Source organism: Melitaea cinxia, chromosome 12, assembly GCF_905220565.1.
Source record: "Melitaea cinxia chromosome 12, ilMelCinx1.1, whole genome shotgun sequence".
Lineage (NCBI taxonomy): Eukaryota > Metazoa > Arthropoda > Insecta > Lepidoptera > Nymphalidae > Melitaea > Melitaea cinxia.
In genome coordinates, this window is record NC_059405.1 from 17,090,320 (window position 1) to 17,162,408 (window position 72,089).

A 72,089-nucleotide genomic window follows, 5' to 3' on the forward strand; every position below is an offset into this window, starting at 1 on the left:
TGCATCTATGCATATATGCTAAAAAAACTGTTAATATTCGGCAAATAACAGCGTCAGTAAATTCATACAACATTTTTATATAAAATTTATATTTTTTATTCATTGAATTACCTATATACATATATTCTATTTCTTGCGGATAGTCCTTGTAATTGATTTTAATAAAAAATGTATGCCATTCAATCCAATTCTTTAAATAGGAAAAGAACTAAGGACTGCGAGGGGGCACGTAACCATGTATGTATAAACGAAACAACTAAAGAACAACACTCACTTTTGCGGATCAAGTATTATCGTAAATAGCTTACAGTAAAAAACTATTTTAAAGCTTTGTATCGCGCAAAAAAATTGCTGAAGGATTAAACTTTGGGGCCGTAATTTAAAAGTTTATCGCGATCGGGAGCTCTTGTGTTACAGCGTCGTCGCCATCGTTACCGAAGTAGCAAGTAGCAATTACTGCACAAGTTTTCTTTGTTCAGTTATTGAGAAAAAATGGACTTAATAAACGCGAAAATTATTGAATAAATATTTATTTTTTACAGCGTTGTTGACAAAGTTGGCGGTGGTCGGTCAGATACGTATTTACTGACTTCGTAAAAAGGAGGATTCTCAATTTAATTTTATTGAGGGACCGATTTCGATGATTCTGTGTTAAATCGATTGCCGGTGCTTTTCAAATAGTCTCATTTGAATTTCATCGAGATTCGATGAGTATTTTTTGAATAATCTTTGATAACGCGTACCTACATATTTACTTGACTATACATTCGTCTACATACATTGTATTATTTGTGTACGATGTACTTGAAGTTTGAAATTTTACAAAAATAATTGTAATTTAAAGCACATATTTGTTCTCTGTGCGGTAATAATAAATTCCGTCTAATGTATAAAAATAAAATTGATGAGCAGGCGCAGTAATGACAACAGTTGACAAATGTTTGCATTGGTCTGAAAGCTTGCATGTCGGAACACTCGACACAAGTTCCTAATCCTACTGGGAGCTGCTTAGTGATAGGTTTTATTGTCTTATTTGTTATATCAGTTTTTTTAATACAAGTAGGTCGGCAAACAAGCGTACGGCTCACCTAATGGTAAGCGCTCACTGGAGTCCACGAGTCTTCAGAGACGATGAGAGAGAGAGATCTACCTCATTCCTACATATGTTATATACTATCTATCCTACTGCAAAGTATTGGATCACAATTTCTATTTCAATTTCATTAAATATTGTCTGAGTAATGTCTTCAACTTTTACTAAAGTTCAAAAGTAGGTATTGTGGAAAATTTCGGCCTACAGGATAGACGTCTAGGGCGTCTAATTTTAAGTAGGTAAACACACAGTCTCTGCAGTGCGTTTGTATCGGTCATGTGGTTTAGCGTAGTTAATTTGACTGACCATAAGGGCCAAAAGATGCTTTTATTTTTGACAGGTACATATTTTTTACTGATTGTAAAAAAAAAGTAACAGTTAAACGTTAAGTAAAGATATGCGAAGAGATCCAATACTGAATAGCGAGTAAAATTTGATTGCAATAGTTGATAAAAATAGAGAGGTTGGAAAGTGTGATGTTAAGAGCTAACAGTTTTACATAAATTAATAATAAATCTGTGTAAACATTGAACCGATATTAGATTCACGCTCCAGTTTGTCGCCGATTAGGTTTAAGATTCATGGCCGTTTTGATGATCGTGTGTCGGTACTCGAAGGTGGCTGCGTTTTCTATTTCATCGGCTAGTGGATGTTATAGGATCCGTGCAGGTGGTGGACGAAAACATTGAAAGGAATGAAGTGTCAAGTTTGAGTTGTCATCGCATTAATTTGTGTATTAAGTTATCAACTACAATAAATATTGTGGCGAAATAGAATAGGTTTTAAAATTCAATAGATATAAATCATCATCATCATCATCATTCCAGCCTATTGCAGTCCACTGCTGGACATAGGCCTCTACAAGTTCGCGCACCGCGCCTGCGTCACCACGCTGGGCAGGCGGGTTGGTGACCGCAGGGCTGGCTTTGTCGCACCTAAGACGCTGCTGCCCGCCTTCGGCCTGTGTGTTTCAAAGCCAGCGATTAGATGGTTATCCCGCCATCGGTTGGCTTCTTAAGTTCCAAGGTGGTAGTGGAACCTTGTTATCCCTTAGTCGCCTCTTACGACACCCACGGGAAGAGAGGGGGTGGCTATATTCTTTGGTGCCGTAGCCACATAGCAATACACACACAGCAATAGATATAAAAACACAAGCTAATATCTTAAAAGCTTACAATAGTTTACAAAACAAACTTACAACGAGGCAAAAATATTCTTACAAACGAAGTTTTGCAACTTGAAAACGCTTAAACCGTAACTTTAATAAGGAAATGTATATTATAAAGGTTTCAGTGAGGGGAAAGATTTAATGAATCCTTCAGCCTTAATAACGGCTAACGAGGCGCGCCGAGTCTTTCATAAACATCGCCGGTATCAAAGCGGGCGAGAACGTGAAGCGTTTAATTTCTTCAAATATAAAGTCTCGAGTACGGTGTACATAGCACAGTGCGGAGTGGCTCGCAAGTCGGACTTCGCAGAGTGGCGGTCGTGGGAGTTATAAATATTAATAAGGGGTAGCTCTCGGCTGACCTCGATGATGTGAGCTGAACGCTTTCGGGAACTTAAGGTCACGCTTGGATGTGAGGCGAAGAACATTAGGTATACTCGTTAGCTTTAGTCAACGAATACAGTTAATGTGCCCATTAAAAACTCCGTCTTCCGCTCTTTTAGTTGTAACGTAGCATTTTTTACCGACTTCAAAAAAAGGAGGAGTTTACTCAATTCGACCGTATATTTTTTTTAATGTATGTTCGGGTATAACTCCGTGGAGAGGAGATATCCCTAGTTTGGTACCATGATAAGGAAACCAGGATCTGATGATGGGATCCCAGAGAAATCGAGGGAAACTCGAAAATCCGCATAACTTTTTACTTTTAAATTTCATCGAGATCTGATTACAACTTTTGGAGTAATCTTTGATAATGCGTATTTACTTGACAATTTTTTTTTGTATACCTACGTTGTATTACTTGTCGATATAATTGAAGTCAGTTTTTTTATGCCTGCAAACACACTTATTATCTATCGTAGATGCTGAATTCGTAAGATAGAATAAAAACAATTCTCCCACAGAACATTATTACTAACAATGACACTGCAGTAAATTTAGGTAAAATTGAGGAATTTAAACAATTTAAATAGGTAGAAATTAAAAATACCAAGGAGTATACGTTAACTTAAGTCCCTATATAACTGAATCTGCGACAAACAAAAGCCGAAAAGTTACAATTCAAAAGAACTCCTCATACGCTTTGTTTGATTTTGAAAAACATTTTATTGAGGCCTTGTACGTGGCCGGTTGGACGGTTATTGTTCATTAGCAGTTCTTGTAAACAAAGCTTTTTCTTCCATTCAACAATTCTATACAAATGTGGGTAGGCAGACTTATTCAATGTCACGATACATTATTATTATGTGAAATAAACAAAAGTAGTAGATTTTATGACGTTGTATTGAATATTTTTAACCGACTTCCAAAAAAGGAGGAGGTTCTCAATTCGACTGTATTTTTTTTTTTTTTTTTTTTTTTTTATGTATGTTACATCAGAACTTTTGACTGGGTAGACCGATTTCGACAAATTTTGTTTTAATCGAAAGGTGGTGTGTGCCAAATGGTCCCATTTAAATTTATTTGAGATCTAACAACTACTTTTCGAGTTATATCTAATAATGTGTTTTTACTTGACGCTTTTTTCGTCGACCTACGTTGTATTATACCGCAAAACTTTCTACTGGATTTACCGATTTTGATAATTCTTTTTTTGTTGGAAAGGGGATATCCCTAGTTTGGTACCGTGATAAGGAAACTAGGATCTGATGATGGGATCCCAGAGGAATTGAGGGAAACTCTCGAAAATCCGTAATAACTTTTTACTGGGTGTACCGATTTTGATAATTTTTAATTTAATCGAAAGCTGATGTTTATCATGTGGTCACATATAAATTTTATCGAGATCTGATAACTACTTTTTGAGTAATCTTTGATAACGCGTGGTAGCTTGACTATTTTTTCGTCGATCTACGTTGTATTACTTGTCGATGTAATTGAAGTCGGTTTTTTTTTCGTTTGCGAGCAAACACAATTATTTACTTATCTTTTTGTTTTTTGTGCGTTTATGTACCGTTGCAAAGAACTATAGGTACTTATTATAAAACATTACATTTACACAGTAAAACTTTTAGTTGATTATATATACCTATTTGTTATTCAACTACGATATGGAGTGTAGCAGCAACAGCTGTAAAAAGTTCACTTCCGAGTTTTGACGCGCAACTTTCGAAACTTCAACCCTCGTCTTCGCGTACCGTGAAGAGCGCGGTGCGTGGAGAGCGTCGACAGGGGTGAGTGGGTCGCGGGGCGCGTCCGCCCTCCGCCTCAGTCACCGCCGCCCGCCGCGCCCCAGTCGCTCCTCGCTTGTCGAGTCGCCAGTGCCTTACGAGGTGCGCTCCGGTACCAACGCGTGCGTCGCTCAATTCCTTCGCGCGCCCGATGTCGTGCTGTGCCCTTTCAATCGTGCCTCGGTGACAGTGCCCACCTGCCTACTCCAAGCTAGTCCACAATCAGCCCCGCTATGGGGTGCGGCCGCGGACTCTGCACCGCCGACAAGATCTTCATTTTCATCAATTTATTATTCGCGGTAAGTGCCTCCAAATTTCAACCAAAACATGACTTAAAACTTGCAAACTTTTAACAGTTTTGGGAACAATTATGTCTCCGAAGGACTACACTTTTGCTAGGTGGTTAGTAAAAGCAGAAATTTAAACGGAAACTTGGAATTCATGAAGCTTAAAGCTCTTAAACTTCAATATAAAAATTTAAAAAATTAACGTTCTAAAACTTAATATTGTATTATTTGAAATAACTAGTTCGGACGTTTATAACGCACAATTTAAAAAGTTCAGGTCGTCGGGCTTGGGGCCGAGCGGCTGCTTAGTATTGTGCTCTGGCGGCTGCTACCTGCTGCTGCACTAGCGATACAACAACACAGTGTAACACGCACAGAGGCTCGACCCCGCTGCTTTAGGCGCATAATTCGTGACCCAAATACTTTAAATCTTGATTGTTCTATGTTTATCTTACGAGACGATCTAATATAATTATGTACTTCTATGTTATTCTGTTTTAATAAATCTATCGCGAATGACTAATACCTACGAGTACGTTACATCAAGTGGCTTTTGGTGGATTCGTTCTGGACAAATATGATTCACTAAAATTGTCTATAATCGTTTGTTTTGCGTTACGAAGCCATGTTATTAAATAACAAATATTTATTTTAAATGGCCTTTAACGAATAATTAATACGTCTAAAATAAGTTATCTGTCTTCGTATATTTTACCCGCGCTTTTTTTAAATTCTTGCCACTAGATCTGCTAAATGTTAATTTAAGTAACGTTAAGTATTCTAAAACTACTATTATTATTAACTAAACAAATTATAATATTGTGTCGGTAAACTGCAACGTTAACATAAACAAGTTATAAATCGTTATCCAAAAGAATATTATAAATTGTCCAACAGTTTGTGACATAGGTATCGCCTTAAACACGAGCTATCACACTTGAGATGTTATGTTTGAATAATTATACTTATCTTGCAGTTGAACTGGTGCAACTGCCGATCATGTAGAAATTCCGTAATAAATGTAAGCTGTGTAATATGTATTCTTTGTGAGTCCTTTTCGTTTAATAAATAATACAGAGCTATATATCCATCCATCCATTCCTCTAACTTAAAAAAGGTTTATTTAGCCTTTACCGTGTGAATTTTCGAGACGAAAACGGCAAGAATTTTGAGACAAAACGTAACAGTAAAGGAGTTATTTTGTATCTATGTTTCTCTATAACAAGTTTCAAGGATGTGTATCATCTTTACAAATTTTCTCATTTATAGTACTAAATTTAGTATCTAATCATACGCTTAACCTCACAACCTTTCGCATTTATTGTATCAGTACCATTTAAGACCCTATTAGTTGACAAATATTGAAGGTCACTTATAAAACGGCGTACTTAAATAATATGTTTATGTCAACGATGAAGCAGTCATTATTATCAACGAACTTGAGAAGTTTCGAAGTGTAGGTAATAATGACGACGCCGCGAAATAGAATAGTGTTGCTAATAACAATGTAAACATAAATATCGCAGACGTTAAGTTATATATTTTAAAATGATCCGAACTTAATAGATTTGTCTTCATTTCAATTAAGCTGTTAGCTAATAATTGTGTGATTTGCCGTTGAAGTATCTCCGCCGTGTAATCGGAGCACTGCTCGCGATTAGCGTTGAATGTCAGCGAACAATCAATCGCGTAGAAGCTAGCCTCGGACTTAAGACCGGCTTCAACTTGTAAGACAAATTCTTTACATGACTGACGCTTTTGTCTTGAGTTTACACATGTTTTGTTCTATTTATAAAACGGTTTTTAAGCAAACTATTTACCGACACTGTAAAATACTGTTTGGGAATAAAACTTTTTAATGGTTACTGTTTAACGTTATTATAAAATATAATCGTCACAATGACTTTAGATGGACCAATTACAACTTCATAATTGAAGGTACATAGAAAAAAAAGAGTGTGAGAGAGTGTGATATCTTCACTAACTTATATCTTCCGTTTCATCATTCCCTTTCTACTTCTTATCTTCCCTTTCAACTTCCGTTCCCTCGCCCGATCACACTTTTTGGAACGCTCTCGTCACGCATTCGTTTTACTTCAAAAATAAACTTTAAATTGATATAAAAACATGAATAGACCTGGCTGCCTAGTAGTTGCGGTCGAGTGGGCTTCAACTCCCATTGATTTTCAAATGTTCTGAATGTATTGCCGTGATGGAAATAATGATTCATTTAATCAAGAAGTGAATAATTTTTTTTTTAGAAAATTAATTAAAAGATGGATTGCTGACCAATTCTTGTTGACAAGATTTCTAGAGGTCTATTGGACTCTCCACGACTGTTGTCTCGAATTGGTTTTGTTGTTCCAAGACGTAACTCTAGGATTGTTAACTTTAAGCTATTGTATGTCAAAGGGTATAGAACCGACTTGGGCTTCAATAGCTTGTTGCCGAGAATCTGTCGGGATCATAAAATTTTTATCAAATAATTGTGTTTGCTTACAAACGAAAAAAAAACCGACTTCAATTACATCGACGAGTAATCAACGTAGATCGACGAAAAAATAGTCAAGTAACTACGCGGTATCAAAGATTACTCAAAAAGTAGTTATCAGATCTCGATAAAATTTATATATAACCACATGATAAACACCAGCTTTCGATTAAATTAAAAATTATGAAAATCGGTACACCCAGTAAAAAGTTATTGCGGATTTTCGAGAGTTTCCCTCGATTTCTCTGGCATCCCTTCATCAGATCCTAGTTTTCTTATCATGGTACCAAACTAAGGATATCCCCTTTCCAAAAAATAAATTTTCAAAATCGGTACATCCAGTAGAAAGTTATGCGGTATAATACAACGTAGGTCGACGAAAAAAGCGTCAAGTAAAAACTCATTATTAGATATAACTCGAAAAGTAGTTGTTAGATGTAAAATAAATTTAAATGGAACCAAATGACACACACCACCTTTCGATCAAAAGAAAATTTGTCGAAATCGCTCCACCCAGTCAAAAGTTCTGAAGTAACATACAGTAAAAAAAAAATACAGTCGAATTGAGAACCTCCTCCTTTTTTGGAAGTCGGTTAAAAATGATTCTCTAACAACCTATAATTATTATTCTCCCGCCTTCAAATATTTAGACTTAAAATGAGGAAGCTGTGTTTGCCTGTAATGGATCTATATTCTAACATGACGATTTAACGACGTGATAATGCATGTTGTGATAACATATAATTAAAAGAGCATTGACATTGTTGTAAGCTCGTGTGTAACAAACTATTATTAATGTATGATTTGTTGGTTATCCTTTAATAAATAAATAAATTTGTATACACTGTACTCTTAATTCCATATTTGATCTATATCTGTTGGTAAACCATTAAATAAAATAAAAGTATTGATAACAATGTATTTGCATATTCATAAAAGTTTGTAGAAATTAGAGTTTCATTATCTACGTGATAAACGTACTGATTTTGCAGCGGGATCTTAGACTGTATTATATCGACGAACTTGCCTCGGACACGAGTCTGTCTCACAACGTGAAGCGAGCCTAACTCCGCGGCTCTAGGTTAGCTGACCTCTAGGTCGCGCTGCTATGTAAGCGGTTTACGTCGAACGTGTACGTACATACAATTAACATCTAAATCAAAACCGGTATCTTCATGTCGGTCTCATGTCGACTAAATTCCACATCTATGTTCCATGTTGTTACGAAATTTGTATAAATAATTCATTTGTTTATTCATGGAAGTAGGAATATTCAGCTCGTAAAGAGTAGTGGTTTTGGCAAGGGTTGCCGTTTCGCGACCTCCGGCTTCGGTAATGACCTCGGCGGAGCGCTATCAGAGCCGGGGAGCAATTGATGAATACCGAGAAAGGCGGCCATTGTGGCGCATCTTAGCGGACGTCGCAACTTGACTAATTTAGTATTCAAGCGCTGTCTGCTTTCATCGAGTTAACGTTATCTGGCGGACTGATACGAGTACGGCTGATTCGGTAACTTGTTTGGCTGTTCAAGAGTTATAAGGTCAAACAATGCCAAAATTATAGGTTGTACGAAAACAAAATCAAACACAGCTTTATTCAAATAGGCCCCAAGAGCACTTTCGAATTGTCATTTTACAAATTAAAACTTAAAAAATAAATTATTATTTTTGTAAAAGTAGAGCTACCACCGATTCGCAACTAAATCTAATGAAACTGACGTAAAAAAATGTAACAAATTTTAAACTCGATTCGAGCCACTATATTTGCCGTAATTTTTACTCACTAACACAATACACTGTTTGTGTATATAAATAAATTAATCTATCGTTTTATTATTAAAAGCCAATTTACAGATAACACAAGCGTTATCTGAAACGTAATCATCATCATCATCATCATCATTACAGCCTGTACAGTCCACTGCTGGACATAGGCCTCCACAAGTTTACGTCAAAAATAACGTGAACTCATGTGTTTTGCCCATAGTCACCGCGCTGGGCAGGCGGGTTGGTGACCGCAGTACTGGCTTTGTCGCACCAAAGACGCTGCTGCCCGTCTTCGGCCTGTGTATTTCAAAGCCAGCAGTTGGATGGCTATCCCGCCATCGGTCGGCTTCTTAAGTTCCAAGGTGGTTGTGGAACCTTGTTATCCCTTAGTCGCCTCTTACGACACCCACGGGAAGAGAGGGGGTGGCTAAATTCTCTGAAACGTAATGTTTTGTAAAAACAACTGTAGTGTAACGTGGTTACGATATGTTTACACGGTCGTGACGTCATCGGCGCGTGTCGTCCGCACCAGTGTGTTGTCGCTGTCTCGTAGATTACGAGCATCAATATCAATTTATTTATTTGTCACTTTTGTTGTTTAGTTTGAAGGTCTTTTATACATAATATTACAATGTTTAGATCAAACAAGAACTCTGCAAGGGCACTGCAAATTTTATATTTCAATAGCTATAATTATAATTTTTAATCTAATTCAGAGTTACAAATATAAATAGATAAATAAATAGCATTTTTTTAATATTAGATGCATCAATAGTTTTATGAGTGAGCGCTGAAAACATCGACGCCCCTGTCCCACTCTTCCGCATTGGAAGTTTAATTTACAAGTTTGAGAACATCCATTACATTTATTATAAATTTAAATAAATAAATGCTCCACACTCAACGACCACCAGTAAGATTTCCTCCTGTGTCGCGGGTCCGGAAACACACACAATACACTAGCACAAACCCCCAGACAGCAAACAAACATCTATATGGCCAATACAAATATCTGTCGTGAGCGGGATCGAACCCGCGACCGCCAGCGCAACAGTCAGTAATGTGACCGCTGCGCAAACGCGTCGTCAATTTAAAGATTGTAATAAAAAAATAATAATTGCAAAAGCTTTATTATTCGGTGCAGGATAACAGAAATGATACATATGTGTGGACCTAGTGACGCTGTATTTCATAAAAGATATATTGTTATGTGGCGAGAGCAAAAATAGTCTTTTTTAAAACTAATTTATTTATTAACACTTTTAATAATAACTTTTAATATAAAGAAACTTGATTAATAGAAATAGTAATACGATCAAAGAAACAGAGTACTGATATAGTTCATCATTACAGCCTATACAGTCCACTGCTGGACATAGGCCTCCACAAGTTTACGCCAAAAATAACGTGAACTCATGTTTTGCCCATAGTCACCACGCTGGGCAGGCGGGTTGGTGACCGCAGTACTGGCTTTGTCGCACCGAAGACGCTGCTGCCCGTCTTCGGCCTGTGTATTTCAAAGCCAGCAGTTGGATGGTTATCCCGCCATCGGTCGGCTTCTTAAGTTCCAAGGTGGTTGTGGAACCTTGTTATCCCTTAGTCGCCTCTTACGACACCCACAGGAAGAGAGGGGGTGGCTAAATTCTTTAGTGCCGTAGCCACACAGCACCACACACTGATATAGTTAGGAGTTGGAAATAGAATGATTGAAACGTCGTGATTTCGGGAGTCCTGGAGTATTTATGGGGCTTGGAATAGGACGGAATAGGAGGGGATACTTACTAACCACTCTACATAACAAATCCGCTCTCACACAATTAAGGGTTTAAAGTACATATAATATTTTAAAGTAAATAATAAATATTGTTCACATTCTAATAGTGATTAACTGATTACATGCTAATAGAAGTAAATAGTAAATATTGCTTATCACTAACTAAAGACTAAAGGTTACAATACATGATATGGAAGTAAGTAACATTAATAGATTAGTTTATATTATACATTATATATTATAGCGATAGGTATAGGTAGCTTATATAACAATACTAGCTGTGCCCGCGGCTTCGCCCGCGTTTAACTCAGTAAGTCACAAAGTTTTCCCGGCAAACTTCCAGTGAAACTCAAAATCTCATCAAAATCGGCTTAGCCGTTCCGTAAACCTTCCTCTTGCCAATGGTGGAGCCCTCTACAATGGTGAAACCCGATGAAAATCCGTTCAGTAAATTTTGAGCGAATCGATCACATACACTTTTGGGGACTTTGTTTATAATACACTAACTGTTGCCCGCGATTACATCCTCGTGGTTATGAAGATATGTATTACTATTAAGATCTTTAACGCAAATTATTTTTTTATTTCAGTCACTTGAAATGCTTATCAAACTGAGTAACTTTTTAAAAGGCACAATTTAGTATAATTTAATAGTTATTTTTATAAAACCTCTCTATACACCACATTTTTGGTTTTATCTTCAGGCTGTATATGTTTCATACAAACTATCAACCCCAATTAAATCCCCTTAGCGATGGAATATCGTAAAATCCGTTCTTAGCGGACGTCTGCTAACTATAATCTACATCCCTGCCAAACTTTATCTTTGTCCAACCTGGATGGATAGACCATCCAGCGGTTTTTGAGTTCTCGTGATGAGTGAGTCAGTGATCTTTCTCTTTTATATATATAGATTACGATGCATTATTTGGACACCTTCTCACCATCTATAGAGCATACATTTTAAATTTCAAGTCTCTTACTTCAAAAACATAGGACTTTCATACAAACTTCCAACCCCCGTTTTATCGCCGTAGGGATCGAATATCATAAAATTCGTTCTCAGCAGATCTCTACACCCTATAAGGAACCTACCAGTCAAATTTCAAGTTTATAGCTTTTATAGTTTCGGAGATTTCGTGATGAGTGAGTCAACCTACCATCCCTCGTTTTAACCCCAAAATGAAGTTAATTTCTAAAGATACACTAATTGGACACCTTCTCGCTATCTATAGAGCATACATTTTAAATTTCAAGTCTCTTACTTCTAAAACATAGGACTTTCATACAAACTTCCAACCCCCGTTTTACCCCCTTAGGGGTCGAGTTTCGTAAAATCCGTTCTTAGCGGATGTCTACGCTCTATAAGGAGCCTATCTGCCAAATTTCAAGTTTGTAGGTGTTATAGTTTCGGAGATTTCGTGATGAATGACCTTTCGCTTTTATATATATTATAGACTAGCTGTGCCCGCGGCTTCGCCCGCGTTGAAATTAGTGTGTCACAAAGTTTTCCCGGCAAACTTCCAGTGAAACTCTCATCAAAATCGGCTTAGCCGTTCCGTAAATCTTCCTCTTGCCAATTTTGAGTGAATCGATCACATACACTTTTGGGGACTTTGTTTTATAATACACTAACTGTTGCCCACGACTACGTCCGCGTGGTTATGAAGATATGCATTACTATTAAGATGTTTAACGCATATTATTTTTTTATTTCAGTCATTTGAAATGCTTATCAAACTGAGTAACTTTTTAAAAGTCACAATTTAGTATAATTTAGTAGTTATTTTTATAAAACCTCTCTATACACCACATTTTTAGTTTTATTTTCAGGCTGTATGTTTCATACAAACTATCAACCCCAATTAAACCCCCTTAGCGGTGGAATATCGTAAAATCTGTTCTTAGCGGACATCTACTAACTATAATCTACCTCCCTGCCAAATTTTGTCTTTGTCCAACCTGGATAGATAGGGACTATCCAGCGGTTTTTGAGTTCTCGTGATGAGTGAGTGACCTTTCTCTTTTATATATGTAGATTACGATGCATTATTTGAACACCTCCTCACCATCTATAGATTATATAGTTTAAATTTCAAGTCTCTTACTTCAAAAACATAAGACTTTCATACAAACTTCCGACCCCCGTTTTATTCCGTTAGAAGTCGAGTTTCGTAAAATCAGTTCTTAGCGGATGTCTACGCCCTATAAGGAACCTACCTGCCAAATTTCAAGTTTGTAGCTGTTATAGTTTCGGAAGTTTCGTGATGAGTGAGTCAACCTTCCATCCCCATTTTAACTCCAGAAGAGAGTTGATTTCTAAAGATACATTATTTGGTCACCTTTCTACCATCTATAGAGCATACCTTTTAAATTTCAAGTCTCTTACTTCAAAAACATAGGACTATCATACAAACTTGCAACCCCCATTTACCCCCTTAGGGGTTGAGTTTCGTAAAATTCGTTCATAACGGATGTCTACGTACTATAAAAAGCCTATCTGCCAAATTTCAAGTTTGTAGCTGTTATAGTTCCGGAGATTTCGTGATGAGTGAGTCAATCTACCATCTCCCGTTTTAACCTCAAAAAAGAGTTGCTTTCTAAAAATACATTATTTGGACACCTTCTCACCATCTAGAGAGCGTACATTTTAAATTTCAAGTCTCTTACTTCAAAAACATAGGACTTTCATACAAACTTCCAACCCCCGTTTTACCCCCTTAGGCGTCGAATTTCGTAAAATTCGCTCTTAACAGATCTCTACGCCTTATATGGAGCCTTCCTGCCAAATTTCAAGTTTGTAAGTATTATAGTTTCGGAGATTTCGTGATGAGTAAGTCAACCTACCATCCCCCTTTTTAACCCCAAAACGGGGTTGATTTCTTAAGATACATTATTCGGACACGTTTTCATCATCTATAGAACATACATTTTAAATTTCAAATCTCTTACTTCAAAAACATAGGACCTTCATACAAACTTGCAACCCCCGTTTGACCCCCTTAGGGGTCGAGTTTCGTAAAATCCGTTCTTAGCGGATGCCTACGTCCTATAAGGAGCCTACCTGCCAAATTTCAAGTTTGTAGGTGTTATAGTTTCGGAGATTTCGTGATGAGTGAGTGACCTTTCGCTTTTATATATATTATAGACTAGCTGTGCCCGCGGCTTCGCCCGCGTTGAATTTTAGTGTGTCACAAAGTTTTCCCGGAAAACTTCCAGTAAACTCTCATCAAAATCGGCTTAGCCGTTCCGTAAACCTTTCTTTTGAAGCCCTCTCTCCATTGGTGAAAGATCACAAATGCTTTTGGGAACTTTGTTTTATAATACACTAACTGTTGCCCGCGACTACGTCCGCGTGGTTATGAAGATATGTATTACTATTAAGATGCTTAACGCAAATTATTTTTTTATTTCTGTCACTTGAAATGCTTATCAGACTGAGTAACTTTTTAAAAGACACAATTTAGTATAATTTAATAGTTATTTTATAATACCTCTCTATACACCACATTTTTAGTTTTATTTTCAGGCTGCAGTATAAATAACCTATCAGGCGAACTTATAGCTGCTGTATATGTTTCATACAAACTATCAACCCCAATTAAACCGCCTTAGCGGTGGAATATCGCAGTCCGTTCTTAGCGGACGTCGACTAACTATAATCTACCTCCCTGCCAAATTTCATCTTTGTACATCCTGGATGGATGGACCGTCCAGCGGTTTTTGAGTTCTCGTGATGAGTGAGTCAGTGACCTTTCTCTTTTATATATATAGATTACAATGCATTATTTGGACACCTCTTCACCATTTATAGAGCACACATTTTAAATTTCAAGTCTCTTACTTCAAAAACATAGGACTTTCATACAAACTTTCAACCCCTGTTCAACCCCTTAGGGGTCGAGTTTCGTAAAATTCGTTCTTAGCGGATGTCTACAACCTATAAGGAACCTACCTGCCAAATGTCAAGTTTGTATCTGTTATAGTTTCGGAGATTTCGTGATGAATGAATCAACCTACGATCCCCCGTTTTAACCCCAAAAGGGAGTCGGTTTCTAAAGGTACATTATTTGGACACCTCCTTACAATTTATAGAGCACACATTTTAAACTTCAAGTTTCTCACTTCAAAAACATTAGACTTTCATACAAACTTCCAACCCCCGTTTTATCCCCTTAGGAATCGAGTATCGTAAAATCCGTTCTTAGCGAATATCTACGTTCTATAAGGAACCTACCTGCCAAATGTGAAGTTTGTACTGTTATAGCTTCGGAGATTTCGTGATGAGTGAGTCAACTTACCATACCCCGTTTTAACCCTAAAAGGGAGTTGATTTCTAAAGATGCATTATTTGAACACCTTCTCTACTATATATATATATATATATATATATATATATATATATATATATATATATATATATATATATATATATATCTATATATAGAGCATACATTTTAAATTTCAACTCTCTTACTTCAAAAACATAGCACTTTTATACAAACTTCCAACCCCCGTTTTATTCCCTTAGGGGTCGAGTTTCGTAAAATCCGTTCTCAGTGGATGTATACGCCCTATAAGGAACATATTTGCCAAATTTCAAGTTAATAGCTGTTATAGTTTCGGAGATTTCGTGATGAGTGACTCAACCTACCATCCCCCGTTTTAACCCCAAAAGGGAGTTGATTTCTAAAGTTTCATTATTTGGACACCTTCTCACTATCTATAGAGCATACATTTTAAATTTCAAGTCTCTTACTTCAAAAACATAGGACTTTTATACAAACTTCCAACCCCCGTTTTATTCCCTTAGGGGTCGAATTTCATAAAATTCGTTCTTAGCGGATGTTAACACCCTATAAAGAACCTACTTACCAAATTTCAAGTTTGTAGCTGTTATAGTTTTGGAGATTTCGTGATGAATGAGTCAACCTACCATCCCCCGTTTTAACCCCAAAAAGGAGTTGATTTCTAAAGATACATTATTTTGACACCTTCTCACCATATATAGAGCATACATTTAAAATTTCAAGTCTCTTACTTCATAACTTTATAGACATAGGACTTTTATACAAACTCCCAACCCCCGTTTTATCCCTTTAAGGGTCGAATTTTGGAAAATCCGTTCTTAGCCGATGTCTACACTCTAGAAGGAGCCGTCCTGCCAAATTTCAAGTTTGTACCTATTATAGTTTCGGAGATTTCGCGATGAGTGAGTCAGCGTACCATCCCCCGTTTTAACCCCAAAAGGGAGTTGATTTCTAAAGATTCATTATTTTGACACCTTTTCACCATCTATAGAGCATACATTTTAAATTTCAAGTCTCTTACTTTAAAAATATAGGACTTTCATACAAAATTCCAACCCCCGTTTTACCCCCCGAGGGATCGAGTTTCGTAAAATTCATTCTTAGAGATAGTTTACGCTGTATAAGGAACCTCCCTGCTAAATTTCAAGTTTGTAGGTTTTATAGTTTCGGAGATTTCGTGATCAGTGAGTCAACCTACGATCCCCCGTTTTAACCCCAAAAGGGAGTTGGTTTCTAAAGATAAATTATTTGGACACCTTTTTATCATCTATAGAGCATACATTTTAAATTTCAAGTTGCTACGGGTTAGAAAATTGTTCGTTGGGTTAGAGAGTCACCCACAACTCCTAACACGAGACACAAGAGAGAGAGTAAAAAAAAATCCTACAGAATCTTAATCTTCTTTTTCAAAAACTCACAAAATCAACTTACACTAAAGCAAAGCTTATACCATAAGAAACTACAATGACTCACCCACAATTAATTGCACTCAGATCTTAAGACGGCGAGAGAAACCAACCCAAAAAAGAAAAGAGCAAAGAGGCAAAAAAGGCCGCAAACACTCGCCCTGAGGCTTATATACCCTAGCATACCCCGCGCGTCGCGACACAACTACCCCCTAAGGTGAACCGCGACGTAATACAATACGAGGGTATTCCAAAATTAAATCAGTCGCCTAGAAAAAGTAAATAGCAACGCTAATGCATAACTGTGCTATTATACATCAGCAGGAACGAAACCAGGCGCTATTAAAAATATATGCTACAAAGTCTCTTACTTCTAAAACATAGGACTTTCATACAAACTTCCAAACCCCGTTTTACCCCCTGAGGGATCGAGTTTCGTAAAATTCATTCTTAGTGGTAGTTTACGCTGTATAAGGAACCTCCCTGCTAAATTTCAAGTTTGTAGGTGCTATAGTTTCGGAGATTTCGTGATCAGTGAGTCAACCTACGATCCCCCGTTTTAACCCCAAAAAGGGGTTGATTTCTAAATATTCATTATTTGGTCACCTTTTCACCATCTATAGAGGTTACATTTTAAATTTTAAGTCTCTTACTTCAAAAACATAAGACTTTCATACAAACTTCCAACCCCCGTTTCACCCCCTTAGGGGTCGAGTTTCGTAAAATCCGTTCTTAGCGGATGCCTACGTCTTATAAGGAGCCTACCTGCCAAATTTCAAGTTTGTAGGTGTTACAGTTTCGGAGATTTCGTGATGAATGAGTGACCTTTCGCTTTTATATATATTATAGATTATAGATTATAGATTACCGGTTCTGTATTAAAACATAGTTATTTTTTTTAAAAGAGTGACTGCGGAGCTTCTTTCCTGTTCTTATCTGCACAATCGATATTCCTAATCGATAATAGCTTGACTTTTAACGATAGTTAACATTTTAACATGTAAGGTGACGAATGTGCTTTTGAGCCCTGTTTGAATAAAATTTTGATTTTAACAAGCTCAGCTGATATTAGTTTTCGATATCGCGTTGCAGAATTATACTGTTGCGGTGGGTACACGGCTTTTAGTCTTACTATCGACATTGGTGCCTTCCGCTTTGTACCGAATGGAATGTTTTGTAAAAGTGCCGGAAACTGGAGGCGGTCGCCACACTTCGAGCGCAGACTCTCAAGATGAAACAGCTTTTATCTCTAGCGCCGCGGCCGCGCTATTGTTCTCTTCATTAACGTGAACTAATCTGAATTAAACTTTACAATTGTTCTTTATCGTTTAAGATTAAGAACGTTCACGGCAGATGTTTGTAGCGGGAGGTTTTGAAATACATCAGCGTCAGCGCCCGGCGTCGTTCGTTGCAATATCCTGAATTCATATACTACAACTTAAGGGAGCGCCACTTGACGCGACACGGACGCGGCGGCTCGGGTGAACACATGAGTCCGATACTCGCTTATGTTATGCTTAGCAAAATAAACCACGCGAATGCCTGATTGTCTGTGTAAGGAAACGTGAGCCGGCTGTTGAGTGGTGCGAACGAATTACCGCTTGTTTTTCAAATGTTTTGTGCAAGACGAAGCGAATTTTTTGTTAGAGGAAATACTCTCTTATAGTTACCAGACACATTTAGAAATAGTGTAGTAGTAATTCTATTTATTAACCGGTTAAAGCATATTTTAAATAATTAAGTATTGTAATGTTAAAAATTTCAAGATTCACAACTTCTAAAAGCTGTAAAAAATCTTCCGTTGAACAAGGCATTTTATATTTATACATCACTAATTCACTAGCGACCCGCCTTGTGCATAAACTATTTGTGTTCCTCTACTATATTATGCTTGTATTATACATATAAACCTTCCTTTAGAATCACTCTATTTACTAAAGAAAACCGCATCCGCATCACAATCCGTTGTGTAGTTTTAAAGACCTAAACATACAGACAGCGGGAAGCGACTTTGTTTTATACTATGTAGTGATTAATGTAACTCAACTATTGTCGTGTAGAACAGCAATTATTACAAAACGACAAAGTATGCATACACGTAAACAAATAAGGTAATTGACATTAGATCGCCGTCACATCGCGTGTAACTGTGACCCGCTTGCGTCGGAGCTGGTTGGCTTGCGACCTGCGAACTCTTCAGAACAACGTGGTAGAGAGGAGAAGCTTTTACTACACCGTTATCCTGAACTTAAGGACACGACTGAATGGTAATCGTGAAAGTCTAGGAACAACGTTGCAGATGTTGCGTCTAAGGCTTACCATGCCATTTATACGCCATATATTTTTCTCGCATTAATTTGAGGGAAAAAATAGCTCAAAGCCTTACTCAGTAAATGGGCTATCTAACACAAATTATTAATTTTTCAATTCTAATCAATAGTTCCTGAGATTAGCGCGTATAACAAACAAACAAACATTTTTTATAATATTAGAACAGATAATACAGGAGGGACGATGATGTGTCTAATAGTAAGAAAAAGGATATAATTAAAAAAAAAACGGGCACACACGGGCACACGGCTGAAGTAAAACTTCGTAGGCTATGCGAGAAAGATAGAAAGAAAATGTGTGCTTGTAACTCTCTTCCCCCGTTCGCCTCGCCCGATCGCAGTTTTTGTAACGCTTTTGTCACGTATTTTATTACCACCAGCTTTAATTATCACCAGCTTATTTCCCAAGTCAAGCGTGCTTAAAGAAGTTTTTTTTTTCAAAAAGAATTCGATTCGCTTCACTCTGTATTCAATTCACTGTTGGGCATAGGCCTCTTTCCCCATGTAGGAGAAGGTTCAGAGCTTAATCCATCATGCTGCTTCAATGCGGGTTGGCGGGTATATTCCCTAGTACGAGTAACGATCGCTATCAATTGTACATGATAACAACCGGGACCGACGGCTTAACGTGACTTAACGTGCTCTCCGTGGGACGGTGAGGAGACCCATAAGACTGCTCAAACACCCAGACCACGGCAAACATCTGTATGACTAATACAAATGTTTGTCATGTGCGGGGAACAAACCCGCAACCGCCAGCGCAACAGCCACAAACCAGTGCTATGATCGTTGTGCCAACGCGTCGTCAAAAATAACGAACGATGCGAAAACCTGAAATCGAGTAAATTGGGGTAGTCGCTCTAATCGATGTGTTATTGTAATACACTAGCACCTAGTTACTGTAACTTTCAATTTTATTTTCTATAATACATATCCAGCGGAATTAACAAGTTGACGATGCCAAAACCTATCTCCACATTAAAAGTGACCTCTTCGAGTAGTAAGGGCGTAACGAGGCCGCTACTACGCATTAAATGCCGCCTATAAATCATTTTAGGCGTCCTGATATTAACATCATTTTGCCAGTTTGTCGTGTACGATTAAGACCAAGCAATAGGGTTTTCCACTATGTTTGAAAAAATACTGCAAAATGTTGATTTTCCAATAAAAAGCCACAAAAAAAATATATATTTCGGCAAAATAAACACGCTTTTACAAATGAAATGCACTAACGAAAGAGCACAACTATTACTCCTTGAAGTAAAAGTTGATAGATAATTATGTAGCTGTTTACAGCACTGACAGAGTTTTGTTTTTGCCCGCATGACGTCATACCATGGCGGGTCGTGTTTTAGGTCACGTGATATACAGATTAAAATATACGACTTTTAATCTATAATCTATAATCTATAATCTAAGCGAAAAAGCGAAAGGTCACTCACTCATCACGAAATCTCCGAAACTATAACACCTAAAAACTTGAAATTTGGCAGATAGGCTTCTTATAAGACGTAGACATCCGCTAAGAACGGATTTTACGAAACTCGACCCCTAAGGGGGTAAAACGGGGGTTGCAAGTTTGTATGAAAGTCCTATGTTTTTAAAGTAAGAGACTTGAAATTTAAAATGTATGCTCTATAGATGATGAGAAGGTGCCCAAATAATGTATCTTTAGAAATCAACTCCCTTTTGGGGTTAAAACGGGGGATGTTAGGTTGACACACTCATCACGAAATCTCTGAAACTATAACACCTACAAACTTGAAATTTGGCAAGAAGGCTCCTTATAGGGCGTAGAGATCCGCTAAGAACGGATTTCACAAAATTCGACCCCTAAAGGGGTAAAGCGGGGGTTGGAAGTTTTCATGAAAGTCCTACGTTTTTGAAGGAAGAGACTTGAAATTTAAAATCTATACTTTATAGATGGTGAGAAGATGTCCAAATAATGTAACTTTAGAAATCAACTCCCTTTTGGGGTTAAAACGGGGGATGGTAGGTTGACTCACTCATTACGAAATCTCCGAACTATAACAGCTACAATGTTGAAATTTGGCACGTAGGTTCGTTATAGGCATAGACATTCGCTAAGAACGGATTTTATGAAACTCGACCCCTAAGGGCATAAAACGGGGGTTGGAAGTTTGTATGAAAGTCCGATGTTTTTAAAGTAAGAGACTAAAAATTTAAAATGTATGCTCTTTATATGGTGAGAAGGTATTCAAATAATGTATCTTTAGAAATCAAAATGCTTTTGGAGTTAAAACGGGGGGTGGTAGGTTGACTCACTCATCACGAAATCTCCGAAACTATAACAGCTACAAACTTGAAATTTGGCAAGTAGGTTTCTTATAGGGCGTAGACATCCGCTAAAAACGGATTTTATGAATCTCGACCCCTAAGGGGATAAAACGGGGGTTGGAAGTTTGTATGAAAGTCCTATGTTTTTGAAGTAAGAGACTCGAAATTTAAAATGTATGTTCTATAGATGGTGAGGAGGTGTCCAAATAATGCATCGTAATCTACATATATAAAAGAGAACGGTCATTAACTCACTCATCACGAGAACTCAAAAACCGCTGGATGGTCCATTCATCTAGGATGAACAAAGATGAAATGTGGCAGGGAGGTAGATTATAGTTAGTAGACGTCCGCTAAGAACGGATTTTGCGATATTCCACCGCTAAGGGGGTTTAATTGGGGTTGATAGTTTGTATGAAACATATACAGCAGCTATAAGTTCGCCTGATAGGTTATTTATACTGCAGCCTGAAAATAAAACTAAAAATGTGGTGTATAGAGAGGTTTTATAAAAATTACTATTAAATTATACTAAATTGTGCCTTGCAAAAAGTTACTCAGTGTGATAAGCATTTCAAGTGACTGAAATGAAAAAATAATTTGCGTTAAACATCTTAATAGTAATTCATGTCTTCATAACCAAGCGGACGTAGTCGCGGGCAACAGTTAGTGTATTATAAAACCAAGTCCCCAAAAGTGTATGTGATCGATTCCCTCAAAATCTACTGAACGGATTTTTATGCGGTTTCACAAATGGGGAGATGGCTTCAAGTGGAAGGTTTAGGGATCGGCTAAGCCGATTTCGATGAGAGTTTCACTGGAAGTTTGCCGGGACAGCTTTGTGACACACTGATTCCAACGCGGGCGAAGCCGCGGGCACAGCTAGTTTCAGTATAATAACACAACAATGCTCTTATGATTCCAAATCAAAATATTTAAGTGTATTTCTACATAAATTTTAATTTTTATCAAATTTTATAATTTATTTTTCACTACCGAAAGTACCCTATTCAATGTTCCATATTTTCACCCGTTTATTTAACTGAGGTAGGGCACAGCAGGTAAATTCCTACTCTAAATATGCAGCAGCCCGACTGGGGAAGTACCTCGACCTTACTGAAGATCACAGCTAAATAATACTATTTTCAAGCAGTGCTGTTCCTGTTGGTGAGTACGGTGACCAGAGCTCCTGGGGGGGGAGGGGGCGGAATTTGGGATAGGGTCGGCAACGCATTTGCAATGCTTCTGGTGGTGCAGGCGTCTACACTATCACTACTGTTTACAAACTTTATTAAAATGACGGAGATTGCAAAGTTCGAATAAGTTAGCTGGTGATAAGCGGCGCGGCGGTGACGGTTGCCTCACGGTCGCTGTGAGATTATGAAATGATGCTCCGCAGTTATCGCTTGCGTCACAGCGCTCAACAGCTGAGACTTGATCCATTGTTTACTAATCGCTTCAATGCGATAAAAAATAAGATCTCCGCGGAAGCTACGCTTAGTTTTAACAAAGTTTTGTTCAAACGTTCTCAAATCTCGGCGTCGCCTTGAGAATTAGCGGTAATTAGTGGAGTGGCAGGAGGTTAGTCAGCTATTAGCCGTGGTATGCTGAACATTGAGAAAGGAATATTTTGATGTTTAATTTTGATTACCAATCTTTTTTATAAGTTATTTACTACAATCAGATCAATCCATGGCACAGCTTCAGCAGGCTTCAGCCCAGTGGCGTAGAGGTTTTTGCACCCCGCCGTCCCTGCTAATATGTTTAATTTTTTTTTTTTCACCATATTAATTTAACACACTCATTGCAAGAACAATTTCTATTAAGTATGTTCAATAACCGACTTCAATGAAAAAGGACGCTCTCAATTCCACTGTAGTTTTTGTCGTTGATGCGATATGGAACTGAGGTAGGGCACAGCAGGAATTCCCTGCTCAAAATATGGAGCAGCCCGACTGGCGAAGTACCCTGACCTTACAGAAGATCACAGCTAAATAATACTGTTTGAAAACAGTATTGTGTTCCTGTTGGTGAGTAAGGTGACCAGAGCTCCTGGGGGGGATTGGGGATTGGGTCGGCAACGCGCTTGCGATGATTTTGGTGTTGCAGGCGTCTATAAGCTACGGTAATCGCTTACCATAAGGTGAGCTGTACGCTTGTTTGCCGACCCAGTGATATAAAAAAAATGGAATTATTTTTTGTGTAGGAAATATTTTTGTGTGTAGCTATTTTGCCGCCCCCTTTCATGTGGCGCCTGTGACCATGACCCGGCACCCTCCACGCTACGCCACTGCTTCAGCCTGTAGCACCCCATTGCTCGTCATAGTTCAGTCATATATTTCTCTAAGTAGGAGAAGGATGTATTGCCTAGTTTTATAAGCTCGGATATATAATAGGTTACTCAATCACTATTTGTTTTGCCTTGGATTCTTGCTGTTCTGCCTTAGTTAATATATTATTATAGTAGTGTATAGTATACCCAGATAAACTGTTTTATGGGTTATTAGGTTTAGAATTCTTCATGTCTCTTTGTTAATAGTTATTATTTCTTTTAATGTTCCTTTTAAAGTTTCACTTTGTTATTTTATAATATTGTTGGTAGTTGAATTTTTCCATGTTATTTTTGTACTATTTAGAATTAGTTGAATTTAGTACTTTTACTGCCGGTAGGTAACATAATGTTTTGTTTTTGATATTTTGGTATATTAACTTATAAAAGTATTTTTATTATTATTAATTTAATTTATTATATTTATATATATATATATATATATATATATATATATATATATATATATATATATAAATTTATATACATTTATATTTTATTATTATATTATACTTTTTATAATGAATGATATTGATGAATGTATTAGTAATCTTAATGATGGCGTATCATCCCTTAGTGCATCCACTACAACAAAAGATAGCTTCCATAGTATGTCTTTGTCACTTGATTCACTTTTAGATTCTACCTTTTCTACTTCTTCCAAAAATTTTAACCTGGTTCACATAAACGCGCAAAGTATACCTTCTCACTATCACGATCTTTTAGCAAGCTTTAATGTCAAGAATATACATGCTATACTAATTTCCGAAACATTTCTGAAACCAAATTTGCCTTCTACCTCGTATGCTTTGCCAGGCTTTCACTTAATTCGAAACGATAGAACTGGAAAGGGTGGCGGAGGGGTTGCGATCTATTTGCGCAGCCACATTTCATTTTCCATTCTTGACAAATCTCCGTCACAGTACTCTGAATCTGCTGAACATATTTTTATTGAAATTCTTTTTGGTAATCTCAAAGTCTTACTTGGTGTTTATTATAGTCCTTCTATGCATATTAGCTACTTTGATACATTTGAGAGCTTGTTGGAAAGGTATACTTTATGTGTAGATCACACAATTATTATGGGTGACTTTAACACTTGTATATTAAGAAATGATCACCGTGCACATCGATTAAAAAATATTATTAACAGTGCGAACCTTTGTCTTCTCCCTACCAACGCAACACATTTTTTTCCGAACTGTGTGCCGTCGCAATTGGACTTGATGATTGTTTCGGCTCCGGAACGAGTGCACTTACATGGTCAATTTCCTGCTGAGGGTTTTTCGTATCATGACTTAGTATACTTATCTTATAAAATTCGTGCACCCAAACCAAAACCAACTGTTGTGATGCGAAGAAGTTTTAAGAACTTTAATACTGAGACTTTTCAGCGTGACTTGAGTGGTATTGACTGGACTAGTGTTTTAAGCGCTCCAGCCGTAAGTGATAAACTTAATATTTTTAATTCTCTTCTAACTCAATTATTTGATATTCATGCTCCTTTACGTCCAGTCAAACTTAAACATCTCCCTGCACCGTGGTTAACTGAAGATATTAAGGCACTTATGGTTAAACGCAACACATCCAAGTCGAAATTTAAGCTTAACCCTACTGAAGATAATCTCACTAGATACAAAAAGCTACGAAACCGATGCAATAGAATCTGTAGAGATGCACAACGCAATTTTATAAATAATTCCATAAACAACAAAAGTACTTCTGATGTTTGGAAGTTTCTGAACACATTAGGGATTGGGAGGCAACGTGATAATATTTGTAAATCAACTGATCTTGACACACTCAACAACTATTTCACCACTGTTGATGTTTTGACTCCTAGTGTTAGAGACAATACTATTGCTGAAATTTCTCTTCGGTCAAAAATAAATAATACTCCATTCCGTTTTCATTCTGTCGATATAGAGGATGTCTACAAGCATGTCCAGGCTATTAAATCGGATGCCATTGGTTGTGATGGAGTGAGCCGACGAATGATCACTTTATCTATAAACACAGTTCTTCCTATCATTTGCAATATTTTCAATCATTCTCTTTCATCTAATACTTTTCCTGAGTTATGGCGTCTTGCTCATGTCATTCCTATTCCTAAGCTTTCCAACCCCTCCTCACACACTCATTATAGACCGATTTCCGTGCTACCATTCTTGTCCAAGGTTCTTGAAAGAATCGTTCATAAGCAACTAACGCACTACTTACATGAGAATAATATCCTCAGTCCTTTCCAGTCTGGTTTCCGCCCTGGGCACAGCACTGTTTCGGCTCTTGCTAAAATATGTGACGACATGAGGCTTGGGATTGATAAGCAGCAGGTCACAGTTATTGTTCTATTAGACTTTTCGAACGCATTTAACACTGTTGACCATGACATTCTCCTCGCAATTTTCGAAAACTTAAATTTCTCACCAGATGCTGTTAATTGGTTCCGTTCCTATCTTTATGATCGCGCACAAAGAATTCGAACCATTGACAAGCTCTCTTCATGCAGCCGTCTCAGAGCTGGAGTACCTCAGGGTGGTGTTCTTTCCCCTCTTCTGTTCTCCATATTTATTAATTCTTTAACTTATATTCTTTCTCTTCCTTTTCATTTATATGCTGATGACTTGCAGATCTATCTGACAACTCCTGTTGACGATATGGCTACAGCAATTGGTCGTGTTAACAAGGAACTTGCAGTTATATGTTCTTGGTGTAAATCGTATGGACTGTCGATAAATCCTAATAAGTCGCAAATTTCCATAATAGGTAATTCTATACAGATATCCAAAATAGATGTTTCCTATCTTCCTCCTGTCTGTTTTGGTGGCTCGAAATTAGAATTTCATGATAGTATCAAAAATCTAGGCCTTATTCTAGACAGCACACTTTCTTGGAGACCTCAAGTTGCTGAGATCAGTCGCAAAATATATGCTGCAATCGGCACATTGAGAAAGTGGAAAAATTTCTTGCCTATCAAAACTAAAATATCACTTGCCCACACACTTCTTTTCCCTATTCTTGATTACGCTGATGTCTGCTACTCTGACCTGTCTGAAACTCTCCTTAATAAACTTGAACGCCTTCAAAACATGATCATCAGATTCATATTTGGTTTAAGAAAGTACGATCATATCTCAGATTATCGAGCACAGCTTAACTGGCTTAAAATAAGAGAACGCCGCAACTTACATCTTCTATCTTTTCTCTACTCTATCCTTTTCCATCCCACTACTCCCCCATACCTAAAAAAATGTTTTACTTTTCTCGGCTCGGACGTGCCCAGTACGTTGGGCCTTCGTTCTCAGGGTGACAACAGACTTAAACATCCTATATCGCACAGTCAATGTTACAGCAAATCTTTTTGTGTTAAGGCCGTAAAACTGTGGAATGCCCTCCCGCGAGACATTCGCCAAGCAGAGTCCATTGATATTTTTAAACGACGTGTTAAAAAACATTTTCTATCTACATATCGTTAATAACATTTATTTATATGATATTTATATATTATTATTTGTAAATAATTATTGTTAATGTATATTTTATGTATCTAATTATTTTTTTTATGCATATTATTATGTAAATATATGTATGCCTCAATGTAATTATGTATGTGTATGTTATATGTATGTATGTATGTATGTGTGTATATATGAGTTTCATACATTATCTACTAAAATATTTACTTATTTATATGTTTTTTTCTTTTCTTTTTTTTTTTATTTTTTTTATAATTATGTAAGTTTATCATATCGTAGTTTTTACCTATTTATAATTGATCTTTACTCCTTAATTTTTGCACACCTTAACCGCTGCTACTGTATCGTGTCCTGTACCCAAAGGTTATCTGGAAGAGATCGCTATTTGGCGATAAGATCGCCTTTGTACATCTTCTATTGTGTCTTTCTTTATATGTGTCTGTATTTTGGTGTACATTAAGAATAAATAAAATAAAATAATAGAAAAATGTACTCATTGCTAACCGCAAACAGCGCGAACATCGCGTCACGTACAATAGGTATTTACACACAAGAAGTATTGCTCCAAACTAGAAACCTCGACTTGTCTGTTATGTGCGAATTTGTTTTTAATTATAGTGAATCGTGTGAAATAGCATTATATATTTTTATTTTAAGATCCCACGTTCTGGTAGTCGTCTGTCAAATATGTCTAGTTTTTAATTACCACGTTTTCGTACTGATACTGGACATCCCTCGGTTCTATATACAATTCTGTCATATCCTATAATGGTTTATGTGTCCAGACTTTGATATTTTCAATGGCTCCTTGGCCACGGCCAAGAATATTGTTCAATAGATTGGTACTGTGTGGCTACGGTACTAAAGAATATAGCCACCCCCTCTCTTCCCGTGGGTGTCGTAAGAGGCGACTAAGGGATAACACAGTTCCACTACCACCTTGGAACTTAAAAAGCCGACCGGTGGCGGGATAACCATCCAACTGCTGGCTTTGAAATACACAGGCCGAAGGCGGGCAGCAGCGTCTTCGGTGCGACAAAGCCAGTACTGCGGTCACCAACCCGCCTGCCCAGCGTGGTGACTATGGGTAACACACATGAGTTCACGCTATTTTTGGCGTAAACTTGTGGAGGCCTGTGTCCAGCAGTGGACTGCATAGGCTGTAATGATGATGATGATTGGTTAAATGCATACGGTGTTGACTGTAATAAGAATGAACATTGTACGCCTTTCAAAATGATACATTATAAAAGTTTTTATAATGTATCATTCAATTTGTGAACTTGCTTTGAGTGAATTATTCGATTTAAATTTTTCAAAATAATATAGATGAAAATGAATTAATTACTTGTGTAATTAGGTTAACAGGCAATTAAAACGGCATTCGGTAGAGTGAAAATGCTCGGAGAATTTGCTAGATTTCGAGCCACTTGTCAAAGCACTCGTTCTGTTTACTCGCTTCTGTGAATCGAAAGATATTAAGACTTTGGATTTTTTTCTTTTTTTTAAAAAAACTTTGATAACTTTAGTTTTAATTTAGCTCATTTTTTTATTCCTTCTGTTTTATAAACTAACATTTGCACAAGCTGCTGCTGTTGTTGTGCTTGTATCGAGTACCCAATTTTCTGGACACTGGCGCAGGATACTCATTTTAATTGCCAAGCTATTATTAGTTATTACAATTTATTATTATAATTTATTATGAAAACCGCAGATTTTCAAATTGTCATGCTTAGCTTAGTCACTGGTTCACCAGAATAATAAATACTAGGTATTGAGGAAAGTAATGCTGTTTTTGTCGAACGATTTACTTGAATCGGTTTTTAAGATTTATTCAAAAACTAGCAATCCCACGCCGTTTCACCCGCGTTAATAAAATAAGGAAAAATCTACTAAAATATTATATAATAGTCTTCCTCGGAAAATAGGCTATCCAACGTATAAAGAATTTTTCAATTCGTTCCAGTAGTTCCTGAGATTATCGCGTTCAAATAAACGTATGATGTTATTGTTATATTATATTTTATTTTCGGCTCGGAGAGCACGTTAAGCCGTCGGTCCCGATTGCTATCATGTACACCTGATAGCGATCGTTACTCGTAGTAGAGAATATATCCGCCAACTCGCATTGGAGCAGCGTGGTGGATTAAGCTCTGATCCTTCTCCTACATAGGCCTCTTTCCCCATGTAGGAGAAGGATGCCCAGTAGTGAGATATTACAGGCTGAAGCGTATTTTATATTTGTAGCATACACACCTTCCTAAATTATGTGTTATAGGTTACAACCGACTGGTATAGCTACATTTTTTTTTCGATAAACATACTTATAAATAAGACATATATAAATAAATATATACATATATTACACCCGGAGACTCGGGGTGGTAATCGAACCCACAACCCCCGGAGCAGAAAGCAGGGTCACTACAAACTGCGCCAACGGACTAGACGAAACAAACTGTTCAGTATTATAATATTAGTATAGAAATACTATTCCTTACATAAATAATTCCAATATGAGTGATTGTGAGGTTACCGTCGCGCGTCGCCGCCAGGTGTCTCGAGATAACGTTTGAATTATTGTGAATTATGAGTAATGAAGCTATCGACTTATTGCTATTTGTTATTAATGGTTTATTATTACTCATAACACATGTTATTCTAGTTACTAAGCTAAGCTTAAATAATAAATAGTTGTACCTTTGTTTTCAAGTAGGTACACGTTTTGACTTTCGTTCCTCCTTCGAAGGTATTCGTAGGTACTAATTTTGAGGATAAAAAGTTGCTAAATCATCGTGGCAAGTTTTATCCGATTTAATTAGTAATTACGGAATTTGGCACCCAACAAACAAATAGACAAAAATGAATAAAAAAAGTGTGTGTGTACTTAAGTAGGCTTGTAAGAAGTTCTACTTCATTGGCTAGCTAACTTCAAGTTACTAACTTCTTCGTTGAGTAGCTAACTTCGGGTGTCGGTTTTATTGTGACGGTGTGCGCGCGCATCTTAATAATATACTCTCATCTTTTTCCTGACGTGCCAAAATAAGTATAACTTTAATAAACTTGAAAAAAATGTCTTCAATGTGTAGAACCGGATCTGTTCGTCATAGACATGGAGAAGTTATTTTTTTATTAAAGTACCGACGTATGAATAACGATTGGTCTCACGTTTTTATGGCATTACATGTTTTTATTATAATACCTATTTACTAGTTCATAATACATGCATTATAGATTAATTGTTTGTAATTATATCTGTCTGGTGTAGGTTTTAAACGTTAGCTATAATATTTACTTTACTTATGGAAAGTTTAAATCAATGCATACGAATGTATTCGTAATATTTAGGCTATTTATCATTGCTTTATTAATTTGTACCTTTAGTTAGCAACCGTGATTCGTATGCAGATATGTATTATGTATTATACAACTTAACCTACGCGGACTCGATATAAAATTATTATTTTTTCCTTCCGTTGTCTGCAACACGGTTAATTAACCATAATACCGCCATTTTAGTGCACAGTCTTAGTATAAATGTTTTACGTATGTTTTACAAGGTAGGTTATATTATTAGTGTTTCATAATATTGAAAACAACACTGTTTACTCAAATGTTCAAATGTAATGTCAATTATACTTAACGACGTGTTCCGCGGCGGGCAGACTGACACCGCACTGGCTCTGACGCATCGCCTTATATCTGATAAGTCGCGTAGTTTGGTAAAATTCGATGCCTCATTGTAGCGGGCTGTAGGAAAATTTGCACTTTTGATAACGTATCATTGTTTTGCATGGAAAAATATGCTGGGAACTATTTAATTGTTATTAGTTTCTATTATTACCATATAAAACAAACGATTACATTTTGCCCGTTAGCTAAAGTATGCAGTTATATATAAAAATAAATACTTATTATACATGCGTCATTGTTTGTGGTGTACAGATGAAACATTAATACATTGTAGAAATGAAAATTAATTTTCAATTAACGGCACTATGGAGTGACGAGTCCTTATGGATTAAAATTCCTTAAATATAGGGGAAAAAAATACTGTCGACGCAGCAGGAAATTACCACCTCAAAATCTGGAGCAGCCCGACTGGGGAAGTACCTGAACCTTACAGAAAATCATGGCTATATATTACTGCTTTCAAGCTTTGGTGAGTAAGGTGACCAGAGCTCCCGAGGCGAATTGGGTGTAGGGTTGTTGCAGGCGTTTATACTACTACGGTACTACCACGATAATCGCTTACCATCACGTGAGCCGGACGCTTGTTTGCCGACCTCGTTGTATAAGAAAAATCAAAACTGGTCAAAATACCGAATTAAAAATGATAATTTTTAAAACTACTAATTTAAAAAGAATCTAAATAAATCAATAATAATGAATTAAACAGCGATTTAGAAGTATTTTTGAGTTAATTTTCGACTTCGACTGTGTTTTTCCTAACATTTGATATGTTAAAAAAATTGTTCTGCACGTCGGTAAAACAGAAACGATAAAAGACAAAATATCAAAGAAAAAAAGCCGGAGCGTTGTTCAAAAGTGGCGAGCGTGACTTGGCACTGATTTGCTAAACGTCGACCGTACGACCGGGACTACTTCGCTGGCAGATCTTCGACGACTGAGAAACCCGCACGAGATATCATTCACTCAATAAACATCACTGAATGATAACAAAACGGAACGATTTAAGGAGATAAACAATTTTATAGCTTTTGATTGACGATAAAACAGTTAAATATACATTATCAGGGATAACTCAAAGTGCTTGTCAGATCTCGATCAAGTTTAACCCTTAATCGGGCAAACCATGAAGGAAAGGTGATTTTTTTTTGAAAATCGCTGTTAAAGTGTCATTAAGGTTGTGATTTAAAAATACTATCACAAAAGTAGGTTTTTTTTTATGTCTTACTTCCTTAAATAAATATTTTTATTTTCCTAACTAATGTGAAAAATGAAAACCTGTCAATAAAATATAAATAGATAAACTCCCATTTATTTAAGTAAGGGCTGACCAATGCAATTTTACAATTGTTTCATGCCTAATTTTGGAGTTAAAGACGCTGAGCCGATTATCGTGAAATTGTCAACATTCAAACAGCTTAATCATACTGTTACCTGTTATAAGAACGCTAGAAGGATATATACATCTCTTTCACATTTCTTGGAAGAAGAAATCCGGTTATTGTCTTGGGAACAATACATTTAAATTATACAATTGTCCTAAAAAGCGGATGAATTGCTTTAAGGGTTGAATGGAAGAACATAACGGGCACCAGCTTGGCAGCCTAGCAGCACACATAAAAAAGTAATAAAGTCGAATTGATTGACCTTTTTTGAAGTCGATTGAAAAGTGTGAAATTCCGATTATTACTATTGTATATATGTTTTCTATGAGAAATAACATTGTATTATGGGTGACGACTCAAGTTATTTTATAAATGTTTGTCTCTATAATGATCGCTGCTCCGTTATGACAATCCACTAAAATGATTTTTGATTTCTACGAGTAGGGTTAACAATTAATAATAGTTTTGTTTTTTTAATAACTTTTCAAAGATATAACGGCACTGACTTACCTGTGCAGGACCAAAGTACTAAAATTGAATAAAAATTATTAAAAACAAAAGAATCATCAGCTCCAATAGCTCAGTAACTCATATTTGAATGTTTACGATGCTGGACGGACGCGAGCCGTCGATGATCGATCACTTGATCGATGCTCCGGCCGTATCGTCTCCGAAGATCCCCCCACACCTCCCCCACCCCCTCCACACGCTGTCTCCACACTTTAACGCTAATCCGGTTTAACTAGTTGGAAAACGATGTTAGCTCACGACGTGCTCACATTAATATTCAGGATATGATTGGAAGAGCTTGCAATTTATTTGTAGACAGTAATATTAGATTTATTTAGGTCGCCCTTTCTTGTATATTTATGTTTTCGCACTAAAAGGGTCATCTTACTGATTGTCTGTAACAAAATATTAACAACGTTTAGAACGTTAAAAGCTGAACGCTTAAATTAACATAACTTTATGACCGTGACCTATAAAACGACACAGTATAAATAAATAATATTGAAACCTACCTCCTTTCACACACAAACCCTGTTTAAAGTCGATCAACATCATTGTTAATGTATCGTGGTCCGGAATATATATTTTGTAGCGAACCACATACTTTTTTGACATGAAAACAAAAAGAAAAACACATTTAAAAGACGTGGCCGCTTAATGAATCGTGTGTACTTTAGACCACACGACTGAAGTAAAACTTCTTCAGCTACATCAGTTTCAGCCTGTAACATATCTCCCTCTTAACTTTCGTTAGCCTCGCGCGATCACACTTTTCGCAACGCTCTTGTCTCGCATTCACCAGCTTACAACCCAAGTCAAGCGTACTTAAAGGAGTTTTGCTTCAATAATTAAAGAGTGTCAGTATTTCTCAAATTCTACTATCTCTAGTCTCTTTCGGACTATCAGGGAGAAAAGTGGGGAAGAGAGTTTGTATAGATATTCTGTCACTTTGTTTTTAAGTTTCAACATGAAACAGTTTCTGTTATGGGTCGTTTACTTTCCCATTTTCAAGTTCCAACTTGATTATACGCTTAAGCGTAATCCCACTAAAAGGTATAAATGCAAAAGTTTGTGAGGATGTATGTATGTTTGTTACTGTTTCAGGCAAAAGCTATTGGATCGATTTTTATTAAAGTTGGTACGCAGATAGCTGGATGTCTATTATAACACATAGGCTACTTTTTATCCCGGCATTCCCACGGGTTGTAAATTACGCAGGTGAAATCTCGTGGCGCAAGTAGTCGTTTAAATGGAGACTATTCAGTAATGTTCATTTATTGAAATAAACAAAAAACAAAGTATTACTGCTTCGCATTTTTGCATAAACAAACAAGTGCCTTTCAAGCTATCTTTAAACGCTAGTAATGACGGGTTGAGATGTTAAAGGCCTGTGTCACTGGTCGTGGCGCTATCCACGGCACTATTTGACGGATGACGATATCAAAGAGAGAATATTTTTTTTGATATAATATTCTTTTTACCATCGATTTAAATTATATCTCTGACAGATCTACTCGCAAATAGCTGTAGTTTATCAATTGAGGAGAAACAGGCTCTAATAGCATTTCCTACATCCCGCCGTATCCCGCAACTGGTGGAACAGGCCCTAAAAGGAGTTTATACGTAATATAGGGTCATTGCGCCTGTTCGCGTCCACTTAGTGCAGTTGGCAAGTTTGAAGAAGAAAATAAAAATGACCCCGCACTAATTTCTATGAAAAATTTATTTACTGTGTTCATTATATAGTCTATTTAAAGATTAATTTTCAGTTATGTTCGAAACATCTTGTTATTATTTTATTTAAATACAAACGTCAGAATTAGGCGATTTACCCAGTTTGCGTCCATAAAATCCAATTTGCGTCCACCCGCTGGACCACTTCGCGTCCACCAGCTTAGAAAAGGAATAAAGAGGTGATATTTTTATGCTAATCTAAAGAGACATTGGATTTTAATAATTTATTTATTGAAGAATTTAGTTATTTAAAAATCAACACATTAACATTAATAAATCACTATAAAGAAAATAATACACCTATTTATTCTTCTAAACATTGATAGAACTTAAAATTAAAAAACAAATTAACCTGTGTACAACCTATGTAGTCAGTAAATAGTAATTCCACCTTTAAAATTCAACAATTATCTGTTCTGTGAATTTTAAAGGAATTTAAGCAAGCTAAAGATCAGCCTGCAATTACAATCACAGCAGCCTTTCGCAGTCGACTACTGGACATAGGCCTTGACAAGTTCACTCCTGTGTTTTGCTCATAGTCACCACGCTGGGCTGACGGGTTGGTGACCACAGGCCTGGCATTGTCGTACCGAAGACGCTGCTGCCCGTCTTCGTCCTGTGTATTTCAAAGCCAGCAGTTGGATGGATATCCCGCCATCGGTCGGCTTTTTAAGTTCCGAGGTAGTAGAGGAACTTAATCGCCTCTTACGACACCCACGGGAAAAGAGGGGGTGTTTATATTCTTTGATGCCGTAAGCACACAGCACCACAAAGATCAGCCTTGATTAATAATAATTATGGAAACCAAATACGAGGTGCACACATATCTCCATTCGCATTAAATATTAATAATACCGCTGTTTTCTTCTTCGTTACTTGGTTTTATTTGATACTAGCTGTGCTCGCGACTTCATCCGCGTGGAATTATAATTATAATTATAATAAAAAAAATTTTGTTCTGTTCGTAGAATTACAAAATAAATAAATTTCTAAAATAAAAGTAGCCTAATTTACTCCTTATTTCATTAGCTATCTAGATGGTAACGTCAAAATCAGTCCAGTCGTTTCAGTGATTAGCCGGAGCAAACAGACAGACAGACAAAAATTCTAAAAAATGTTTTTATTTATTTATTTATTTATTTTCTTACATCTAATATTACTGGCATAACCCAATTCATTATACATAGTAAAGGAGACAAAAAGCGAAAGGAAAAAAATGTAAACTATAATTAAAAAAGAATTGGATGACTTGAACATAATACTAAAAACAAACCAATAATAAATATAAAAATATTAAATTCATTTCTCATAACATATTATATACAAAGTAACTTTTGCGAATTCATTCCACGAACAAGAAAAAAGGTCTAGTGTTTCAGACACCAAGTTTAGCGTTCTGACTGAACGAGCAAGGGGGCCGTTGCGCACTAGCTCGGTTCTGCCGTGGGGTACTGCAAATAAGCTCGGTCGCTGTCTTCGTTGTAGATGATACCTATCGGGTACGCTCAAACCTATCCACTGAAGTACCCCTGGATTATTGACAACAACGCGGAATAATTTAAAATATAAGTTGCCAGAGCCAGCTCTCTCTTAGTCTCCAACTTGTTGTATCCAACCATGCCCAATACAAACAATGTTAGATACATCAAGGGATACACGCCATAAAGCCTATGGTAAAGAAACCTGGTGAATTTATTTTGAACACGTTCCAGTATGAGACTGTATTTGACTTCATGTGGAGACCATACTACCGCATTATACTCAAGCTGACTTCTTATTAGGGCATCATACAGTAAAGAGATTGCTTATTTTGGTATATGTACCGTGTATAAATCAATATACATTTAGTAAAAAGGTGTTACTTTAATATTACAAACAGACACTCCAATTTTATTTATTTGTGTAGATAAGTTTTGTACCCTCTTGGTCTGCACCCACTGATTTTGTCCAATATCGAAATAGCATATTTTTTGCATAGGTGCTTGTCTTACCGATTTCTTCTTCTCTTGGATCTCATGCAAATCTTCCCTTAAATCTTCCTTTGTGTATGTTCTTTTTTCCTTCTTCTTTCTTATCTGCAAAGAACTCATCTTAAATAGAAAAAAATAAGAAAGAAATTACTTATTTCATTCAAAGTAGAATAGGTATTAAACTTTTAGTTTTATGTATTAAACTTATAGAATGAATTTAAAAAATGGACGCGATTTAGTTTTATTATTAATCCCTTTAGGTATAGTTTGCGTCCACTGCGGACGCAAAGTGGAAGTTTTATAAATTCGGTGTAGCAGTTCGCGTCCACCTTATTTTAACTATTAACTATAACAAAAATAAGCAAATTCATAATTATTATAATTCCTTTTATCATAACCAACGCCTAGAAACAGCTATGTATCCAAAATAGACATAAAACAATAAAAGACTCACCTTCAAACGAACCGCTGCCCACTATTTTCTTCTCATTATTCCGTGCCTTCGCGCTCTCTTGTTGAACAGCCCTCACTAACTATTTTTTTTACCCAGGATTGCTTGGATGCACGGAACTTTTGTCTATGCGTACGTGCCTCTTATACATTGAGGTATTAGCCGGTAATTATTTTTCGACTTATTGGCGTCTTAGTATACTTAATTTCGAGACTTTTCAAAGTGAGATCCGTAAAATGGACGCGAATTGGGCGGTGGACGCGAACAGGCGCAATGACCCTATTACGAGTGCAGTCGTAGGCACGTTTTACAACAACCATTCACAGATTATTGAGCCTGTGTGGCCTCCGTTTATTTGTGAATTTGTAACTTCATTCTTTACAATTGGTCATCTGTTTTCTTATTATAAATTGATATTATAACTTGGTTTATCGTCTTTTATTTAAATGTTTTTTTAACCGACTCAAGAAAGGAGGATCTCAATTCGACTATTTTTATACGTTGATGATTATATTTTTTTTTATTGAAAGATGATGCTTGTCATGTGGACCACATTTTAATTTACTTTTTGAATAATCTTTCATATCGCGTTTGAACTTGACTATTTGTTCAGCTTCTTACGTTGCATCACTTGTTGCTGTAATTGAAGTCGTTTTTTTTTTTAATTTGCGGGCAAACAAAATTATTTATTAAGTGTTGATCTGCATAATGCACCAAAAATAAGGGCTGTATATAATGGTAAAGTCCGTCAACCCGCAGTGGAGCAGCGTGGTGGATTAAGCTCCGACCCCTCTCCTGCATGGGGAAGGAGGTTTATGCCCAGCAGTGGGATGTTACAGGCTGAATCTTATAACGTTCTTAATAAGTGTCAGTGTACTGCGTGTAAAAACGTAAACACGCCCTGACGTCGATGTGCAACAAGTGGAAATGGTATCGATTTGAAAAATGCTCTACTTTTGCAAATGTCACGCTTTTTCGATGGCAGAGGTTTTAATGTAAGCTTTCTCGTGTTTTAATTTTTAAAATATTATTACACAAAGTAATAATAGCTTGGAACATTCTACTGACATAGACCTCTTTCTCCAGGTTGTTTATTGTTTTATTTATTTATTAACATGCATAAAATAAAGAATATAAATTGTAAATATCACTAAAATATCATATAAATTGATTCGAGTTGTACCGGCATGTAGAAGGATCGAAGTTTAATCTACTGCTCCACTGCGGGTTGGCGGATAAAATATCTCTAATATATAAAATTCTCGTGTCATGGTGTTAAACATTGAACTCCTCCGAAACGGCTCGACCGATTTTAATAAAATTTTGTGGGCATATCGGGTAGGTCTGAGAATCGGCCAACATCTATTTTTCATACCCCTAAGTTATAAGGGCGGAGGGGGGGATCAAGCGGATTAATAACATATATGGCAAAGAAACGTTTGCGGGGTCAGCTAGTAATAATATAAGTAGAATCAATATATAAAAAGCAAATAGTTTTAAAATCAATCCTAAGTTAGAAGTGCTATTATCTTTGATTACACAAAAGCGCATTTGACTTTGTAGAACCTTCAAGAAACGGAAGTCAGTCGTCGTTCGATTCAAAAACAAACGAAACAAATTTTTTTGTTCCTATAATTATTTTGATTACGTCGTTCGTACAGTGTTAATTTAAAATTGATTGATTCTAGTTATGTAATTTAATAAAAAAGTTATTGTTCAGTTAGCAGAGTTATAAAATGAATAAACTAGAATAAATGTAGCCTAAGTTACTCCTTATTACATCAGCTATCTGCCAGTGGACGTTCCGTCAAAATCGGTCCGGCCGTTTCAGAGATTAGCCGGAACAAACAGACAGAGAGACACAGAAATTTAAAAAAATGTTATTTTGGTATATGTACCGTGTATACTACATCCATATGCATTTAGCAAAAAGTGGTTATTTTAAAATTACAAACAGACACTCTAATTTTATTAATTTGTATAGATAATTAGGGATTAGGGATTTTTTGTTTAGACTTACTAAGAGTAATGAAATGTATTTGTCACACAAACTGGTTATCACTCAATGAGTTACTTGTTTACTCAATGCATTGCTTAGTTCGGTAGACACTGCATGCAAAGAAAAAAAATGTGACACACTTAGAATCAATAACATGAATGTCGCGGAAAAAGATAATTGATATATATGTATGTTCACCTAATATTACCTATATTTACCTAATTTACGGAAACAATAACATACATCCATTTGTCAGTAATATACCAGTAGCAACAGGGCACAGCTGCGACTTGGAATGTGGTCGTGATTGGCTCGGCTAGCCGAGCTGAGCGAACGATTCGTGGACTCATTCTGCGCGCGTACTTTAGAACAAAAACTGTGCACGCCATAATTATATTTTTAGTATATTTTTTAAAACTCAGGGTCACTGTTATTACTTTAATTTAAAGTCGAGATGATTGCCATGATTGCCATGATTATCACTAATAGTTAAAATTTCCTTTTATTTTGATTAAGCTCATTAATCTCCGAACCTTCCTACAAGGAGAACGAAGTCTTTGCCCAGCTGTGGGATGTAGTGGCTGAAGAAAAATTTGGACAAAAGGCTTTCTGAACGCACGCACGTATTTGACAACCAAGTAGTTTTTGACAAAAGAGACCAAATGATTCACAGCTAGGAACACTTTGTATTGTAAAATTAAATTGTCGTTTTTAGTACTTTCCGTTGCTTATTACTTATGTTTTTCACCGTTTAAACCTTCCCTGAACTTCAAGGTTACACAAATATTTCAAGATCAAAATAATAGGAACTTCCACAAATATTTTAAGATCAAAATAAGCCAAATTGATCCAGTCATTCTCGAGTTTCAGCTGTACAAACGAACAGCAATCGATTCATATTTATAGATTTATTATATTAATTCGTGAAATTGCCATCAAAAGTGTATTGAAATTATAAAAAGACAATAAACCAATAGGCTGCGCGACGACAGCGACCGCCTGATTGTTATGTTACACATTGTGTTCAGTCGCTTGGCTAATTAACATTCAGGCGTTCCGTTGAACGGTTGAACGGTTGAACGGGGGTGTGCAATGAAAGGGCTATGTCAGCGGTGAGAGATTGACTGCGATACATTATTATACATATAGTCATGGGCCACGGTCGGTGGGGCAAAGTGACTAAGTCAATAATTGATATTTTAGATTTTAATCAGGAAATTTTAAGTAGATTTAGACAAAACCTCAAAATAGTAAAAATAAATCAAATCGTTCGTATAATTTATATCTACGTACGCAAGTAGAATACAATACACATTATTAAGACAACTCACGAACTAGGGGTCACATCTCCCTCCAATGTAAATGAGACAAGTTGATAATTTCGAATAAAAGTCATCATATCGGTACATCCACTAAAACAATAGAAAACACATTTAAAAAATACCTTCAAATTAAGAATCTCCTCCTTTATTGAAATCGGTTAAAACGGGTAGTTGTTACCATAATGAAAACTGCGACAGTTTTTGAAAAAATGTGTCCCCGTGCCTAAGGAATAATAGTCTCAAGTGCAATTCACACACGGCTGAGGTGAAACTGCTGGAAAGGAGCCTAGAGAGGTTTTTTGCACCGCGAATATAAAATTCAGTGTATCTGGGGGCACGGTAGTGCCCCCGCCAAGACGAAACAAAAAAAAAGAAAAAAAACGAAAAGCACTACCTATCTTTTCTCGAAGTGCTTCGTCGTTTTTTTGAACCCTCATAACTTGGGTTTGGATTACACGAGATAAACAAAATTCTCGAGATGTAATGTCAATAGTAGACTTATTAAACATATAAAGTTTCAATTGCATAGCTCTTATACTTTAGATTTTATTGATATCTAAAAAACCCCGATTTCGTCACTCACTGATGATCAAAATTCTTCAAATTTCCTGAAGTCCAAGAAAGCTGAAATTTGGTATGTAAGCTAGTATTAGTACACAAACAACAAAAAAATTCTAAGACTTGGAACTTTTACCCCCCAACCCTTTAAACTAGGGGATGGAAGTTTGTATGAGACTTCCGCAAATTTTGATGCTAGAGGTCTGAAAATTGATATAAGGATTCCTTGTTATTAATAATAATAATAAAATACATAAAAAATAAAAATCGGTTATTAGTTTATGTCGAAAATTTACATTTTGTAATTTTGGTATTTAAGTTTTGGCGGAGATCACCGTTTGCATATCAGTTCAACATAAAATCAAAAACAGTGTGCTTAAACCGAATATAGTGAAGATTGGATAATATTTATGGTATAAAATGTGTCGGAGGTAAAATGCAACTATAATATTGTCATAAGCAACTTATAAAAAGAAGTGAAATCCCACCAAAAACATTTTCATGTAAAATGTTGCCAAGACGAGATCAACATCACAAGGCAACATTTTACATGAAAATGTTTTTGGTGGGATAAATATATTCATTCTCTCCTATACAATCGTGACGCATTTTCGTTTAATCGAGTTTCAAATCACAACAATTCTAAAGAAGTTTTTCTTCAATACATCCGTGATGCGGTCACAACTTACAACGGCGACCGCTTCATTGTATAGATACACTAATGACGTCGACATCGATCGCGAGATGCTCGCTGTAACGAAGGCTCCGTATTTCTCATTGTGTTAACCCAGTCGCCTATCCTTGGCCGTGCAGTGTCAATACAGTAAAGTGGGCGCCGGCAGTCTCCGCTGTCTCGCTAGCCTACTATAATACCAATAATGAAACCTGATATGTTGATAGCTAGAGATCTAGAATAACACATTGGCTATTTTTAATCCCGATATTCCCGCGGAGTCTGAAGTTATGAGGGTGAAACCGCGTGGCACAGCCATTACATAGCTCTGGTATTGTTCGATGTGTCAACTATTGAGGTTTATTAATTTATTATACAATGCATCGACGAGTCGAAATAATGTGCGCGCTTTTTATTTACCATTTAAAGATAGTTTGACGACACGTTTCCTTTCCAACAAAAAAAGACTTATCAAAATCGGTTCATAAACGACGGAGTTATCCCCGAACATACATAAAAATAATTGTGTTTGCAGGCAAACGAAGAAAAACCGACTTCAAGTATATCGACAAGTAATACAACGTAGGTAGACGAAAAAATAGTCAAGAAAATACACATTATCAAAGATTACTCCAAAAGTTGCAATCAGATCTCGATGAAATTTAAATATGACTACTTACATGATTGTTTATCATGTAAGTCGGCTTTCGATTCAATTAAAAATCATCAAAATCGGTACACCTAGTAAAAAGTTATGCGGATTTTCGAGAGTTTCCCTCGATTTCTCTGGGATCCCATCATCAGATACTGGTTTCCTTATCATGGTACCAAACTAGGGATATCTCCTTCCCAACAAAAAAAGAGTGATCAAAATCGGTTCATAAACGACGGAGTTATCCCCGAACATACATAAAAAAAAACATATGTACGGTCGAATTGAGTAACCTCCTCCTTTTTTTGAACTCGGTTAAAAATGTGTCCATGTAAATGTGTATCAATTGAAACCGTCGCGCGTCGTCGATGCTACGACCGAATGTAATATCTGTTTACAAATCTCTTTAATTCCTACGAAATATTTAATTAATCGCTCCATTTCTACAGAGAGTGATACAGTGATACATTGTAACCTTTTGGGGATTCTTCACTTGCACGGCTTCGACAATCAGCCAGCAGTAAATCGTTTCCAACTAAATCACGATATCGCTAATAACTTCTCTTATTACGCGACTGTCAACATATTGTGTCATCTTTGAAATTCATTGCTTTGTAACGTGACTGCAATGTTCATTTTTATAACCGACTTCAAAAAAGGAGGAGGTTCTCAATTCGACTGTATGTTTTTATGTGTTGGACCGATTTCGATGATTGTTTTTTTAAATAATAATAATAAGAATTAATAAACGCTTCACACTCAACGGATCCTCCAGTAAGATTTTCTCCTGTGTCGGGGGTCCGGAAACACACAATACACGAACACAACGCCCAGACCACGACTAACATCTATATGGTCGATTTAAATGTCTGTCGTGAGCGGAAATCGAACCCGCGACCGCCAGCGCAACAGCCAGTGCTATTACCGCTGCGCCAACGCGTTAAATCAAAATCTGATCCTTGTCACGTGATCCCATTTAAATTTGATTAAGATCGGACGAGAAATTTTTACTATTGGTCGATGTAATTAAAGTTGGCTTTGTCGTTAGCGATCAAATACAATTATTTTCTCTATACTCTGAGCAAGTTATTGCGACAACGCTACAGCAAACTCCGCTGATATGTGTACAGTATTAAGGACACAGTCGCCCAATAGTTAGATAAAACGTGAAATCTCAAGGTGACGTAATGAGGCACGCGCCCAAAGTAGCCAGTACCTGCTACAGTGCAGACGCAGTCATTGTAGGAGCGAGTCGCGGGCGCAGGTCAACGACCTCCCTGCATCAGTATCCATCTCCAAGCGGGGACCTCAGCGCGTCTCCGGGGCCGACGTCTCTCGACGACATTTAACTAATTGACAAAGACGATTGTCTTCTACGTTTGTACATTACGTATCGTACTATTTACTTATGGAATTTAATTACATCCAGCGAGAACGTGGACCTGTTTTTTTTATTACCTTTTAATATCCGTTAAAGTGTCTCGGCTGATACAAACAAATTGATTTATTTAAGTCTGAACAGGTCTCGACAAGCAGTTAATAGTTATGAGTAATTTTGAATTTAAAGTTTTTAAATATTTACTTTGATATAAAAACTTAAGCGCTGAGTGAATTGGATCAGTTCACTTATATCTACGAGTTTGTGATGTCAAGGCGTTGCATGTGACGCACCGCGCAGGAATCACTTCCTTCGAAGGGGAGAACCTTAGGAGCTACTTTATTTATTTGTATGACACGAGACGCCCGCGAACTACGAATAAAAGCTTTTATTTCACTTAATGCTTGTAATTTAACTCTTGTAGCTATATAAAAGATAAGATAGCTATATAATAGACGCCGCGTTGGCGCAACGGTCACAGCCATGGATTGTGCCTGTTGCGCTGGCGGTTGCGGGTTCGATCCCCGCACGTGACAAACATTTGTATTGGCCATACAGGTGTTTGCCGTGGTCTGGGTGTTTGTGCAGTCCTAGTGGGTCATCCCATCGTACCTCGGAGAGCACGTTAAGCCGTCGTCCCGGTTGTTATCATGTACACCTGATAGCGATCTAACTCATAGTAGGGAATATATTCGCCAACCCGCAGTGGATCAGCGTGGTGGATCCTCTGGTCTTTCTCTTACACGGGGAAAGAGGCCTATGCCCAGTAGTGGGATATTACAGGCTGAAGCGTAATCTATATAAAAAATACTAGTTGCGCCACGCGGTTTTATCCGCGTAATTTCTAATCCCGTGGGAATGTCGTGATAAAAAGTAGCCGTGTGTTATTCTACGAGTAGATCTCTAGCTAACGACATACCAAGTTTAATTAAAATCGGTCCAGTAGGTATTGCGTGAAAGTGTCGTAAACATACATACATACATCCATCCTCTCAAACTTTTGCGTTTATAAAATTAGTAGGACAGTCTTTACATCCCTTAAACGAGTAAAAATATGTTAATTTTGTCTGAGACTTGTTCATTCGAGGATACAGTCCATTTCTTCGTTTTAGATATTACTAGTGGTCGTCCAGTGGTCGAAATTCGACCGTAAGTGTATTAAATTATAAGTTTGAACATTATTAAGGTTCTGTTGTCATAGACTATTCTATAATAAAACTAGCTGACCCGGCGAACTTCGTATCGCCTAACACAAACTTTATCGTATGGTATTAGTTCAAATTGACTTTTAAGTATTATCACAAATCTTTTGTATGGGAGTATAGAAAAGTGTTGTTTTTAGACTTTTCAGGAAATTTAAATTTTTTTTTTTTAGAATTTTTATCTCCGTAAGAACCATCCTCGTACTTCAAGGAATATTTTTAAAAAAGAATTAGCGAAATCGGTCCAACCGTTCTCGAGTTTTGCGCTTAGCAACACATTCAGCGACTCATTTTTATATTATAGATAAACGAAAGAGTATATATATATATAAGGTTATATTATGGACTATGAAGGTGAACAAATAAAACTATGTTGTGTTGCTCTGAAAATAAAGTTTTTTATTGTTAAAATTTACTAAATCACGTGATTAACAACAAAAATTACCTTAAAACATACCTGAAAATAAAGAAACGACAATAAAAGTTTACTATTCCCTCCTTCACAGCTATTATTATATTATTCTTTATTTTCTAAACGATTTTACTTTTAAGTTTGAAATAATTAAATTATAATTTTCATAAACGTCTAATTTGACATTTCTGTCTATTTTAAAAACTTAAACGGGAATAGATAACATAGAATTTAACCCTCGGTCGGTCGCGCATTTTTTGTTTACGCGGTTGGTCGCGTGGGGTCTCTCAAGACCCCAAAAATAAACAGCCTAAAAAGCAACTATCTAATTAAATTTTCTTAACTATCTTAGCAAATTATTGGTAATTAACCTAATTACAACATAACTACAACGAGTTACGTAAAAATATTCTTATATTTCTGCCTTCAACTTACAATCTAAAAGTAGGAACCTAAACTTCTCTCCTTGAGATCACAATCACAAAAAAAATGTTTTAATGTAACTAAATGCAGGAACTTCTCCTTTTAATAAATCTATATACAATAACACTAAAATAACAAAGACAGTTACGTGAAATTTGGAAAACACCAACAAAAAAAAACATAAACTTTTACCAATTGAAGTCAGTCATTTTTTTATCGATTATCTTTTTGGACACAGTCGGTGTATACCGTTTTAATACGTGTTAGACATACGTTACCCTTACAATAATGGCAAACAGATTTGAATTTTCGATCTGATGATCTTGGACAATAAATGCAAAGGTATCTTCCTCATTTTTTTTCTTTTTTTTATGTCACTTTGCAATTTATCAATCAATTTGCAACTTATTTTGTTGGTCCCATTTCTCTCCCTCTTTTTGACGATGAAAAACTTTTGTGACGATATATTTATCAATGGCTCTTCATTATCATCTCTATACGAACTTTTCAAATCTATGTGTTATTTATTCGATTCCACAAACACATGCTGTTCGTCCAACGATTCCAGAACCCGAGATGCTCACGCAAAGATTCCCAATTCTCAAGCAGTTCGTCCCGAGATACCTCATATTATTCTGTAGATTCATCTTCATAGTAGATTCATTTCTGCTCAGAATCAGTGTTAAGCTTACTCCTTTTAACCGGATATATACCGCCTTCACCATCTTCATCATTACTACCACCGTAAACATCGTTATTTTCATCATCTAACCAGCTTGATATATGACGTTGTTGTTCTTAGTCCATTTTACCAGTTAATTAAATTTAAAATAACAAAAAAAATACATAAAAATATGTTACAAATGAAATCTAAACTAAAAAACTCAATTAAATTTTACTTAGGCGGTTAGTCGCGTGGGGTCTTTCAAAGCCCGTACGCACAAAACACGTTTGTATCTTACGCCACTTACACACGAACTGAAGTTAATGGGTATACGCAGCAAGTATAATCCAAATTAGGAGGGTACCCAAAATATTGAATCGCTGAGATGGTTTTAAATGTTAAAATTTTACATTTCTGTAACACCTGGGCTTTCAAAGACCCCACGCGACCAACGGAGGGTTAAAGAAATAACACTGTATTTCTTTATATATATATATGTATATGCGTGTGTGTCACATACATATGGTAGTGTGTGTAATGGTTTGTTTATTGATTTAATGTATTTTTATGCATAATTTAAAATAAATCTTAGCATTTTGCACTCCTCTATATAAACTATAGTGTGCGAAATTTCATACTCCTCCGTTCACGCGATTTTCGTAATAAGGAGTACAAAATTTATGGTACACGTATTAATAAGAGTATATAGATTAATAGATATACTATACAGCCTTTAAGCATTACTTCTGGTGGCAATATTGCATCTGCAATTATTAATACATACATATTTTAAAAAGTTTATGCCTCGTATAAACAGTCAGGGACGGCACATAACGGCTTGCGATGCGGTGTAATATATTACATATAATATTATTCGGAATAGCGGAAGCGTCTCGCGTTACTAAGGAACGCTGTATCAGCCGTTAAAATTATGAAACGATTACACAGAACTATTTCTATGAAAAGTTTGCTTGTTTGGTTGAACGCGCTAATCTCAGGCACAACTAGTCCAAATTGAAAAATCACTTTTGTATAAGATAGCTCATAGCTCAAGATAGCTTAGCCCGAGGAAGTCTATAGGCTATATTTTCTTTCAAATTAACGAGAGTGAAACCGGAGGGTAGACTATAATATGTGTAAGCATAAGCGAAAAGTTATATACGACAATAATTAAGTCAATAACGAATTCTAAATAAAACCGTTTAAAAATCATCAGATCTATGAAATTGAAATTTAGCGCGGAAGCAGGTTGTCAATAGGTGACGACGGCGACGAAAATATTTTACGAAAGTAAGTAAAGGGGTTGAATGTTAAGAAATATAAAAATGTGTTAAGAAGAAAACTACTTAATCAATATCAACAACTTTTAATTCCCACACTTAGAGTACAAGCATAACTTAATACATTCTTCGAAAGCAATTATAGAGTCACACTCGCTCCAATGCCCAACGAGGACTGCCCTAAAAACTAGCCAGCTGTCTGGAACGTCACTTTTTCATTTTTAAAATGTGTTTTGACTCGAACGGTAAAACCATCCAAGTCAAAACACACACCATTAATTTCATAAATCAAAGCAATATCTTATTTAACTGAAAATCGTGACGCTTACAAAAATCAAAACACTATCTTATTAATTAAAGGAAATCATTAAACAAACAAAACATCATCTTAGTCAAAATACACACATTATTTTTAAAAATCTAAATAATACCTTATATAATTGAAAATCATGACATAAAAATCAAATTAATACCTTATATAATTGAAAATCATGACAAATGGTTATTCGGATTTTTGAAACAATGACCTGTTTTACGATTATTGGATAATTATTGTTTAGGGTGTTCAAATGGGACTAAAGTTTGCTTGCGTAGGGAAATTTTTATTTTTGAAGTTTCGAATGCAGTATATGTTAGGTTCGAGAGAGGCTTTGTGTTATTAGGTTATAACGCTACGGTCACTTATCTAAAGGCAATGTATGTAAGTAAACGATATTTCCATGGCATGAAATAAAGTAATTATCCGCTGTGAACTCGACACGAACCTTGCGGTTGTTGTGACCGCAGCCAAGATCGCTCCTGGCCTCAGTTTCTTATTCTATTATTATTTAATAATCCACAACACAGTGTCCCGCGGTCTGCGGCGGAGCCTTGGACGCGCACTCCACTACGTCTTGCAGGGAAAACAACGACGAGGGCAATTGCTATTGTACGACCACTACTGTATCTACTTACTTCAACGATAGGTCATGAACACGTCACTTGGTTAAGTTTAGATTCATTTTAACACATTTTACGTCATCACTAAAAACTTAAATCCATCTATAATACATCTATATCATTCATATAGCTCTGCGAACTAAACAATAACTTTTTTGTTAAATTCGACGCGTACGAAGTCGCGGGCACAGCTAGTCTTAAATAAACTTGAAAAAAGTTGTAAAACAATGAAAAATCGAAGGATTTTTCATTGTTCATCATCATAACAATCACTGTTGAATCAAACGCCCATGTCGGCGCAGTGGTGATAACTTGTGACATCGAACGGTTCGACCGTTCGGTAACGCGACTGTAGCAATAGATTGAGGGATATGCGAGTAGAAATTTTTAGGAAAAATATTATTACATTGATTTTAATTGACGATTATTTTCGAGAAATTAGTGTCGCGTTAGTTACGAGGATAGTTGTGCACAATGACTATTAAAATTTTAAGTAGTCGTCTCAGAGATCGCCATTTAACCGGAGGTAAGAAGTGCGTTCGGTGGAACATCGTCGCACGGCTGGATTGATAAATCAAGCGAATCCAGTCGTGACAGGCACTAAAGGTATTTTACGACGAACGCATTCCGAGAAGTTCGGCCGTTTCCGAAGTTGTCCGCTGCAGAGCTCAGAGGTGCGGGAGGTGGGGATCAATTTACTGCAGAAGTTAGTTTTTCAAAGTTCGCATTCCTTTGTGAGCTCCGCTCGGAACGCGCTCGGAACAATGAGTGACGCTGATGCGGACAAAAAATGAAGACAATCGTTCATACTCAGGAGAATCGATGTCGATTAATTCTTATTATAATATGTCGCAATCGTGCAAGCGTCGCTCAGTATAACAAACTAATAATAATAATAATAATAATACATTTTACTGTACACCAAAAACAGAAATGATACATTGCAAAGAAAGAAAAATGTTAACAATATATTCATTAGGTACAAAGGGCGGCAAAATGACGTTTGTTAGCTAGCAAGCAACGCGAAACTACTCGATACGGGAACTCAATAGTGGGTGGACTATTTTAGTTTGAGGATCAACCTGTGTACCTATATTAACAATTTAACAAGATAAAAACTGGCTAAAAACTTTCATTAGAAACAAAAACTGAGCCCGTCAATAAGCTATTTCTAATTTTGTTCGCTTTTTGGAACGGTATTGTTTTTTCATTTGACAAATGTACAAAAACTTCAACTAGACCAACAACCCATTACGTGAGTATCCGTCCGAATTGTGTCATTGGATGACGACCAATTCACGCAGTCTTCAAATAATAGTAATGAAACTGAACCTTGTGCTTATAATATCACAAGCTCAACGTGACCAACAAGCATCTCGTTGTGAGCAATGAAGATTGCGAATATTGAGAATGCCGAACTAATTGCCGGATAGTAGAACAAGCGGCGTTGTGGTCGCCGGCCTCGTGTTCAGGGTGACGTGCTCTCTGAGTGACTTGCGTTCAGGAGCTCACGCAACACTGATCGGCGTGGCGCAGTGGCGACACAGAAGTGGCGTTGCGTTGCGTGGTGTTAGGACAACATTTAGCCATAATGTATTTCAAATTTATTAAGTAGTTCATCTATACAATTAAATAAAATTGGAGTGTCTGTTTGTAATATTAAAATAACCGCTTTTTACTAAGTGCATATGGGTACAATTTTTGTCTGTCTGTCGTCCGTTTGTCTGTCTGTTTGTTCCTGCTAATCTCTGAAACGACTGGACCGATTTTGATTGGACTTTCACTGGATGAAATGAAATTTATTTATTTTATAATTCTGCGAACTGCACAATAACTTTTTTGTTGAATTTCACGCGGACGAAGGCACAGCTAGTGTTAAAATAAAAATGATCTACTTCATCAACAAATTAATGTATCTTTAATTGGTAGTTTTTTTTTATTTGAAATAGTTTAGCGAAGAAGTAATTTTAAAATCTTTGAAATCTCCAGTAACTTTTCCATTCATCAGCTGTTTGAGATTACGGTTGGCGGTGAGACCGACCATTTCTAACCACCACCATTTACTTAAATATGTACAAGTATTTGCTCGAGTACAAACCCAGCTCACGACCTTCGGCTTTAGGTACCTGATGGAATTTCCGTCACCGCTCTCTTCAGTAGAATAGTTATTACATTGTTATTAATTATATTGGTAATAAAACATTGTAGTTTAGGCCCCGCTGTAGATATTATACACGGATTTAGTCTTCACTATCGCCATTTATGCTATCGAAGCTCCACTCTTCCTCCGAAATGTTTTCAATACTTACCATCACGCTGTAATCACAATAATGTTACGTGCACATGCTCAGAATATTATTGATTATTTGAGAACCGTGACATACATTGTACGAGTGTATTTTAAATGAGAACTTAGCGTCAAAGCTGTAACTCCAAGTTACTGACTTCGCGAAACAAATGTTTCCTTTTTAGGACAAGGTGTTCGATACATAACAAAGTCTCTTATACAACGTTGTAATCTATACATATAATAAATGGTGGGAAAGTCAAAACTGTACATTGAATATTTTTTTAAAAGAATACTTGGGGTGTGATCTACAATCGATACCGAAGCCAAAAATGTAGTTTTTAGAATTGTTTGTCTGTATGTATGTCCGGGATAAACTCAAAAAGTACCGCATGGATTTCCTTCAAATTTGGCACGAATATTATTAAGAAGTCGGTCAAAATATAGGCTACATGTTATCATGCTATCACCTACTGGGAACGAGCAGTGAACCTTTATTTCCTCAACGCATTCTGTAACAACGTATAATCCAACGACGCATATTTGAATGTTGTTGTTATTATGTTAATAACCATGCTATATAAGCTAGCTTCATACTATAAAAATCACGCAATATAAGTAACTAAGCCGATAAACATAATTAAATGAATATAAGTAGACAAGACAATTTTAAAGCAGCGCCATCTATGAGATTTTTCTGTAGATATGAAATGCAAAGAAGAAACGGGTAAATGAATGTTATTTTAAAAGGTATTATCGTAGGTATTTTTTGGTGCTGTATAGTGTCACGCAGACGACGTCGCGGGCAGCAGCTAGTTGCTAATAAATAAGTCTACTATTCATATTTAACAGCCATAAAATATTAAAAAATGTTAAATGTGTTTCATTTAGTTATACAGGTTACAGGCTCTATCTATTAAGTACAAAATTATGGAAAAGGTTTACATTTGTACCTAATTATTTAAATAAATTACGTACTGACAAACTTGAACTAGAGAAGATTTAGTTTTATCGTGTCCAATGAATATATATTTGAGTGTTTTTACAACTTACTTGAATAAAGTACTCACTTACTAGTATTTTGAACATAATTTTTTATTTTGTACGATTTCACAGGCTGTATTGGTATACTTAAAGAGGTTGTCCGGTGTTGCAGATGTACAGCGGCGCGCTGCTGGCGACGGCGGCGCGGCTGGCGTGGGACCCCAGCACGTACACGTGGTTCCGCTTCCTGGCCGTGGTGCAGTACCGCGTCACCACTGCCTACGTGCTGGCGGCCGGCCTGTGGCTCGCCGCGCTCGTGTACCTCGCCGCCGCCGCCGCGCACCGCACTGCGCGCACCAGCCTGAACCTCGTGAGTACCACCACCACACCACCACCACACCACCACTGCACCGTCACCACCCCCTACACGCTGGCGGCCGGCCTGTGGTTCGCTGCGCTAGTGTACCAAATTAAGTCTATAGTTAACGTTTAAATTTCAATTTTTTGTTTAAAAAAATACAAGGCGTCGTTGCAAACGAGAGAAACTAGTCTCAAATTTGCTTCACACACATAGACACTTCTCAGGCACCCGGCGCTGTATTGTCGACTCTGTTTCGAGTTTCGACGTAATAAAAGTAAACATGACACAAAAGGAGGTCGTAAACATCTTTATTTCAGTTTGTTTTCATTTCACTTTTTACCTTTTGATGTTCGCCGTTTTCATGTTTATGTCATGTTCGGGGTCGCCTTTGACTGTGGGTTTTGTCATTTTAAAAATAATAGATCTCTTCTAAAGGTAGAAAGACCTCTATGCCTATTATGGTCATGTCATATTATTGTTTGATTTTCCCGGTACGTATAGACCAGGAACAGAGTTAAATATAGTTAGTTTGTGTAACAACGTGCTGTGTGTTAGTACTCGGCCGGCGTGGCCTGCCTGGCGGTCAGCGAAGTGGCGTACGGTGCGTGGATGGTGGCCTCTCTGCTGGAGTGGTGGCGCAGCGCCCCCGAGGCAGAGCTGGCGCGCCACGGCATCGACCTGCTCCACGACATCAAACCCGCGCTGCTCGCCGTCGAGCGCTACGCTGACGTGGCGCGCCCCATCTACGCCATGATTGAGGTAAGCCTACGCTTCAGAACTCCGCGAATTAGGAAGCTGTGAGGTTGTCCATTAATCACGTGAGTTAAAAGGGGGTGTGGGCTTAGTTTAGAAAAAAAATGAAATGTTATCAAAAGTGGGGGGGGGGGGGGTATTTTGGTGATATGAGAGATTTTAACTATACCAATTTCTGTAGCAGTTAGGTAAAACGATTTAATGATTATCTCCTCTCCTAATAAATGAAACTCGTAAATATTTATTTAAGGTAGCTGGTTATCGCCAAAAAATGTTGGTAATCTCTGGCAAGCCGTACCTTACCGATGAACGAGGAACATAATTGAAGACTCCATGTCAACTGAGTCAGCGACCGGCGCCCGTGCGCGCTCGTCACTAATACCTAATGGCTGACCGACCGACCGTGCATCGATGTCTATGTGTAGGCGGTCTTGATTGCTTCTTATTGAATGAGTTCGATCTCGTGACATCGCCTGAATGCTGCAATTGACTGAATTGGGTGATACAATGTGAACGATGACCTTAATCGACATTGTTCAAATATTCTCTTCCGACGCTCGCATTAGTCGGAGGATATTTAAGTGACGATGTAATTTAACGGAGAAAAGAAAATTTAATGTCTTAAAAATATTGTAATATAAAAGCGTATTAGAAACAAATATATTGCGATAAAGTTATTTAAATTACTTGAAACCTTTGAATAAGTACGCATAGGTCCGTCAGTGCACATAGTAATAATTGGTTACGGACATCGCCTACACGTAAATCTCCACCGCGTAATAAATGTAACGAAGTCAATTAATTAAAATGTCTAGCTATTCTTTATTTCTTTTTAATAAAATTATTGTTGATGATATTAAAAAGCAAACGGCTATGGAAAGATGGTCTCCCATCAGCATATTACTTCTAAGATCTTTCCCACTGTTTTAAGTTTGTACATTATATCTAATTATCGGTATTCTAGTCGATTTTACCTTTATTATAAAGTCCCATAACCGTATTTACTAAGTTTAGAATATATCCATTTCCACTTATGGCATTCGATCGGAAACGGTCCGTCTATTTGGATCGAGTAATAAATATGTATGTGACGATGATTTGATATGTATGTTATTGGATTTCGGTAACGCACCGGGTTAGGTTGATTTCGAAATATTTCCATCTATTTTATCGTTATAGAATGGTTTCAACAACATTTCTTTTGTGACACTTGCGTTACATATGCAATTATGTACCGGAGATGTTCGCAAAGCCAGGGTTGTCGATTTTTTACATCTTTACGATTTTTTTTCGGCCAGAGCCTGATGTAACTTTGAGGCAATGATGCTTTTAGACACACATCTATCTGCCGATATTTTGTCTTAAGTTAAATAGGCAAATTTTTGAAATATATTTTTTAACGTCGTTGTCATCATCATTATCATTTATCGTAAAATAAATAAATAATTTATAAGAGCTGTTACTGTCTGTTTGCAGGAGGTGGAGCGAGAAGCGCCGAACAACGTTTTCGTAATAATTGTCTTCACCGGGGTCGGCGTCATACTGCAGGTATCGTAGCTTACCATATAAGTAAGAAAAAGACATTCAGAAATAAATAAATTATTTCTTAACGAATAAACGCTTATTTAAGTAGAATTTTCTGTGTCGGTGGTTAAGAAACATTACACATTACTAAACGTTCAGACCGAGACAAACACTTGCACGGCCTGTTAGCATTTGTCACGTGGGGGTTCGAGGCTTTGGCCGTTAGCACGTCAACTTGTCGTCAAATTATTTTTAATTCACTATAATTTTTTCAGTGTCATCAATTTTTATTTATTGCATAAAGCTGGGTAGGTATATAACTTAGTCTGCAATGCGCCTAATATTAAATTGTAGCAATCTCGAAGTTGTCAGTTGATTTGCTACCGTGACTCTTTTATTTATTTTTGAAATGTAGACTTTTTCACTTTCGTCAAGTGTGTGTAATCATTTTATGGCTAAATAAATACATATTTTCATTAAAATAAATTTCTATCTCCAGATAGTGGCGTTCGTGATGGCGCGCCGGTTGGCGCGGCGCCCCGCGGCGGCGCCCCCGGGCGAGCGCCCCGGCGAGCGCCCCGCGCCCTGCGCCTGCGCCTGCGACAAGCGCGCCGCCGACGACGACAGCGACAGCGACGGCCACGACGCGCCGCCCGGCTGGCGCAAGAAGGCCAACCTCCGCATGTACACCATCCTCGACAAGATTTTCTAGCAGGTGCGTGCGACGTCCGCGGCGCGATGTATGGTACGCCGCGCCACTACATCGCCGCGACGTGCGCGCTCACCTGTGGCGTCTGTCTGCCCGCAGGACGAGGCGCCGGTGTCGGCGCGCGCCGCTTCCGCCCGCCCGCCCGCGCATGCGCACGTTCGCCGCGCACACGCCCACACGCCCACGCACGCGCACGCGCACGCGCAGGCGCACGCGACGCGCGACGCGCGCTGGGACGCCGTGCACGCGCAGTTCGCGCTCATCCTGCGGACCGACCTGTAGCGCCCGCGTCGAGGCCGTCGGAACGTTCCTTGTTGACGCTTCGAGTCGCGAGTTCACGTGCGGTGTTCCGTGTGTGTGCGAGGCGTCTCGCGTCCGACGACGAACTATTGAGCGACCGAGTGATTTGAATTTAAAAAAAAAATTGTGAGTCGAGGCTATGGTATAGTTTAATTGAAGTTTACGATTGATCGTTACGAGGTTACAGATATTCTATTGTAATTCTATCTTGCCGTGCGTTGCACTTCGAAGAGATGTACGGTCGATGTTTATACGAACCGGTCTCCGAGTACGTCGTGACGTCCGCGACCGACGTCCGTCGACGTAAACTTATGTACATACAGTCAACGACACAATAAGTGGACGTGATAATAGAAAATTAATTTCTAATTAAATTATTTGTTATTGTACAAAATGTCAATTATTAAGCAAGATTAAAATTAATAATAAAAATTCATTGGAACCTTTTTCCTTATTTACTGTATTAGAAGGTTTTTTCGGAGTACACAGACTCTTAAGTTTATTTTCGTAGTCGTAATTTTTCTCGTCGATCGTTTTCGTTCGATCTCTTTCTTCTTCTCAGATGTATCAGAAATTAACGATATATTCAACTTTGATTTCTCCAGCATGTTCCAGTTGGTCATTTTCATCAAAAGTATCATAACCTGCGAATCAACATTGTGGAACTTTTTCCTACTTTCCCTCCCTAATTTTCCAAATTTCATTTTTCAAAGACGATTCTTAATCCAATTTTTTCAGTTGCATTCCTTGAAATTCAATATTTTTTAACAATATCTCGCTAAAAATATCCGACGCGTCGATCAAAAATCACCAAATTTCGTATTTGATTAGAAGCTGCTTATAACTTGATTGATAACACGACGTTTTGTGACAATCAATTATCTTCAATGAATAATTTAAAAAGTATCAATAAATTTATAAAATTTACTTCTAGATGCAGACAATTAGCTATTTTACTTCTTTAAATCAGAACTCGTTTGTGTGTACTCAATTCTGTCTGTATGAAATTACCAACATTTTCATTAATCACGTCCAAACTTGTCGCGTTAGAGGAGATAGTCGCTGTTTATTTACTATTATAAAACTCCTTAATGACAAAAATTGATTGAAATGCTATTTATAGTTTTATATTTTATGTAATTTTGTCGTTGACTGTATAATTCTTGAAAATGTTCCATACAACGAATCGATCGCACTACAGCGCCGGTCGCCGGTCGCCGGAGCGTCTCTAGCCACAGACAGACTGCCATATTGTTTATTATATTTAGGTAATTGTTACTCTAGATAAGAGATATCTATGTAGGTTATAACGATTAGCTTAAGTGTCACCATATCATAGTAGGAGGAAGTGCTCGCCGCTCTCCGTGTTCAGCGATGCCCGAGATCACTATATCGCGATATACTTTTTCATTTATTTTTATATTTATATTTTCTAATAGTTTTATTTCCTAGTAGCGAGATCGTCGAGAGAGACGCATGATGCTGTATCGTACGTATCATTCGTTTCGAAGACGTTCTGCGAGGCGAGTCACCGCTGACATTTATCGATATCGCTCCCTTCCTAATACTCCGAGTAACAAAACACGAGTCGATTACGGCGTGTCGCGATGGCTCGCCTCCGATACATATTATATTCCAATTTTTCTGTGATTCTGTAAACAAACGAAGTGAAAAGCAGAATCTTTTACGGTTTTTTCCTGTCGGGACGGTCGGCGAGGTATCTGGTGCCAAATAGATGTAAGTCGGAGATGAGCTCGCAGTAGGTAGTGTTAGCGTCCGTCGCCCGAGTGTTCGGCAGACAATACGCCGCTCGCAACTAGACAATAAGAAGCAGCCGCCGCCCGGCCGCTGCGACCTACTCGCTAAGCCTTAAGACTATCAAGCAATAAAGTGATATTTTTGTACAAGCTGCTTTTATTTCTCTTCCTTTAACAAATGTCGACTACAGCAATGATCCATTTCACACATTACCAGTTGTCGCTCGACAGGAGTCACAGACCGTGTTACTGTTTAAACGAACGATGGAGATTTCAAGGGATGGGAGGGATAAGGATGAAAGAGGTTTGTTTAAAACATTTTAGTAACTCTGCGTACGAAACGCAGCTATTTTTTTTATATTTAAGTGATATATCCACAGGCTTATTATGCCCGTGCTTTTGTTATTCCATTTTTTTTTTGTTTAAACATGCATCGGTACTTCACTGCAACTTTAGAATCCCAGAAACCTTAATAACTAGTCTTAAAATTTCTAAAAGTCTACGCGAGTCCACTGATCAAGGCTATTCTACATATTGCTTTTTTTATACATATAGTTATTATTTTTATTATATTTACACTTATTTGCTAACTACAATATACGTACACTTATTTTTCTAGCTACAATACACATATAGCTACAGTACACTTATTTGCTACTTACAATGTGCACTTAACCTATGTTATTGTTAGTAGTTAGGTACTTTTTTTGTGTGCTTAGAAATCGTTTTATCCATTTAACTTTCTTTTTTTTTTAATTTTTATTAATATATTATATGACTAATCCTATCTTATTAAGTACATATACAGGTGTGGCGTAAATAGTGGTCCACCGTTAAGGATTCGATAAACCAGATAATTCAATAAATTTATCCATTTTTACCCAAAGGTTCCGGAAATATTATTATTTTTTACGATATTTGTACCTCCTGTTACAAATTTGGTTGTAGTTTTAACAAATACTATTATTTTTTTCATTTTGATTACTGGTAATTACTGCTGAATACTAGAGCTATCGTTAAATAACATGTTTTTAATGTAAATTTAAAGCTTTTGAAGAAAAAAATTGGTTTTACTCTACTTTTAACCCAAATTTTTAACTTATCATGCTAATTCAAGAGCGATTTTTGTAAAAAAAATGTACTAAGCTGTCAGTGCCCATTCATTTAAAAAAATGCCTACTAAATACTAATTTCAAAATGGTATCACAATAGCAGATTCTTTTGTTTAACAGAAAGATATCCAATTTTAATGGAAAAAGACTTAAAATAATTTTTACTACTGTTACAGAGTGATCTTGACCTAACTTGTAAATTAGAACAAGGCATTAAAAAAAACAAGTCATACTAGTCATCGTTTATTATCATTCTTTGACATGATTCCAAACACTAAAAATTACACCAAATGCTCGAAATGGCCCCCATTCGCAGCTATACATGCTCTGCAACGTCGAATAAACGATCCTTTAAGTCGTCGAGCAAACTCGCTCTCGCTGATTTTCCTAGCCGCTGTCTGGATTCTAGTCCTCAAGTGGTCAATAGAGGTGATTTGTTCCTTGTAGACATTTTCTTTCAGGCAACCTTAATAAAAAAAGTCCAGGGGATTTAGGTCCGGCGAGCGCGGTGGCCACATTATTTGACCTAAACGCCCTATCCACCTATAGATACGGTGTGTTAAGGTGTTCTCGTACTCTTAACAGCATAGTGAGCGGGACAGCCATAGTTCTGTAGCCACATGTCTTCTTGGACTTCAGGAGCGACATTCTGCAGAAGCAAGGACAAGTCAATTCGCAAAAAACTTAAATAACTATCTGCGTTTAAAGTTTCTGGCAGCTCGTGTGGACCTATTATCTGTCCGTTAATGATTCCAGTCCAAAGGTTTATTTTAAATTGATGCTGTGATCTGTCTTGTCTTATGAGATGCGGGTTTTCTAGCTGCCAGTTCTGCAGATTGCGTAGATTTAAATATCCATCCTTTTTGCAAGATATTCGTCACTCCACAATATTTTGTTAAAAAATTGCGGGTCTTCTCTTATTCTGCGTAGCATTTCTCTACAAAATCTTACTTAATAAGGATAATCTCTTGGTAGTAATGACTGTACCCTTTGATAGTGATATGGGTACAGTTCATGTCTTTTGAGTATGCTATGTACAGATCTACTGGATATGCCAGTTCTGCGACTTAAGACACGGACCGATGCTGAAGGATCTTCAGGAACTAGATTCATTACCACCAGTGTGTACTTGCGGTCGTCCTTCACTTGCACCGCCTACTCCTGTGCCCGGTATCCTCCCCTCACTGTATGCGTTATGCACTCTCCCAAAAACTCGATGATCTGGATGTCTTCGATCGGGATATCTCTCCCGATAAAGTCGAGCTGCTTCTCTACCGACACCTCTGCATTCACCGTAAATAAAATGCATGTCAGCATATTCGCGCGGTGTGTACCGAGACATTTTCGTCACTGCACTGCACGTTAGTCCAAATCTTTGAGCAAGCCAAAGTCCAACTAATCCAATCAGTAGGCAAATTAAACAGAGTCCGGGGCAGGTATAAAGAAACGACGGAGGTAAACACATAGAATAAAAACAAAACGCATACGACGCACGAGTGACGAGATCGTACTAAATTATTTCGAGGTTTCTGGAGATTACAACGTTAGGAATGAAAGGGATAGCATTCATTAACCATATCTTTTCCTTATCACTCGTACCGTGTGTTACTCAATTGGCGAGAGCTTCAACAGATGTTTTGTTTACAAACGTGTCTCAGGTAAAAAATGGGTCGGGTTTTGTTTACCTGAGACATGTTTGTGCTCTTAAAACCAGTTTTGTCAGACTACAATCATATTTCAAAAGTAAAAAGTTACATTTTATCCGTTTTATAGAATTTAATACGTTTCGTAATAATATTCACCCAATTATATTTTGAAATGTATTTGAATGAAAATCTTCTTTTCTTCAATTAAAATTGGATATCTTTATGTTAAATAATTGTGTTTGCTCGCAAACGAAAAAAAAAACCGACTTCAATTACATCGACGAGTAATACAACGTAGATCGACGAAAAAATAGTCAAGCAACTACGCGTTATCAATGATTACTCAAAAAGTAGTTATCAGATCTCGATAAAATTTATATGTGACCACGTGATAAACACCAGCTTTCGATTAAATTAAAAATTATCATAATCGGTATACCCAGTAAAAAGTTATAACGAATTTTCGAGTTTCCCTCGATTTCTCTGGGATCCCATCATCAGATCCTGGTTTCCTTATCACGGTACCAAACTAGGGATATCCCTTTTCCAACAAAAAAAGAATTATCAAAATCAGTACATCCAGTAGAAAGTTATGCCGTATAATACAACGTAGGTCGACGAAAAAAGCGTCAAGTAAAAACGCATTATTAGATATAACTCGAAAAGTAGTTGTTAGATCTCAAATAAATTTAAATGGGACCAATTGGCACACACCACCTTTCGATTAAAACAAAATTTGTCGAAATCGGTCTACCTGGTCAAAAGTTCTGATGTAACATACATAAAAAAAAAAAAAAAAAAAATACAGTCGGATTGAGAACCTCCTCCTTTTTTGGAAGTCGGTTAACAAAAGAATCTGCTATTGTGATACCATTTTGAAATTAGTATTTAGTAGGCATATTTTTAAATGAATGGGCACTGACAGCTTAGTACATTTTTTTACAAAAATCGCTCTTGAATTAGCATGATATGTTAAAAATTTGGGTTAAAAGTAGAGTAACCATTTTTTTTCTTCAAAAGCTTTAAATTTACATTAAAAACATATTATTTAACGATAGCTCTAGTATTCAGCAGTAATTACCAGTAATCAAAATGAAAAAATAATGGTATTTGTTAAAACTACAGCCAAATTTGTAACAAGAGGTACTTACAAATATCGTAAAAAAATAAAAAAATAATAATAATATTTCCGGAACCTTTGGGTACAAATGGATAAAATTGTAATATGTTATAGTAAATTATCTGGTTTATCGAATCCTTAACCGTGACCACTATTTACGCCACTCCTGGATAAAGCCTTATCATTACAATTACATTATCCTATACCTATACTATTATAGCTAAGCTAAAACTTTGTGTAAGGGGTCAGTCGAAAATCAGCTCTAGTAATCAACAGCTAGGCTTTCAAAATATATAGGCAAAAGAGGTCGAAAAATGAAAACAAACGTATGCGTATATAATTAATATTAAAATATTCAAGTACTAGATTAGAAATAAAGCACTATGTACAAAGAGCAGTTTAAGCGCGCCCGCTGCCGCGCTCACAGCACCTCGAGGCGCCCGTTCCGGTACACGGCCCGCAGCGGGGCCTTCTCCGCGCCGCCCCTCCTAGAACTTACAGTTACATTACATCATTTGCTAGCTGTTGCTTGGGTTTTAATAAATCAATAGCCCTCGAAATATGAACATTTCACTTGATTAGAACTGTAAGATCGAAAGCATTATACGAAATCAACGCGATGAAATGTCGCGTGTAATACGCTTTCTGACTAATTGTAGGCTAAGAATGAGATTACTCGGTTATGGATGTTACATTATGAAAAGTCAATCAAGACACCGGTAGTCGTAATTGTAAGTAAGATTAATTTATTGTTACCATAATTTATTTAATCGCAAAATTATGCAACCCGTTTACAGCCTAAAAATACAATTATTAAGTTGATAATTATTATCCAGTGAATACTAGGACGTCTAACTGTCGTCAGAATGACATTGTTGTATGACATGAATGACATACCATAGCTTACATAAGGTTAAAGTCACATTTGAGTCATGGAACGATCATCATTTCTCACTTTCATACGTCATTCGATGACGTACCTTATAAGTATTACATCAATATGATGTCAATTTAATATCATTCTGATGTCACTGTCCGTGATTTAATAATGACGGAATTCAGGGGTACTAAAATCAAAATCAAAAATATCTTAATTCAAATAGGCTTCAAGTACCTTCGAATCGTCATTTTACAAATTAAAATTGTAATCATTTTTTCTTTCAGCTTTATTGAGATTAAATACAAGTTTTTATAAACCTTATTCTATGCAATATAAAAGTATCGAACAATTATTAAAAAGAGAAACTACCACCCTATCATACCATACCACAATCTAAATAACTATTATCTATCTATTTGATATTAACTAACCTAATCTAAGTATCTACCGCAACCGATAAATACACAAACGATTTCGTTTCATGTCAATATGAAGTCACGATGATATCACCTAACATGACGTCATAAAAGGAGTTAATAAAATTTATATGATCTATATGTAACGACAGAAATAGGTCATGTGCTTACTGGGTGGAATACAGTATCATTAGAGATAGAGAAAACCGTTTTCTGTAGAAAACGCGTCTTTTGTATCCTGAATGTCTTGAATGTCTGAAGTCGTCTGATTAAAGTGGGGAGCCAACAGTGTGGCTATAAGCGCGAGGCTCAGCTCTACACTCTCACGGCCTCACCGGCCTACCTCAGCGGCGTGGTGGTGGTGACGGTGCTGTAGGCGATGCTGGGTGCTCGCAGCCTCTTTGTGCCCCGCGCCGCCAGCAGTGCCAATACAGCCGACATTGCCTGCAGCACCACCATGATACCCGCCGCGCAGCCCAGAACATACAGATTGTGTGGGAGATCAGCCTTCGCTTCCTGGGGACGTATATCGACGCTTCTAATGAAAACCTCTACCTCTAATTCAGCCTCTGACATCCCACTGCTTTCTTCATGTAGAACCCTGGTGGAAATATTTATTTGAAAAATATCATTAAAAAAATTCATGGCAGACTCCGAAATGTATTTCAGAATCAGTAATCTTGTTAGAGTTTTACAGAGTTACAAAGACTTATTATTTCAACTTTTAATTATTTTTTAATACCTTTTCCAAACAAATATTTCCACCAGAGAAGAATCAGGGCTTAGTCCACCATGCTGCTCGACTGCTGGTTGGTGGATATATTACCTGCTATGAGTAACAATCACTATCAAATGCTTATGATAGCAATCGAGACCGACATTTGCTAAGACTTCGACAGCAGGACTAATAAAACTGTCTAATAGTAAATCTGACTTTTCTTACATTATACCGAGCGAGACGGGTAAAATTTTTTTCTTATTCCGCTCCTTGAGCGATAGACTGAATAGACTGTAAAGACTACCTCAAAAAATACACTAGCAGAAATTTTTAAAAGTTAGTATCTACACAAATGTGGAACTTTTCCTGACTAGAGAAGTACCACCACCTTACAGAAGATTACAACCAAATAATACTGGTCTCAAGAAGTGTTGTACTCCTGAGGTGAGTAAGGTTATGGCCAGAGTTCCTAGGGAGGGTAGGAGGCACGGTTTGTCGTTGTCGATGGCTGGCAATATTTCTGATTTTGCAGGCGTCTGTAGGTTACGGCTACCGCTTAGCATCAGGTGGGATTTATGCTTGTTTGCTACCCTAGTAGTACAAATGTATAAAAAAACACGTATGATTCGCAATATGTACAGTTTAGTAAGAGCAATAAAGAAAATGATCTGACCCGTATGATTTGGTGGACCTTCTCGGGCAGCGGGTTGTAGTATGCGAGGTGCTCCAGCAGCGGCCCCAGGTGGTCGGTGACCTGCACAGCGTGCCGCATCTCGGCCGCTGGCGCGCCGCGTGTCCAGCGTAATATCCGTAGCGTTAACCAGCCCACCCACGCCGCCTCGCACCACAGTACCACCGCCGTGACTGCCGCGAACTGCACACGGCACATTATTATTATGACATGTCAAGATACGTCTTCAGAAAATTGAAATTTACATTAATAAAGAAACGCCACAGTGTTTTTTGAAAAAACATATTTTGGACTTTGAATTGTGAAGTTAAAAAATAGAAATAGACAACTGTCATATATCAGTAGCTATAAATGTTTTTATAAAGAGGAACAGGTCTATATACAGGTTATAGGTACCATAATTATATACATATATAATGTATTAAATTATGGTATGACCGGTCGCTTAGAACCATAAAATCGTCGCATCAAAAATTTCGACCTAACGGGTACATCTTTCCATAGCTTAATTCGCTAGAGCATCGACACGGTGCAATTTTGACCCAGCAATTGAGGTTGGGATATATAGTCGTCCACTGTCACAGAGCCCACCGCTGGGTACCCCAGGTCGTCCATTCATCAATCGATAAAGGCTTATTCTATGTGTTTGGTCCGCACTCGGGATTTGTCCTCGAGCTCAGAGGCCCGGTCTGTACCCGGTACACTTCCGTGAACACTTGCGCCTGGAGTTCCTAAGGCGGGTCGCTCGCTAAAAGTGTTGCCGCTATTCATGACACCGTGTGGTACCTGCGTATATCTCTCACCGCTATGACCCTGGTCCTCCTACTTTGGGCAAAATTCTTCCCAACGCAGCGGCAGCAGGCGGATCAAAGTTCCCTCGTTCGTGCAAGATCAGATCCAGATACTTCGTCTGGGTCAGAACTTCCACCTCAATAACGTGGACGACGATCCATGCACTTGGGGAAGGACTCTGAGTGGGCATTGAAAAAGGAGGGCTTTTGTTTTGGATACAGATGGTTTAGGCAAAACATCACAATGAGGTCGACCGTCAGTGACGCATCAACTTCTGCTAGGCGGGCTATAACGCGTAGCGCGGGTGGTAAAGGTTCCCTCAGAATCTATAATCGAAGCCGACGTTCCATAGTGTCGGTCCTAAGACGGAGCCTCAAGAGAACTCAGCGAGTAAAAATAGATGGTATCATAAGCGAGAAAACCTACACTTCTTATGGTGTACCACAGGGAAGTGTTCTAGGTCCAACACTGTTCCTCATTTATATTAATGACCTTTGCAATCTGAACTTGGAGAATACTAGGATCTTTTCTTATGCAGACGATACAGCACTGGCTTTCACCGGGGAGTCATGGGATGAGGTTAAGGCTGTGGCTGAAAATGGCTTAGGGTTGGTCGCAGATTGGCTCAGATGTAATTTGCTAACCTTGAATACCTCCAAAACTAATTACACGTGCCTTACAGTAACTAACAGAACCCAACCGGATTGCAATTTCGATATCAAAATACACAAAAACCATGATCCTGAAAATATTTTGTGCACTTGCCCCTCAATTAAAAGAGTGTTTGTTACTAAATACCTGGGTATTATGGTCGATCATAGATTGTCCTGGCTACCACATGTAGAATTAGTGTCTGGTAGACTTAGAAAGCTTATGTGGATTTTTAAAACTCTCAGGCATGTGGCTTGCCAAAGGCTGTTAAAACAGATCTACTACGCCTTAGCACAGACAGTCATTACACATTGTATTACAGTATGGGGTGCTGCCTCGAAAACTCATTTAATTGTGTTGGAGAGAGCACAGCGAGCACTTTTGAAGGTTATTTATTTTAAAAAAACGCCAATATTTGACCACTAGCCTTTACACAACATCGGAGGTATTATCAGTCAGAAAACTTTACATTCAGCATACAGTTTGAAGGAAGCATACCTCCTCAGATTACAATATAGTAAATTTTAAGAAGAGAAGAAAGGATAATGTTTTTGCCACTAAACGTACTCACTCACAATTCGCTCAGTGTCAGTTCGGATATATGTCATCGTATTTATATAATAATATCAATAAATTCCTAAATATTCATCCGTTGACACTTCGTAAATGTAGCCATAAGTTATCGAGTTGGCTTAAAACATTAGATTACGACCAGACAGAAAATCTTCTGAGAAAAATAAAATCAGGCTGAACCATGTACACGCACACGCATACGTTCAATTACGCACATACACACACACACAAGCGCGCGCGCGCACACGCACACAAACACCCATACACACACACACACGCGTACACACACACACACGTATATTTATGTATGAATATTTAACTACTTCTTTATTTATTATATATATATTGTATGAATTAGCGCTAAGTACTGTTTTTTCTTGTATTTAGTTTATAATGGAAGAGCGACTCCATCTGGCTCAGGTGGTTTCTGCACCTCATTAAGGGAGTCAATCACAATGTGTAAAATAACTCGATGGTACTGAAATAAATATTTTTTTCATTTTCATTTTTCATTTTCATTTCTCTCTCGTGGAGATACGCCTCGAAAAACCAAAAAGACAAATAAACTAGAGTCATGGCTGAATAAATAAGTTGTCACTAACTAGTTACCAGTCAGGAAAGTGGTCGCAATATTAAGTGATAGTTTCAAGAGGGGGCAGACCAATATGAGTAGTCCGCGTCGCAAGTCAGGGCGGGTGCTGCTGAGCGCGACGAGTGCCAGCTGTGCCAGCAGTAGCATGGTGAACCCGGCGGTGGTCAGCACGGCTGCGGCGGAGCGGTACTCCATCGGGAACAGCTCGCGCGCCACGACGTATACCGTGGGGTCCCATTTCAACCGCGCTGCCGTCGACAGAATTGCGCCCGCGAACAACTGACACACACCATTTAAAGGTAAATGTTAACTGAGGTGGGGCACAACAGGAAATATTCTAATCAATATCTGGAGCAACTCGAATGGAGAAGTGCCTTGGAAGTGTTTACCTAGGGCCAAAAGACCCATAGCCCAGGGCAACATTCTGAAATGGCGGCACAAGCCGAACACTGAACTAGGGAAAAGTTAATCTATTTTTACAACAATATACCTACTTTAAATTTCACCGAAAATAACCGATTATTTTTATTCCCTTCATTTATTTCAGGGGCGGCAACTTAAAATGGCCCAGGGCGATGAATCTTAAAATGCGCCATTGGGCAGTCGACCTTGCAGAAGATCATTGGATTGATTGGAGATACAGAAAAAAATTTGCAGTCGCCTGTAATCTACGGTAATCGCTTACTATAAGTACGCGTTATATTTCCCTTTCAACTTTCGTCTGCCTCGCTCGACCACACTTATGGAGCATCCCGACTGGGGAAGTACCTCGATCTTACAGAAGACCACAGCTAAATAATACTGTTTTCAAACAATATTGTGTTCCTGCTGGTGACCACATATTATTTTGTAAGTTTTCATTTTTTAAGATACCTATGTACTTTAACTTTTATGCACAATAAAGTATGTTTCTTCTTCTTCTAAGAGTGACGAAACAGTCACGGTGACAAAAGTGACGCTACATACAGCATAGTTGACAGTTGGTTACAGATTGTATCACAGCAGGCAAATGTTCAAGGAGAATAGGAGCGTGCTGAGAGCTCTTCATATGTCTATTGACCCGCCTCGTTTGTTTACTTCAGACGATTTCTTATAAATATTTGTAATTGTAGAAACCAATTAAAATTTTTGCAAATTAAACACGATCAACTACACTTTTTCTTACACACTATAATATTATGAAAAAGTATAAAATATACCTAGATTAAAAGTCATATCAAATTAAAACCTAACATATTTTTTTCTAATGTTTACGCGAATTTCACTCATTATAATGAAACAACTTATTCCGATTTTATCGTGACTTATTAGGTTTTTTAAATGCCCGACGTTTCGGATACTTTACAGCGATCACCATCATGGACGTCCTCCCGAAAAAAACTAAAAAAACCGCGATAAAATCCGAAAAAGTCGTTTCATTATAATAGTTAACACATTTGAAATGTACTAATGTACTAATAATACCTACCTATAAAAAATTTAAACTATTTTTTTTTTCGTCAATTAAATAAATAAATAAATAAATATCAATACACACACGGTCGTCTGTTCCTAAAGTAAGCAACTTAATGCTTGTGTTATAGGTAACAGCCGACTGGTATATAGCTACATATTTTTTTCGATAAACATACTTATAAATAACACATATATAAATATATAAATAAATATTTATATTACACCCAGACTCGGGGTGGGAATCGAACCCACAACCCTCGGAGCAGAAAGCAGGGTCACTACAAACTGCGCCAACGGGCTAGTCAAAAGTTTATTCGGAAGTACTTTAATAATGTCTGAGTCCGAGCACGATGTTTCATACACGGCCGTGTTAAAACAAACAGTAAAATTTGATCGATAAAGCCTGGTATGTGTGTTCTTGTTCAAACAAATAAATAAAGTCAGCTGCGATGGCTAGTGACTTGGCGGAACGCACCATCAGGAGCAAGTTGGTGTGCAGCAGCAGCGTGGGCGCGGCACGCGTGTACGCCATGGTGTTGTTGTCGATGTTGTTGTTGTTGTTGTTGTTGTTGATTTTGTTGTTGCATGGAACCGTAGATTACTCGCACATGCTCTCCAGCTGCAGCTGGAACGCACTCAGTGTCACCAAACAACAAAGTTAACCACTAAACTCTTCACTTATAACTAAAAGGATCACGCTAGCGTGTCGTCGCTCGAAAGAGCTGTGTGCTAAATATTTGTAATAATGACCTGACAGGTGGATGTGTCGCTTATCGTGGTTATCACGAAACGTAAAAAGAGAATGGCTGCGAGCGCTATCTGTGCTTATCGCCGAGATAGGTTTTTCAGTTTCGTGTCAACTGCAACGCGCGGTGACTAATTGTCGGTTTTAGGAACATTTATTTATTATTATTATTTGATGATATGATAGTGAAATCGATTTTTTTATCTCCAATAACAACACTAAGCTGCAGCAGCATCTTCGGTGCGACAAAGCCAGCCCTGCGGTCACCAACCCGCCTGCCCAGCGACTATGGGTAACAGTAACACACACGAGTTCACGCCATTTTGGCGCGACTTTGTGGAGGCCTACGTCCAGCAGTGGACTGCAATAGGCTGAAGTGAACAACACTAAAAATATGGAAAACCCAAAAGTGCACGCCTCCAATGTGATGAAATGTACCACCTCCGCCAATCAATCGCCCTCAATGCACCACTAAAATATAATTCAATTAATTTGAACCAATTATTGTACGACTGATAATACGAAGCATTAGAATGATTTAAGATCGAATTTTTTTTTTACCCCTTCTGATATATTTTTGTTATTTTACGCATTTCAATTTACGGAACCACGATAGTTTCCACATCATTGTGCAGATAAATTCTTCATTACAGCCTATACAGTCCACTGCTGGACATAGGCCTCCACAAGTTTACGCCAAAAATAACGTGAACTCATGTGTTTTGCCCATAGTCACCACGCTGGGCAGACGGGATGGTGACCGCAGTACTGGCTTTGTTGCACCGAAGACGCTGCTGCCCGTCTTCGGCCTGTGTATTTCAAAGCCAGCAGTTGAATGGTTATCCCGCCATCGGTCGGCTTCTTAAGTTCCAAGGTGGTAGTGGAACTGTGTTATCCCTTAGTCGCCTCTTACGACACCCACGGGAAGAGAGGGGGTGGCTATATTCTTTAGTGCCGTAGCCACACAGCACCAGCAGCAGCAGCAGCAGATAAATTAGTGGAGAATAATATTGTGATCGTCAATTTTTATTTTTGTTTTACAAACGTACAAATGTTCGTTGTGAAAATTGAAGAATTTTTCAACTTTCATATTCAATAGACTACTAAGTTTATAATTTCCTGACATAATATAAAAACATCCGAACATCCAAACAGTTAACGTCCAACATAATGTTTTAAATCCATTATTTTTACTATAATAGTAAACAAAAAATACTTGAAATGATATGTAATATATAGTTTGACTACACGTCACGTTCTGTATATCAGTGTGTGTTTTATAGCATATTAATGCATTGTTATAAAAATGTAGAGGTTTAAGAGTAAGCTCTGCCCGTACTTTTTATTTTGTGAGAGTAAAGCATAGCCTCCTTGGAGGCGTGCAATAGGCTCATTAGTGGGTACTTTATTATCAAAAAAATCAAACTTATCTCACACTGGCTGGAACGGTTTGACTATTTTTTTCTTTACAATTTTCTTATACTTTTTAGAAGGCTCTTCAGGAATGGAAAATTGGAAAATTTCGCAAAAAAGGACGACGTCAGTTGAGTTATCTAAAGCTTACATTTAGCTTTGACTTTCATCTCCGAAATTATGTAACTCTAAAAAAAAAAATAAGTAGTTTATATTTTATAGGAAGTTTCCTAAAATCGTTACACATGTCATAAATCAAATACCTAGTATATAGTATGATAATCAGTCATTGAATAAACGAGTCACCTTTTGCTGTACGAGTATGTCTAGATTTGAACATAACATATTTAAATCTCTTAATCTAAATTATAAACTGTCTGAATACTATTGCCAAAATTACACACTTAAATATAAAAAGTGCAGAAAATATAATTTGTTTATTTAGCATTTAATGATTGGACACTAAAAGTTAAATCGAAATGGTTTAGTGTTTAAATGTTATCGATGTATTACATACTTATTATCATCGATAACTTTTGATTCAAGATAAAAATATGTTTGTTGATAGTAGACGTTCAACTCCTTTGATTGATCATCGACAGTTGATACTCCAGTGTAGGTCATCTGTATACCTCCGACATAAAAGTGACAAAAGGGGTCATCGCTTTATCTGTGTGTGGTACGTTGTGTGGGAGGAGTTGTATATTTATAAGATAAGTGGCGAATACGTGCGAGTGTCATTCCAACCGCGGGAAGGAATTACATATAAAGTAATTTACTGGCGGCACATAGTCTAAAGACCATTCTCAAACATAAATTATACTCGCTTCATTACACTAATTTAGAAAGTTTTCGTCAGGTTGTCGCCGTATTGAAGATTGAATGTTACTATCCTTACACCTTAGCGTCCCATTTTAAGAAGAAGGAGACGCGCACATACATGTCTACATTGAAGGATCATGGGGATAAAGACATGTTACATGCATATGCTGATAAACACATTATCTTCCGTCGCATTATGCGGACGGTAGAAATGTCAACCAACTTATTATTAAGTAGTTTCTATTTAAAATCTAGAACTGAAAATAAATAAATCTAATATATATGTAGTCTTTCGACTGATTGAAAGCTCCTTTTCTATATTTGCAGGGCGCGGGTGAAGGTTATACTCGCACTCTTTACAATATTATGTAGGTAGAACTTAAAAAGATTATAACAAAATTGTAACGTCCACCGACCACGTGGAGTCTATCGTGTGGCGGAGGGAGTAACTCACAGCAGTGCGTAGGACTTGCGACCTAGGTGTAGGTTTAATGAGATCTCCTTTGAGATGCGCATCAACGCTCACCTTCACTGCTCGAGTTATCCGCCATAATATGTAACAATTAATTCGTATGCATAAATTAATTATCGAATGAGTCTAGGTTAAGCTACTAGCAGGATACAACAAATGTATCGTGCCAAGCCAGAGCCAAGACTGCCTTAGCCGAGGTGACACCGTTCGTTTTATACATGTCAGAATAATTCGAGTAATATAATAAATGAGGGTAGGTGACTATCGAACGATGTGCTAGGTGGCGTGATCGTTGCATCTGTTGTTTAATAATTCCTTTCTAATTGCGTAAGACAGCGCTAATGCCTACACGGCCATCCTGCTAGCACACGCCCTCGTGTGATAGTCAGCCTGGAGTAGAAGAAAAAGCCACAACAGTGCCTTGTACCACTAAGTCAAACTCAACGTAAAAGGGGAAAGTAGACAAACTCTACGCTCTAAACTTAAGTTATTCGAAGAACTTTACAAGAATCTCAATCATAACTAATCACTACAGATAAATACCACAGCCATGTACCATCGACGTCATCACAACCAAAACTATAGACTTCGACAACAAGTTAGAACCAGACTTACAGAAATCGCCGAGTAAATACCTCTAACACCACGGCTCTCTAGCCGAAGAGCAATCACATTACTCTCTCACAACAACGGTCTCCATAGACCACGACCTACGCCAGAGTTCTGACAAGTTACACGTCCTCGTGTTTATCTTTGTGTTGTAATGTGCCCTTCGGAGGTTGAACGCTGCACACGTCCACGCGCCGCTCGCTGCGTGCTGCGCCGGCTTCACGATTGATACAAGCGATCGACAATACAAGCGGTTTTCGGGCAACATCAACTATGTAACGTCTAAAATAGCTGGCTAAACCCCGACAATCGCATGACCTCGTGCGTCCATGTCGTGCATCCGCCAACTCGGCGTTACTTCTCCAGACATATACAACAGTAACGAGTGACATTAATAACTGTTCGGCCATTCCTGATCAAAACGCTGAGACCGTAATGCGCTAGCGGGTCGGGCGTACTGGGCCCCTTCATCCCTTCTTGACATAGCGTGGCCCGGGCGTACGTGGCCCCTACAACCAGCTTACCAACCGTGGATCGGGCGTGCTAGGCCCCTTCGCCCCTACTCT

At 37.4% G+C, this 72,089-nt stretch overlaps 2 protein-coding genes across 2 annotated transcripts; one reads left to right on the top strand and one right to left on the bottom strand.

Annotated features, from left to right (window-relative positions):
* The first annotated feature begins 4,526 nt into the window (after positions 1 to 4,526).
* On the top strand, positions 4,527 to 54,762 carry LOC123658475. Its single transcript, XM_045593889.1, has 5 exons — positions 4,527 to 4,731; positions 51,585 to 51,782; positions 52,329 to 52,532; positions 54,003 to 54,074; positions 54,550 to 54,762. The coding sequence occupies exons 1-5, from the start codon at positions 4,666 to 4,668 to the stop codon at positions 54,760 to 54,762; spliced, it is 753 nt and encodes a 250-aa protein (XP_045449845.1). The 5' UTR covers positions 4,527 to 4,665.
* A 6,353-nt stretch (positions 54,763 to 61,115) lies between these two features.
* LOC123658301 lies at positions 61,116 to 67,994 on the bottom strand. Its single transcript, XM_045593739.1, has 5 exons — positions 67,938 to 67,994; positions 66,077 to 66,286; positions 63,382 to 63,582; positions 62,334 to 62,506; positions 61,116 to 61,182 (listed from the first exon to the last, which is right to left on the bottom strand). Exons 1-5 carry the CDS (start codon positions 67,992 to 67,994, stop codon positions 61,116 to 61,118), a joined length of 708 nt encoding a protein of 235 aa, XP_045449695.1.
* Between the last annotated feature and the right edge of the window lie 4,095 nt (positions 67,995 to 72,089).

Bases quoted from the DNA above. Each gene is read 5' to 3' on its own strand.
- LOC123658475 (XM_045593889.1), top strand. From the start codon at position 4,666: ATGGGGTGCGGCCGCGGACTCTGCACCGCCGACAAGATCTTCATTTTC. The intron at 52,533-54,002 runs GTAAGCCTACGC...GTCTGTTTGCAG, and splicing joins CCATCTACGCCATGATTGAG to GAGGTGGAGCGAGAAGCGCC. The intron at 54,075-54,549 runs GTATCGTAGCTT...TTCTATCTCCAG, and splicing joins GGGTCGGCGTCATACTGCAG to ATAGTGGCGTTCGTGATGGC.
- LOC123658301 (XM_045593739.1), bottom strand. From the start codon at position 67,994: ATGGCGTACACGCGTGCCGCGCCCACGCTGCTGCTGCACACCAACTTG. The intron at 63,583-66,076 runs GTCTGCCCCCTC...TGCCGTGTGCAG, and splicing joins GACGCGGACTACTCATATTG to TTCGCGGCAGTCACGGCGGT. The intron at 61,183-62,333 runs GTAGGCCGGTGA...TGTAAGTTCTAG, and splicing joins ACCACCACCACGCCGCTGAG to GAGGGGCGGCGCGGAGAAGG.